The sequence below is a fragment of the Choloepus didactylus genome, chromosome 2, assembly GCF_015220235.1.
Source record: "Choloepus didactylus isolate mChoDid1 chromosome 2, mChoDid1.pri, whole genome shotgun sequence".
In the NCBI taxonomy this organism is placed as follows: domain Eukaryota; kingdom Metazoa; phylum Chordata; class Mammalia; order Pilosa; family Megalonychidae; genus Choloepus; species Choloepus didactylus.
In genome coordinates, this window is record NC_051308.1 from 121,668,220 (window position 1) to 121,740,308 (window position 72,089).

At 44.5% G+C, this 72,089-nt stretch overlaps 1 protein-coding gene across 1 annotated transcript; it reads right to left on the reverse strand.

The window, feature by feature from the left end:
• Positions 1-36,697: 36,697 nt before the first annotated feature.
• Positions 36,698-57,533, reverse strand: TENT5C (terminal nucleotidyltransferase 5C). The gene is made up of 2 exons (XM_037826266.1): positions 57,394-57,533; positions 36,698-41,704 (listed from the first exon to the last, which is right to left on the reverse strand). Exon 2 carries the CDS (start codon positions 41,676-41,678, stop codon positions 40,503-40,505), a length of 1,176 nt encoding a protein of 391 aa, XP_037682194.1. The 5' UTR covers positions 41,679-41,704; positions 57,394-57,533; the 3' UTR covers positions 36,698-40,502.
• Between the last annotated feature and the right edge of the window lie 14,556 nt (positions 57,534-72,089).

Here is a 72,089-nt window from a genome sequence, read left to right on the forward strand (position 1 = left end):
GGCCAGTCGCTTCACCTCTCTGGGCCTCTCTTCCCTCATTTGTTAAATGAGATGGTGGTCTGGATGACTCCTCAGATCTTTCCAGTCCCGAGACTGTCTGACTCACATGAAGTCAAGGCAGAACTGCCCCAAGCCTGCCCAGCCCAGGACTTTCTCCTTGATAGCTCCACCAGCCCAAAGGAAGGAAGGGTTTCTCTCTGTGGAGCTGATCTCAGAGTTTTTAACCACAGGAATCCCCTACCCCTTGAACTTGGAGCTGAAAAATGACCCCACTTTAGAGAGCAAGAGAACTACTCTTCAAGAAGAAAAGTCCTTTCTTTTTACTTTCTCTCATCTCTTTATGTAGGTCCTAACTCCCAAGGAATGCTCAGCTCCTGGTGGCACCAAACTAACCAAAATTAAACCAACTTTCTCTGTGGGGTAAAAAAATTAGTTTTTATTGCTTCTCAAGGACCTCAGCAAAGAAATTGCTCAGTCTTTTGATACTGAGAAAATCCTGTGTCGAATTCTGGGTGGGCTCCCCACTCCCCTATCCTTATCATTGCAACTCTTTCTTGCTACCCAAGTATAATCCTGCACTTTGACCTTGCAGATATGTTCTTGCATTTACAAAGGGGGTGGGGGGTGGGGGCAGTGTGTTTATTTTCCTCTATTCACATACAAAATGCTCCATTTACTTGTGTGTGTCTCACACTGCCCCTGGCCAGGCCCCCTTGTGCAGGGCACGTCCTGTGTAGCTGTACGTGACAACCCTGATCCTCAGAGTGTCCACATTGTGCTTCCTTAAACAAAAGTTTAACTTCTCTTTGCTTACAGCATCTTGGCCCTGGAAACTGAGACAGGAACCTTTAAGAGTTTAATTCCTTAGATGAATTCAAGTGGTTGAGTTGAGAGCTGTGATCATCAGCTGGTGGCCTTTTAGGACTGATAGCCCAGTGCCTAAAACAAGAGAGAACAGAACAATCTTTGCAAAGCATGATACCACATTCACATAGAAAAGTGGCTCTTTCTGGAATGCCTGGATATACCTGGATCTGAAGTTTCATCCTTCTTTTCCTCTACTTCTATCCCAAGGACCAGGCATCAGTTAGCGTTTGCTACAAAAATCCTGGGAAAAAACAACCACAAAACCTCCCTGTCATGAAACAATCAGCTCCATCGCTCATGGATTTGGGGTCGGTCAAGCAGCTTTGCCAGTTTGGGCTGGGCTTGTCACATGTTCAGGGGTCAGCTGGTTGTTGGCGGATCTAGGCCAGCCTTGGCTGAGCGACTGGGGTGAACCTCCAGCAGGCTAGCATGGGTGTGTTTGCCTGTTTTCCTGGCTATGGTAGAAGCAACAGAGTGAGCAGTTGAAATAAACAAAACTCCTTGAGGCCTGGGCTCAGAACTGGCACTCTATCATGCTCCCTCATTCTATAGGTCAAAGCAGGCTCTACAGAGTGGGAAAATAATGTGTCTGTATGTGAGGAACTCCAAAGTTACATGGCAAAGGGCTTGCATTCGGGGAGGGGTGAAGAACCGAGACCATTAATGCAATCACCAGCCCTACCCTCACCTGCCCAGTGCCCTGCCCCTCATCAGTCCATTCGATTATATCTTCAACTGCTCCCTCTCTACTGGGTCAGGTCCCAGCCCAAAATTTATTAAATCTTCCCTACACCCAAAACAAAAATTAGTCTCTCCATTCCCCTTAAGTATTTATCACCCTAAATCTCCCTTCTTCCTTTTTTTTCTGGGGATTTATAAAATATAGAAGAACTTTTACCAAAGGAAAAAAAAAATGATCATCACAGGATTGTTCATAACAGTGAAAACTAAAGGCAATATAAATTTTGACAGATGGGAAAGAGATTGGCAAAGTGCTACACATGGAGGATGTTCATGATACAGCCTTTATAAGTGATGTTTATGAAGACTTTGCAATAACATAAAAAAGTTATATCAGAGAGACTTAATTGAAAAGGTGAGCTATAGACCACAGCTACAAGTGTAATATCGCTATGTTAATAAAAAGGCCAGAACATGTGGAACTGGTGGGATCTGAATAAGGTCTATAGGTTGTGCCAATGTCAGTTTCCTGGTTTTGATATTGTACAACATTAATGTTAAGATGTTACCATTGGGGGATACTGAGTTACCCTACAATCTGGCAATTTCACTTCTTAGTATATACCCAGAAGACCTGAAAGCAGTGATATGAAAAGATATTTGCACACAGATGTTCATAGTGGCATTGTTCACAATTGCCAAGAGATGGAAACAATCCAAATGTCCTTCAGCAGCTGAGTGGATAAACAAAATGTGGTATAAACACACAATGGAATACTACATGGCAGTAAGAAGGAACAAGGTCATGAAACATATGACAACATGGATGAACTTTGAAGACATAATGCTGAGCGAAATAAGCCAGGTACAAAAAGAGATTGTATGTTACCACTAATGTGGACTCTGTGAAAAATGTAAAATAAGTGTCATATAATGTAGACTATAGGGGACCTAGAGATAGACAGAAGCTAGTGAAGGAGGAATGATAATTTAATATGTACAGATATGATAATGAAGGTGAACTTAATGACATGGGAGTGGTCAGGTGTGACTATGGTTTGTTAATGGGATTATAAGTTATTAGTGACACACTGAAGGTGAACATGTTCGTAAACGGTTGTTTAAAGGCATGTAACCCACAGAGTAGCACCATAAATAAGTGCTAGCATGATAAACTTATAAGGTATGAAACTGGTGCAGAGGGTTAACCAAAGAGTGGTATATGGAAAAACTACCCATTACATATTAAAGACTATATTTAGTAGGAATATTTTACCAACACTACACTAATACTAGGGATGAATAATTAGCAGCTGATAAGAGCTCTGAGATGTATTATATTATGATAATTGTTTAAAGTTGAGAGTGATGATGATTGTATAACAAAGTGAAATAATGTAAGAAACTGACCATTTATCTTGGGATAGAATATACATTAAGTGAAGTTAGGAACACACTACTTAATAAATCAAACCCTCTACTTGAGGCTTGTTCTTGTGAATTTAGGGTTGTAAATAGGAGGCTGAGCCCTCCTATAATTATGCCTAAGAGGCACCTCCAGGAAATCTCTTTTGTTGCTCAGATATGGCCTTTCTCTCTCTAAGCCAACTCAGCAAATAAATTCATTAACCTCCCCCCACCCCCACCCCCACCACGAGGGACAAGACTCCCAGGAGAATGAATCTCCCTGGCAATGTGGGAAATGACTCCCAGGAATGAGCCTGGCCCTGGCAGCTCGGGACTGAAAATGCATCACCAAAAGGGGGAAAATAAAAAGGTAACAAGCTGAGGTCACAGTGGCTGAGAGACCCCAAATAGAATTGAGAGGCTATCCTGGAGTTTTCTCTTATGCTAGCTCCAGCTAGACATCCCAAATGGCCACAGTATGCCAAGCCCTAACCAACAGTAGTCCCAAAATACCTGGGTCCCTACTTGAGATTTTATAAAAGATTCACTCACTAAGTTTTATCTTTCAGAAACTTAAATCCACCAGAGTGTTCCTATGCCAGACAAGTCCTAAAAAACAAAACAAAACAAAACAAACTGGAGGCAATATAAATTTTGAAAGATGGGAAAGAACTTGGCAAACTACTACACATGAAGGATGTTCATGATACAGCCTTTATAAATGATGTTTATAAAGACTTTGCAATAACATGACAAAGTCATATTAGAGAAAGTTAATTGAAAAAGTTACATATAGACCATACCTACAAGCGTAATACAGCTATGTTAATAAAAAAGCCAGAACATGTAGAACTGGTGAGATCTGAATAAGGTCCATGGGTTGTGCCAATGTCAGTTTCCTGATTTTTGATATTGTGCAACATTAATGTTATGATTTTATCATTGGGGGATACTGAGTGGGGGGGGGTACATGAAACCTCTATTCTCTTTTTGCAACTTCTTGGTAATTTAGAATTATTTCCGAATAAAAGGTCTTTCAGAAGCCCCAAAACCTACATAGGAAAAAAAAATCCTTGATAAAAATTTAAATGGCTCTATTTAGATAATAAAAGCATAGGTGATTTTCTTCTTTTTGTCTGAATTTTTGGAATTTTTTAAGTCATCATGTACTCTTGTTCTAATGCAGGAAAAATATCCACTGCACTTTTAAGAAAGCAATCCTAGACCCCTTCAGCCAGCTCTGGGATCATCCGGCCCCAGGCACAGAGCGTCTCATGACCTGCCACTGCGGTTCTTTGTAATACTTGCTTTAGCCACCTGCCAGCCAGACAGCACGCTCCCTGTGGGTAGGGGCTCTATCTCAGTCACCTCTGTGCACCCCATCCTCATCTATGCTCAGCCCAGAGGTTCATACAAAATTTACAGATTTATTGAGCCAAGAACGCTGCTGGATACTGGAGATTCGAAACTGAATATGTCAAGAGCCATGGAAGAGCACTTCCCTCCTCAGTCCATAAACAGAGAGCTATGTGTTCAACACAACACAGTAAAGCTACATAGAGGGATGGACAGAGGTGTGGGAATACAGAGAAGCAAGGCCCAGCTGTGCCTGAGGTCACAGGGAAGTCTTCACCAAGGTGACACCTGGTCTGGGCCCACGGAGTAGAAGTTGTCCAGGTGACCAACTCCGAAGACCAGTTTCCGGAAAAAAGGACACTCTTGGACAAATGTAAGGAGAAATGGAAGAGCACAGTGGTGTATGGGCATTTTGAAGCCATCATTTTCATCTCGGAGAGGTTTTAAACAGAAATAATTTTTATCAGAATTATATCGTTAAACGAACTTTTGTTAAGAAAATATTTTCCAGCATGAACTCTGTTGATCCAATTTATTTCCTTCGTTTTTTTTTCATAAAATAGGGTCAGTTTTCTAGTTTTTCTGTTTTTATGTTATGTTTCCAGAATTACTTGCATTGTCATCCATTCTTTTTTCTTTTGTAATATACAACAAAAGTTTCTTTTGTCCATCTGTTCATTTTGTTCCCATCAAATTGTACTGATTAAAGCTTTGCCATCATGAAGATGTAAGCCATTATTTCTACCAACTTTGACTTTCCCAGGTCAAATTTCATATAAATTATCTTGGTCTAGAATATTTTATTATCTTGTTAACTTTTAATAAAAAGAAAATTTTACTATGCGCAATTTTTGCCATGGTCAGTTTTATTTAGTTTTGATTCTTTCTACCAGCAATATTCATTACAAATTAGGTAAACTACTGAGCATTTATTTTTGCTTTTTAGATTATCCATTAGGAAATTGAGCAACTTTGCGAGACATAAAGAAAGACAGACACGTAGATGGAGAAAGAAAACACACAAAAGGAGAGGCAGAGAGACAGGGAGAGGCCGTGGCACTTCTGGCACAGTGACTGCCCAAACACAAATACACGGTGGGGTCCCGCTGTGCTCAAGAGCCAAAACACGAGAGGGATGAAAGTCCTCAGGTTCAAAATGGCGAGACAAAATGGGCAGGGTCAAAGAGGTGCGGTCAAAACGGTCTGATTTAAGTATGGCATGTAAGAGAAATGGTGAGAAGTTCTGTTGAGGAATTTGAAGTGCATAGAAGTGGGTAAGGGATATAACGGGCCTTGTATGCTGAATAAAAAGAGTCTGGACTTCTTACAGAGATGAAGAAGAGCATATAGTACCTACACATGGTTAGAAGAAATCAAATAGTGCAGGACTATTTTTAAAAAGCAATTGAACTCAGCCCTATCTCTCACCACAGCCAGTCCCAATCCCAAGGTAGAGAAATTACTTTTAACCATTTCTGTCTTTAGATCTTCTACAGATCATCTTCGTATCCCACAAATGTGCCTATAAGGTTGTTTCTTGGTTATTTAAATTTAGACATTATCTACTGACTCCTTGCCATGAATATGGGGATTTAGTTCCTAATAGGGAACAAACTAACTAGTACTAGATGTTCCCTTCTGTGGAAAACAACCATAAAACTGGACAAAATATATGAGACACTAGAAAGACCATACTTTATGAATAGGGAACACGCTCTGGGATAAGAGGCATATCCCAGGATTAAGTCCAAAATTGAGATGGACCCACCCTAACAAAGAATAAAACTAAGCCTGACAGGACCAAAAGGATATGCTGGCAGTTTAACAGCCTGCCAGAGCAAAACACAACACCCATTAAAGGAACACAACAAAATTCAGGCTCCCTACAAAGACTGGGATTAGAACACAAATCACATAGCCTCCGTATGACTACCTTGTGCTAAAGCAGGGTCTCTGCGATGATTAACAGTGTGCATTTTTAGAGGGGAAGTACCAGACATAACTTTTGAGACAGCACCAAAGCATCACTTCTTTTTTTACTTCTCCCACATAGAATGAGCAGGTTTCCAATAAACCCTCAGAAAGCAACAAAAACGTCATTGCAAACCAGACACCTGATGCCCACTCATGTAAGTAGCTGATATTTGAGGCATCCACCACCAGATTTCTAGAAATATGTGTGCTTGAATTTCATAATTTTAGTGTATTTTGTTGTTGCCCAGAAGCAAATGAGGCCACAACTGTGGCTTTGATCCAATGTACTGCCCAATTAATATCATCCAGAGGAAAAAGAAAATGCATTCCCATTCTTTGACCTCAGTTTGCACTTGCAAATGAGGTTGCTGACCACACACAGCCACGAGTGAAGGACCGCAGTGGACGGGCCAGTGCACCCTTCCTGCTCCTGGGAACAAATGCAAGGCATCAACAGTGGTCCTGTGGGTCATTTCCCTCCAAAAAGACAACTGCCCCCCCACCATCCCCCTCCCGCCTGGTCCCCCGGCTGCTCTCATCCAGTCTTTGCAGGCTGTATTTTCCAAGTACTTGCCATGTCTCATAATCAAATGGGCTCCTCCTGTAGAAGTAAATTCTTTTCTAGTCCCTAGAGCTGGTCAAGTCTGGGCTGCACATCCACGGGGCTCAAGCCGATTGGTTTTGACAACCCTTCCCAGAGGGCCTGTCACGTGCTGGGACTCAGGGCTGGTGCTCAGTGTGCAGTGCCAGGAGGACCAGCGAGGCCCAGATAGGGGAACTGTATGTGACCTTTAGGGCTTCTTGCTGCTCTTCAATTGCTGCAGTTTTCCTACTGGTTACAGAGGGAAAGAGGCTAATTTTACTTAGCACCTTCCATGAGCAAGGAAGGTAGCATTGGCTTTATGTACTGCTTTTCATTTAATCCTAACCACAACCCTGTGAGGCGGGTATTCTCATACTCGCTGTTTTTACTAATCAGGAAACCCAGGCACCGGTGATTAAGTCTTTGCCTAACGTCACACAGCTTGTCACTCAGGCCCACATCCCTTTGACACCAAAGGCAGTGTCCCTCCACCACGCCACATGCTTCCAGAAGGACTAAGGAAGACACACACCAGAGGAAGATGTTAGACCCCAGAGAATTTGTGATTGAATACAATGAGACTTAGCAGCTAATGCTGGTGTATTTCTGAGCCCTGTGTTGTGGGATATGCAAATCTTTACCAGGCAACCATGGCACATGATCAGAAACCAAACTGGAATGAATGGCTAAAGCGTGTGCATACAGTGATGTGTGGGGTTGATTGTGTGCGTGTGAATATGCACAGTCACACACGAACATGAACATAAGCATGTGTAACGGTTCCTTACACACACACAAGTGTGTGGATTTGCATTAAGAGATCTATGTAAGAATGTTTCAAATGGGAAAAACTTAATTTATGTCATTTTCCAAAGCACAGAAAACAAAACAAAGCAATTACTCATCAGACAGTCTTCAAGATCTTTCTTTATTTTGTGACTTGGAATGACTTGCATATAAACTGTTTGTGTGTTTCCAGAAACATTTATTTCACCATTTGAAAGTGTATAAAGTGGCAAATTCTGAGCTTTTAGAAACCACTCACAAGGAAACACCCATCATGACTTCCCCAAATGAGCAGTAACTATACTCTTGCTTGTCCGGTTCTCTGAAATTCTTATCTAGGGATTGCATGCGTTGGGCCCTGGAAAAACTAGACCTGCCCAGTTGGCTTTATGAGGTGCTGGGTGAGGGGAGGAAAAACAACCTGGTAGGTTTCAAGCCAAAGACTTTCTGACTTCTTTATGTTTCTTCTGGAACTGCCAGAACTTAGCAGGGCCCAGTGGTGACCAGCTTATTTTTAGAAAGTGCTTTAAGTCCTCTGCCAGAGTCCACAGACATGAGAAGAGCTTACTGACCCCATAAAAGATGCAGCACCTCCAGAGAGAACCCAAGGGGGCTGAGAACAGTGGTGAGAAGGGCCACCTGTTAGGACTGGCAGCCTGGGGCAACGATTTCTGCGAAGGGCTGAGCAGGAAGGTCTCTGGCAGAGGATTTCCTCACCCAAGCCCCCAGCAACCTGGGAAACACGCTTCTGACCTGTGGCAGGACTTCTGTGACCCCCCAAACAGGGAGGCATCTCTGCTGACCTCCACCTTAGCAGAGAGAGGGCCTCGATCTGTCCCCAGTGCCACCATGAACTACCCATTCCCAGCACACTCCTTTCCCCAGGGTAGACACTCAAAAGCAGTCTCTGAACGAGTGAAAACACCCCCCACGTCCTTCCTGCCCCGCCAACAAGACAGATTTCCTGGAATAATGCAGAAGGCAATTGTTTTTCGCCTTTTCACCCCCTGAGCCACCAAAGGAAGTGTGGAATCCACTGGACACTCAAGAGGTGAGAGCTTCTAGGTGAATTAAACTTAATTCAACAAATATTTATTGAATACGTACAACATTGCAAAAGGGGGTTTAGGTAACATGCAAACGCAACTGAGTTGTAGAGATTGCAAGTCTGGGGCACACCGTGGTAGTCATCAATAATTGATCCCAGCCTCTTTCCTGCAGGACAGAGAGGCCTGAGAACTCAGTCTCGGCAAAGCCCTCTAGGCAGCCACCACGAAGAATCAGAATTGGCACGAGGGATGAAACCTATTTGCCTTCCTGGTAGTGAGTATGTGCTTTGGTGGAGCTTCTGAGCTAAACTCATAAAAAAAGCATGAATAATAAGCTCCTGGAGCTCTGGAAACCTATAGCTGGGGGTAAAACAAACACCTGCAGGAGTGAGGGGCCCCTTCCTTCCTGCCTCTCTGACTTGGGCCACCTGTGGCACTGGTTTGGAGAACCAGATGCTTTTTTAGCCCAAGAAACCAGGAAACCCCAATAATTCCCCACAGAACCACAGTAAAAACTGAGGCCCTCATCCGGAGTCGCCCCCACCGCTTCTCCCCACCCCCCTCCTGGATGAGTTTCCTTCAAGGCAAGCCTTCCTCTTATTTACAGCAGGACCCTGACTCCCAAGTCTCTGAACCGTGTCTTTGTAGACCTCAGGCTGATGCTCCTTCCCCTGCCTGGGGCTCCCCCACATCTCACCTCCATGCCCACCTCCGCATCCTCACTCTAACATGGCCTGGCTTCAACGACCTAGTTGGGAGGCCCCCTGCCCTTCCTGAAAACTGCTGAATGCAGAATTTGCTTAGACAGTTCACACCCAGCTGCTCCAGGGTTTTGTTTTCAGCCACTCTTCCCCCCAGCTCAGTTCAGCCTTCCCAGAAAATATATTCTGTGCTGGGAACACAAAGCCCTCAGCAGTCTCTTCAATTCCTGGAGTGTATACTTCAGGGCTCAAGGGGAACGTGCACAGCCAGCCACCCTGGGGGCTCTCGCTGAGAGCAATCTTTCAGGGGATCCAAAGGATATTTTAAAAATTCTGTAACTTGAGGTTTCTTTCCCTGGCATAGATTATGCCCTTACTTGAGGCCTTTGCTTGTGCTAGTCCCTCTGCCCTTCCTCGCTCTCACCTAGATAATCCCCAGTCATACCTCAGGTCTCAGCTTATACATCACTTCTTCAGAGAAATCTTCCTTAGCTGCCAATTAAGTCATGTCCCTGTTTTACACTCCCACATATCACTCACCATCTTGTTACCACAGGTTGAACATTCTCTTCCCCCACAGAACTAGAAGCTCCGTGAGGGCAGGGACTTGTCTGCCTGTTTCTCAAAGGCTCAGCAGTCTACCACATGGCAAGCCTTCTAAAAGCACTCTCTGAATGAATAAATGAACAAATGAATGCATGAGTGAGTGAATGAGTGAATGAGGGATTAGTAGGTGAATGAATGAATGAGTGAATTAACAGTCTCTGACTACTGAGCATTGTCCTCTTGGTTTCCAATGGCCAGACACTTCGGGGCTGTTCTCAAACACATGCCTTCTCACATGGACATTCTCTTTCCCAGAAAGAACATATGCAAATAAAAATCTGCACAAACAGGTAGCCCCTGCATTCTTTTAGAACACAGATGGGCAAACTATGGCCCATGCAATAAAGTTTTATTTTGAGCCACAGCCGTTCATGCACATTTTTCTGTGGCTGCTTTCTTGCTGCAATGGCAGAGCTGAGTGGTGGTGATGCACACCATCAGGCCCAGAGAGACTAAAATATTTGTTATCTGGCCCTTTGAAGAAAAGTATACTGAGCTCTCCTTTAGAAACAGAAGAAGACTTGAGGACAACCAGAACAGAGAAATAGGCAGCATGTGGGTGGAAGAGGGGCCAAGTCTTTCCAGGAGGGGAGTGGAGGCCAGTGTTGGGGCTGTGGGGAGGGGAATGTCAGGGGAGGTGGTCTGAGCCCAAGGATGAAGCCCACACGTGTACCCCCAAACATGTGGGGAAGTGCGTGGGCATCGGCATATGGCAGACCCAGACGCGAATCCTGCCTTCGTGGTTTACTGGCTGCATGATCTCACGCAAGTTACTTCACTGCCCTGAGCTTCGACATTTCACCTTTAAAACAGAAAACACCTACATTGCAAGGTTTTTGTGAGAATTAAATGAAATGAGCCCATAAAGTAACTCTCTAAGAGCCAATATGCGACAGTGCTTGAGACCTTGGGCTTTAAGGTTTCCAAGCTGAGTTCCCATGGATCCAGGTTCAAATCCTAATTCTGCCTCTTACTAACTCTGGGGCCTTGAGGAACATTTGGCTCCTGTGAGCCTGTTTCCTCACCTGTAGCATGAGGAGGGTAACAGTTCCCAGCAATGGCACTGCTCTAAAGATTGAATGAGATAAAGCAGGTAAACCACTTAGCATAGAACACAGTACCCAGTATTCCTTGCTGTCAGGACTAAATTGTCAAGCATGGTTCCCAGTCCATAGCAGGTGCTGATAACTGTGACTTTCTTTCCATCCTTCCTCTTCTACATGGTCATAAGAACCAGTGCAGAGTAATGGAACAGGCCCCAAATTGGGAATTCATGTTCTTGCCCTGATAACAACTTGCTGTGTGACCACAAGCAGCTGACAGAACCTCTCTGGATCTCTATCACCTTGTTTATAAGATGAAGGGTCTGTGCTAGGGTTTCCAAGTGCTCCTGATGATGAGACTCTTGGGAACCCTGTAACACTTACAGCTTCCCTAATCCCTCCCTTAGAGATTCAGGTTCTGGAGGCCTAGAATGGGGCTCAGGTTGGAATTTATGTTTTAAACAAGTACCTCAGATGATTCTTGACATCAAGGCAGTTTGGGAAACACTGGGTGAGGTGATCTCTAAGGTCCTGTAGAGCTTTAAAAGTCCAGCAATCTCCAGTCCCCCCACCCAGGGAAAGAGTTCATCACTGTCCTGCTCTGTGTGAATTCCTCAAAGTGTGTGTATGTGTGTGAGGTGGGGGGACAAAGGCCTGTCTTCAGGCTAATCTGTCACTCGGGCATTACATTTCAAAAAGATTTTAGGTTGTCAGTTTGCTGTGAATTCACCATTGCATGATCATTTCCATGCCCAGGCAATCCATCTGCAAGTGTGACCTGTTTCTGTCTTCTGACTCAGGTTTGCTTTTCTCCAGGGACTCCTACACTCTGAGAAGAGCCCTGGATGAGGGACTGACACTGGAGTTGGCCCAGTCAATCTTGCAGGCTGAGCTTCCACGAGTTTCTAGGAACTAACGATTTTCCCAGCCTCTCAGCACAGGCCATGGCTCCTGAAGTCCATGTTTGATGGAGTCGAACACCAGCAACCTGAAACTGGAGCCCAGAGAGGCCAGGCCAAACACCAGAGGGCAGGAGGCTGAGCTCATGGGGTTGGCCAAGAAAAACATGCTTTGGGGGTCAGAAGCCTGTTCAGAAGACCCAGATCTGCCAATCAAACTGCATGACTTTGGGCAAGTCACTTTACATTTCCAAGTTTCAGTTTCATCATCTATAAATGTCTACTGCAGGGGGTTGTTGTGAGGGTTAAATGAAATCATGAACAATTCTGTTTTTTAAGTGGTAAAACTGCCCAGTGTCACGTGCCACCGCTGATGCTCTAATTTACCATTTTCTGATTCTCTTGAAAGCCGCACCTGCACCCCACCAAGTTTCTAGTGACGGAATCTATTTTCTCCAAGACCAGTAGACTGCAGAGATGCAAATGGCTGCAACATCTGGAGAGTCATTTAAGTTATTCTGTCTTCCTGACCCCTGTTTTCTACCTCATCATTGAAGGCATTATTAAATCAGAGCATGAGTGGACAGCCATGGGGTCTGCTGAGACGGGGAAGACCCAGAGGTTAAGGGCCCTCCTGAGCTCAGGGAGATGGGGATGGACTCTCTGGGAGCATTGACTGTGGGTACTTGTGTATCTCTGTGGGCATCTGTGTTTGTCTTTGTAATTGCAAATATGCAGTGTGTGTGTGTTTGGGTGTGCACTGTGTGTTTACAGGACCACGCAGAGTACATACTCTCCAGAAGGAGATGCTGGTGTTAGACTTACAAGCTCATTGAAAGAAGCCCAAGCACTAAAATGCAAGGCTGTGGTATCTATTCTGACTGTCCCTCAGTTCCCACTTATCATAAATGGGGACAGTAAGCCCTGTAGGTGAATGGGTCTGCTGGGGAGCATGGAACCTTTCTATGCTCCCCAGCATCCTATCCCTTCTTCCTTAATTGCCCTAAGTACTTCCACATGCATTATTCAGTGAGTTCTTACAATAAACCTGGACAGGCACTAGAGTTAAAAAGTCAATGATTGCCAGAACTGAAAGAGCTCTTAGAGATACATGGTCCTCCTCCCAAACTAAGGATGAGGAAACACTGAAGCTCAGAGAGGTGAAGTGACCAGTCTAAGGTCACACAGCCAGTTGTTGACATTGACTTATTCATGGACAAATATTTTTTTGAGATCCTATTATGTATCAGAAACTGTTCCAGGCACTAAAGAGTATAACAATGGGGACTTATGGTAGATTGGGATCAATGAAGCCTTCTTTGAGAAAGTGACATTTAAGCCATCACCTACCTGAAGGGTGGATAAGGAGGAGACAGCCAGGTGGTGGGCAGGTCACAAGAGTATTCCAAGCAGAGCAAGCTCCATATGGATGGACCTTGAGGTTTGGAAGAACTGAAAGAAGGAACTGAAAAGAAGCCTAGGATGATGGGAACAAGAGTGTGAGAGGTACAACATGAGGATGGAGAGAAAAGTAGATGCTGATGCAGGGATTTTGAATGTTACCCTGCATGCAGAGGAGACATTTGAGCTGGGGAGTGGCATATTTTTAAAAAGTCATTTTTGGAGAATAGACTGTGGGCAGCAAGAGCAGAAGTTGAGAGGTAAGTCCTGAGCCAGTTCTCACTGTGTTATTACAGGCACCATCTCATTTAGGCCTAATGACAACCTGTGAGGGGACTAGTATTCTACCTATTCCTCTGGTGTTGGGATACCTAGAAGGAAACAAGGCTCAGAGGTTAAGGCTTGCTGAGAGGCCCCACAGCTGATGACCTGGGGAGCCAGCCTTGCCTACTACACCTTACTGCCCTTACTTAAAAACATAGTCTGCAGTTGGTAGCCTTCCCCTCTCAGTTACTCTTCAACCCCACGTGGTGGGGCTTTGTCCACCCCTCTCTCTGCGGCTGCCATTACAAAGTCACAGTGACTTCTAAGTGAATTCTCCAGTCTTCATCAATTTTTGATGTTGCCGACCACTCTCCACTTCTGAAACCCTCCACCCTTGGCTCCTGGGTCAACTTGCTCTCCTGGTTCTCTGCATTTCTCTCTGGCTGTTCCTTCTCAACTATTCCTGGCTTCTCCTCCGTTGCCAGCCAGTTCTCAGTGGGTGGATGCCCCTCAAAGAACCTGTCCTCACTTGTTTGGGGTTTTGAATAGAGGTGACTCCAGTTACCACCTCCTCACTATGATTCCTGAGTCTCCATCCCCAGCCCTCATCCTGGTCTTGAGCGCTGGAACTGTACTGGCAATTTTCAGTAGCATCCTCTCAAAATCGGCATGACCAAAGTTCCTGTATTAGTTTCCCAGCTGCTAAAACAAATACCATACAAAGAGTCAAATAATGGGAATTTTTTGGCTCATAGTTTTGAGGCTAGATGTCCAAAATTGAGGTGTCAGCAGGGCAATGCTTTCTCCCCAAAGACTGTGGTGTTCTGGGGCTGGCTGCTGGTGATCCTTGGGTCCTTGACTTTTCCGACACATGGCAATGCACATGGTGTCATCTTCTCCTTACTCTTCTGAGTTCCATTGACTTCCAGTGTCTTGTTTCCCATCCTTTTCTCTCTTTGTGCCCAATTTCCTTTGCTTATAAGACTTCAGTCATATTGGATTAAGGCCCAATCTTATTCAGTTTGGCCACACCTTAACTAATGACATCTTCAAAGGTCCTTCTTACAAATGGGTTCACACCCACAGGGTGAGGGCTGGGAGCTGAATATGGCTTTTGTGGAAGACGTGATTCCATCCCCAGCAGTCCCCAAACTTTCTACCCATGTTTTCCTCTGTTGGTTAACAATATCACCATCTACTCATTTTCCCAATGTAGAAACTTAATTCCCCCCTCCACACCATTATTCTTATATCCAAATCAATCATAAGTCCTCCAGCATTACCATCTAAATCCTTTTTCAATCTTTCTTTACCATCCCTGTGACCACTACCTTAATTCATATTCTCATCCACCTCCTTGGCTGAAACCAGGGTGAAGGGACTACATGTTGTATCATGGCCCACTATACCAGCAAACTTCAACACAGCTGTCTTAGCTTCCTAGAGCTGCCAAAACAAAGTACCACAAAATGGGCAGCTTGAGACAACAGAAATTTATTTTCTCATGATCCTGGAAGCTAGAAGTCTGGAATCAAGGTGCTGGCAGGGCCATGTTTTCTCTGAAACCTGTAGGAAAGAGTCTGTTCCGTGCCTCCCTCCTGGCTTCTAGCAGCAGTTTGCTGGCAATCCATAGCATTCTCTGCCTTTGCCGTCACATGATGTTCTCCCCTCTGTCTGTCTGTCTGCATCAATTCTCCCCTTTTTATAAGGACACCAGTCATGCTGGATTAGGGCCCATCCGACCCAAGTCTGACCGCATTTTCACGTGCCTAATTCCACCTGTAATAACCCTATTTCCAGGTAAGGTCACATTCTGAGGTATTGGGGATTAGAAAATCAACATAACATTTGGGGGGACACAATTCAATCCATAACACCAGCTCATAAGCATCAGGCCTTTTTCCAGAGGCAGGATCTCACCCCAGGGCAGGGAAGCTGACATAAGCATAACCTGATGAGCCACAGTGTGTCAGTCTGTGGCGGTCTCCCCTGGAAGGGCTTCCTGTCCCTCTCTCACTCGCCAATGTGGTACCTCCCTTTTCAACGGGAACCGTCACTGCCACCCTCCACCACCACACATACACACGACTTGCTGTGGCTTAGTGTGATGGACAGACTCTAAGTGGGCTCCCAATGATCCCTGCCTCCTGGTCTCCACACACTAGTTTAATACGCTCTCTCAAGTGTGGGCAGGACCCACACTTGCTTCTAACCAACAGAATACTGCAAAGGTGATGGGATGCCACTTCCATGATTAGACTACGTACATGTGCAACTTCTGTCTTACTAGCAGACTTTCTATTGCCTTCTTGGCTTGCATGCTTTGATAAAGCAAGCTACTGAGGTAGAAGATTCATGTGTAAGGAACCAAGGGTGATCTCCAACCAACAGCCAGTGAGGAACGGAGGCCCTCATTCCAACAACATGCAAGGAACTGAATTCTACCAACAATCAGTAAGTGAGCTTGGGAGCAGACCCTTCCACAGTCGATGCTTCAGAAGGGACCCCAGCCCTGGCTGACTCTTTTTTTTAATGCAATTTTATTGAGATATATTCACACACCATATAATCTATCCAAGTATACAATCAGTGGCTCACAGTATCATCGTATAGTTGTGCATTCATCACCACAATCAATTTTAGAACATTTTCATTACTTGAAAAAAAAAGGTAAAAATAAAAAAGAACACCCAAAACATCCCATATCCCTTCTCCCCCTATTTTTTTTTTCTTGTGTTTATTTTATTAGTCATCTGCCCAAACACTGGATAATGGAATGTCAGTCACAAAGTTTTCACAATCACACAGTCACACAATAAAAGCTATATAGTTATACAATCATCATCAAGGATCAAGTCTACTGGATTACAGTTCAACAGATTCAAGTATTTCCTTCTAGCTATTCTAATACACTAGCAGCTAAAAAGGAATATCTATATAATACATAAGAATAACTTCCAGTATGACCTCTCGACTCCATTTGAAATCTCTCAGCCACTGAAAATTTATTTTGTTTAATTTCTTTTCCCCCTTTTGATCAAGAAGGCATTCTCAATCCCACGATGCTGGGGCCAAGCTCATCCCTACGAGTCATGTCCCACGTACCAGGGAGATTTACACCCCTGGGAGTCATGTCCCATGTAGTGGGGAGAGCAGGGAGTTTATCTGCAGAGTTGGCTGAGAGAGAGAGAGCCTGAGATCCTGAAGCAGATGACCAACCTAAGCTGTGCCCTTATTCCTGACCCACAGAAACAGTCAAATAACGAACGTGTTGTTTTACTGTGTGGAGTTTGTGGTAATCGGTTACATGGCAAGAGGAAATGAATCCCTTGCAGCCACTCCTCCTGCCTGTAAGCAGGGTGCACAGCAAACAGGAGCACAGCTTGGCATCAAACCCTCTGGACCAGCCCGTCTTACTGGCTGGTAAGTATAGGCTCCCCCCACACCAGATTGTCCCTCATTCTCGGAACCTACATATCTTCTGCTTAGATTAACTGCTCCCTTTGCTCTGTAAACTGCCTCTCATCCACTGTCACCCAGCTGAAATGCCACCTCTTCTATGAAACCCTCTGAGCTCGGCCCCTCCTCTGGGGTGTCATGGCTCACCACAAATCTGTTCACTCTGCACTAACAACAGGGTCCTCGGGCTGCCTGGACTGAGGTCACCCATCACTCAAGGCCCCTTACCCTACCTTATTCATTGTTTCATATCCGTGGCCTATTATGTTGTAGGGACCCAATAAATGTGTGCTGAATGCACGAACAAATGATCCTGGCATGTCTCCTCCACCCAGAGCACCATGGCCAGGAGGGAGCTGCGCGACCCTCTTGAACAGAAGACCAGGCCTACTGTCACCTCGGGGGCCCGCTGTAGGAGAGTTATCATGTGATATTTCTGTAAGGGGGAGGAGAGCTGCTCCTTAAACCCAGAACTACCTTCGAAGGAGAGCAGATCCGATCTGGGTGAATGAAAGGCCCTTTTGTTGTGCTCAGAGCCAGGATGGTTTTGGATAACCTGCAGCAGAGAAAGGGGAGGGAGGTAGTGAGGGGAGAAACTGAGTGGAGAGAGAGCAGGGAGCCAGCGAGGTGGTGTGAGCCAGGGACCACAGGAGTGACACGGAGCATGCTAAATCCCCAGTGGAGGGGAGACCAAGGACCAAGGATGTCTCATGTTCAATTTTAAGTAGTTGGCATTGTGGTTAGGGTTGCCAGATTTAGGAAAAATAAAATATATTGGGGGCACACTTACACTAAAAAAAGTACTCATATGAAATTTAAATTTAACTGGGCATCCCAGATTTTATTTGGCAACCCTAATGGCTGTAATATAAACCCCTCCTCCTACATATTTTCAGTAAAGTCTACAACTAAGGCTGTGCTGTTTAAGATTGTGGACATGAGTTAAGGCTCTGGGGCCATGGAGCACAGAACAGGAACAGCACAAGGACTGCATGGTTCATAAACTGAGCTGATACAGCCGAAGCAGCAGTTTAGATTCAGAAGAAACCACCAGAGGTGATCACAAATGGGGAAATCTTAGCAACGGCTTGAAACTTTCCAAAGGCAGAGCATGAGAGACTGGAGCGATCTCATCTAGAACTCAAAGGAAGTTGCACCTGAGTTATATTTAGAGTACCTGTAAAATGCTGGACAAATGCAAAGGAATTATATTTTCTTCCCATCCATCCCCCACTACCTCTAGGAGAAGTTTTGGATGCAGGATCTGCAAACAAGACGAAAACTGAAGTTCTTAACCGGAGGTGCAGAGAGGTGTAGAGGTACAGTGGAGATGGGGTGGGGTGGGGTGGGGGAGAGGTACATCGATAGATGTCAGAGGGGTTTAAAAAGTCCCAGAATGGCCCACAAAGGCACAACCCTTCCCACAGATCTTCCTGGGGAGAGGGGCTGGTGTCTTCACCAGGTTCATCCAAACTGATGTGAAGAATTTCTTATGTGGGTGGGTGGGTGGGGGTGGGCCTCAGTCCTCCTCTTCCAGGTGTGATACAGGTCTGGGACGGGCAGCTCAGTCTCCAGAGCCCTGGCTGGGTCCAACTGGCCACACATTTGAACGGGGAGTGTTGGCCCACACAGCGGCCCCTCTGTAACCCAGCACTGCCAGCTTTGAGATCTCATAGCTCCCCTGGGGCCACAATCACCTTGGGACTTGGGAACCAACCTGTAGGACCCCTTACTGCCCCACTGCCAGAGGTTCGTGGGCCCAGCCATGGCACTGGGCTTGGCCCCTCCAGGCTCAGGCCCTCTGAAGCTCAGGACACTGGGGAGAGACAAGCTGCAGCCTGAACTCCAGCCTGGAGTGTGAGGCCCTGCCCAGAGGGCCCAGCCTTGAGCTCCAGCTTCATCTCCAGGTGCCCCCTTACTCCACACTACCCCTCGCTGCTCACAATGGACGTCTCATTCTTCCCTAAACACCCCAGCCATGTCCATACCTCGTGCCTGAGCACATGGTAATGGTTTTAAGACATGACCACAAATTATTTGGTACTCCTCCCTTCAAGAGCTGGAGCCTGATTCTCCTCTCCTTGAGGGTGGGCTGGATTTGAGGCCTCCCTTCTAATGAATAGAATAATGTCTGAAGGACAATCTGCAATTTAGGAGACTAAGTTGTAAAAGGCACCATGACTACTTCCTGCTTGTTCTCTCTCTCTCTCTCTCTCTCTCTCTCTCTCTCTCTCTCTCTCTCTGTGTGTGTGTGTGGGAAACCAGCTGACATGTCAAGGAGCCTTTGGAGCCTCTGGCCCACAGAAACTGTGAGAGAAAAAATGTTTTCTGTTTTAAGCTAATACATAACTAATACATAATTTAGAGGCAATTCATTATGCAGCAATAGATAACTAACATACACATGCTCCTGCCTTGATTTAAACATCACCACCCCACTGCCCCTTCTCTACCTGGCAAACTTTTCCTCATCCTTCAAACTACAACACAAATGCCACCCCTCTGTACCACCTTCAGCAGCACTCAAGGCCCAATTAGCTGCTCTTTTTCCTGGCTTCTAAGACAGTTTGTACAAACCTCCATCATAGCACTTAGTGCATTTAACTATAACTTTGTGTAGACTGTCTCTCTCCCTCTCTCTTCCACTGGAGTCAGAGCTCCTTGAGGGATTATATCTTGTATCAGTTATGCCTAGCACAATCCCTGGCACATGGGAACACCCAGTTAATATTGGTTTAAGTGATTAATTTAATCAACTCACACAGAGGGCTGCTTCCTAGTGTAAAGCCCAACTTCCTCTTGCTCCCAGAGACAGGTTCATTTCTCTGGTTTTAGTTCAATGAAAAGATTGTTATTACTCAGAGAAATTGTTTACTTCTTTTTCTTCCATTCCCGTTAGTGGTTGGTGACCCCCATGTTATACTTATATCCTCTCCAACAAGACAAGAATTTGGGGCAGCCTCTAGAACCGTTGCTAAACCACAGTATCTGATGAGGCAACTGAGGTTCAAAAAAGTGGCATAGCTTACCCAAGGACACAGAAATGACATTCAAAATTCACTGCAAAAAGAAATATTCTTTTCAATAACATGGATAAATCTCAAAAACATATTGTTGAATGGAAGAAGCAAATTATAAAAGAATGAAATTATTATTTCATTACAGGTAAAACTAAACTACAGTGCTTAGAGATATATATACAGGTGATAAAACTCTAAGGAAAAGCTAAAAAGAGTATCACAAAGGTCAGGACGGTGGTACCCTGTGAGGAAGAGGAAAAATGATGTGATGGGGCTCTCAAGGGACTTCTAAGGTACTGGAAATGCTTTAGTTTTTAAACTGGGTGGTAGTTACATTAATACAGAAAAATCAAGGTATAAATCTTCTTATCTCATTGATTCAAAAATTACTTTTTAAAACATTCATTCATTTGTATTTACTACCCTAGAATCAGTGGGAATTCAAGCGTTGAGCCTGTAATTTTTCTGAGAATTGAATTTATAAGCCATGGGTGGGAGATGCTTCTGCTCACCAGGCACAATGTGACATGGGCGATTTTGATGCCCCACTTCTTCTGTCAGTGCCTTGGTTTATCATTCTCTTATTTCTTGGAGTTTCCAGAGCATGGTCCTGGGGTTTCTGTAGGAGTCAAGAGTTTTCTGAGGGAGCAATAAACCACTGAACAGGAGGCCAAGATCTCCACCACCCCAAATCAGCTTTAGCACAGTCACTCTGCTTCTACCTGCTTTACATATTCGACATCCACCTGAGATTTCATTTAAAGAATGGGTTTTAATGCCAAAAGGAAACTACAGAATAACCCTGGAATATCAATTATCCCTTAACTAACAAAGTGTTTGAAAACAGTGAAATTATTTTTCTTTTTAAAAAAATCTGTATTCTGGATTTCTCCCTAAGATGACTTCCTTCGAGATGCCTCTGGATCCCGGGCCCTGAAGTCCTGAGTTCTGCTCCCCCACCTCACCCCTTCCCCTTTCCCTACTGCACCCCTGGGCTACGGAAGGGGCCAGCTTCCTTGAAGCGGTGGCGAATTCCAATGATCCTGGCTCCCCAGGTGGTCCTGTTAGGGAAGGTATGGCTTCCGGGAGGCAAAGTCCTCCAGTTGTCCTGAGCAGGGTCCAGTTGGTCCTGGGCAGGGCCCACAGCCGGGCCATGAAGAAAGGAGTTTGCAGACCAGGTGCAACCACTCCAGTCTGGATCCCATGGGGCCAACCCATGCTGAGACTGGGCCTCTAGGAGTCTCCAGCTTGGCACCCCTGGCTTCCCCTCTGCTGCTGGCTTCCAGTGCACCTGACAGAGGAGTCCTTCGGTGTGTGGGCTGCCTGATCTTTGCTCCAGGGAGCTGGGTACAGTGAGAACCAGTCATCTGATTCAGCCTGGAGCCAAACATCAGCAAGCAAACGTCCGGGGAGCCAGAATGGAAGGGGCTGTGATCAGAAGGTCTGCTAGCAGGGTCGCTGGTGGGGTCAGAGTGCATTGGAAGTTTGCCGGAACCAGCACCAGTCCAGCTGTTTGCTTCTCAGAAAACAAGCTTCTGCCAGAGAAACCTGCCCATTGTGACTCTGAGACTAAATTCAAAGAGATGGATTATGTGACTGACTGATCTCTCAAAGGCAATAGTTCCTCTTGGTTTCACTCCAGCACTTCATTATTGAAACAACTGAGGCCACTTACTGAGTTATTACTATATTCCAGGCATGCTGCTAAGCACTATATATACATACTTCTGTATGTGTTTGTGTGTGTGTGTGTGTGTGTGTGTGTGTGTGTGTGTGTATCTGGCTCAATCCTATTGAAATTTTGTCACCAAAGGTGGTGGATTCTCTGCCCAATGTGCTCAAATGACCAATTCCTGAGACACTGGGGTTTCAAAGAGAGAAAGTTTATTGCTAGGCACAAAGCAGGAAAGCAGATGGCCTATCAGCCCCCAAATCTGACTCTTTGAGCTGCAGTAATTTGGATCATTTTATAGTATCAAAAGATGGGCAGGTTTTAAGATAATGAGCACAATGGCTCCAGATGACGTCATTAGAGGTGACCTAATTATTGATGAGCATGTGCAGATTGATTACATGCTTAGTTACAGAACATATGTAGGAAAATGGTGACCTTAATATGACGATGGGCATGATTTTTAGTATTATAATGAGGTATTAGTGACTTGTAGGTTAAAGTCTAAGCCACTGCACATGTCAGGCGGGCCCATTTTGGTTAAATCCTGTTTTGATTAGCAAGATAACTGTGGAATTGGAGTGGGTAAGTTCTGGGCTGACCCAAGGCCCTTCAATAATAAACATTAGGGGCTGTCTTTAGTGATCACAAGACCAAAATTTGAAAAACTGGATAAAATGGATACAAGTGAGGGTCAGTCACAAGGTTTTTACAATCACAAGGGCACAAGATAAACGCTACATGATCATTATCGGAGATCGAGGCAGCTGGATTACAGCTCAGGTTTCAGGTATTTCCCTCCATCTCCTCTAATATACCAGAAAGAAAAAAATAAGTATCTAAATAATGATTCAGTAATCATAATCATCCCTTAACTTCTCTGTTACAACTTTATCATCCCCATTTTATTGATTAGGAAACTTATACATGGAGAGGTTAGATACCATCAGGATCACTCAGTCAATAAAAGAGAACCTATGACTGATGGCCCCATCCAATCCACTGAACATTCAGCTGCAATCATACTCAGGACAAGCCCACCGTGGCCATCATCTGTGCACCTCACAGCCCACCACCACGGTGCCACACTTCACCCCCACCTCCACCACACCACGTTGTTTTCCAGTTCCCCACTCTCATCTGTCTCATCAGCCTCCCCCAACCTTCGTTCTCCAGGGGGCACCTCCAGGGCTTGTTTTTTTCTGTAGGATTAATACCAGACAAAAGCAGTGGGTTCTGTGCCTGATGTGCATAAAAGCCAATCCATGACACCAGGGTTTCAAAGGAAGAGTTTAATGCTATGCGCAAAGGAGGAGATCAGATGGCCTATGGGTCCCGAAATCTGTCTCCCCAAATCTGAGGAGTTAGTTTAGGGTTTTTACACATTCAAACAAGGGGAAGTGGAATTGTTACCATTACAGTGGAAACTATAAACAGGGCTAAAACTAGGCTAGAATAACCATTACCATCACAACTGTAAACAGGACTGAGACCAGGCCACAGCAACCATTACAATAGTAAGTATAAACAAGGGGGAGACCAGTTGAGTTTCAGTAATTTCAGGTATTAACTTCTGCCTATTCTACAATATAGAAAGAAAAACATCCATATAATGATTCAGTAATCACAATCATCTGTTAATTCTTAATTTCTCAGTTACAGGATTCTATGTAGCACAAATGTTGCCAGCCAAGGTCTTCAGTGAGCTCACAAGGAACCTAAATTTGGGGGACTTGGTTCAGTTCTCAGACTTCTAGGACCTTCTATATGTGCATCTATATTCATGGCTGTAGTCCAATATTTAATGATCCTCATGATAACTCTGAGTTATAAGAAGAGATAAAATTATGTTCAGTGACCTGAACACATTGGGCAATCTTAATCTTCCTTAAGATTTCCTCTTCTGCAAAAATGGTGATAATACTTGTACATACCATACAGGTATGAGAATTATATGAATTAATACATGTAAAGCACTTAGAACAGTGCCAAGCTCAATAAATGTTATTATTATTGCTGATGTTGTTATTTTATTACTCTAAGGTAGGAGAGTATGCAATGTATTTCAGAAAGAATTCTATCAAGAAGGTAAAATGGTATTCGGAGGGCTAATCTTTGGGTATGTGAGAAGCATGCTGGCCTGGCAGCCACCTCCCCTGAGCCTGCAGGGTAACTCAGAAGTGCAGCACCATAAGGTGACTGGAGATAAGAGATAAAGGATCAGGGAGTCATCCAGTTGGCTTGGTCTTTCTAAAATTGCCAAAATAGATCCTAATTAGCAATAGCCCTCCTTCCCGGGCCTTAAAGAGATTGATTAACAAAGAAAGAGCTGAGGCAAAACATTTTTAATAGGAAAGTGGCCTTGATATTACCATCTTTTCCTCTATTAGCTTCATTCCTCCTCACCCAGCCCTCCTTGCTCCACCTTCCAAAGACAGACACTGGCCCTTGGGGAAATCAGAACATCAGCTGCTGATTTGCTGACTTCCATCATCATCATCATCACAGGTCCCAGCCGTGGGTGGGTGCAGATGCCATGGACTTCCTGGGTGGCTCCATCAAAGCTGACCCCACAACCACAACTGCTGTGGAGCTACCTATTCTGAACATTCTAGAAATAAAATTTTGTTTTTATTAATGAATTGGTCCAATTCAAAAGAAATCTTTGGCCTTTCACTTCCAGCCAAGAGGAAGTAAAGGGGACTGTTTACACCCTCTTGCCTGAAACAACTAAAATCCAGATGAGATTTTAGTTGTCTCAGGACAGTGAAAGACTGATTCCTGAGAATGGGAAACAAATGAAATGAGCCCTATGATTGCCCCAGCTTACTGTCTGGAGAGAGTTTTCAGGCTGTGGGACATGTAGGGGAAGCCAAGAGCTGCTGAGTTGAGGAGGAGGTGGGAAAGGAGGCCCGAGAGAGCAGAGCAGAGCACCACAGAGGATGGGCTACCCAGAGAGGGGGCCCCAGAGATCTGCAGAGGGTCCCCCTTGAGCACTCAGCTGAGTACTGCTCAGCCCATGCAAACAGGGAAGCTTCTCAAGACTGGGCGAAGAATCACCCTAAGGAATTAAAGGGAACAATCACCAGTGCTTCACGGGACCACGAATCGTCCTTATTCTCGGCCGCCAGATACTCAAAAATATTTGAAGAAATAGTGGCCCAAAAATTTCCAAATGTGATAAAAACTACAAACATCCATGTCCCAGAAGCTCAAAGAAACTCAAGCCCAAGAAACACGAAGAAAAAGACACCAAGGCACACGTGATCAAATTCTTCAAAACCAAATGGTAAAAAGAACATCTTAAAAAGCAGCCAGAATAAAAAGATTTATACACAGAGGAACAAAGATGAGGGTGACACTGGATTTCTCATTGGAAACAATGCCTGAACACAGTGGAGAAACATCATTAAAATACTGAAATTAAAGCAAAAAACAAACAACAAAAAAACCCTGTCTAGCTGTAATACTATACCCAGTGAAAATATCCCTCAAAAATGAAGGTGACATAAAGACTATCTTATGCAAACAGATGCTGAAAGAATTTATAACCGGCAGATTTTCACCACAAGAAATGTTAAAAAGAAGTTCTTCAGGCAGAAGAAAAGTGATACCAGATGGAAATCTGGATCTACACAAAGGAAAGAGGAGCATTAGAAATGGTAAATAAATGGGTAAAGGAAGAGTTTTTTTTCTTATTATTTAAATCACTTCAAAAGAAATCTTTGGGGCTCTACCAAAAGGAGATTAAGAGAACAACTGAGGCAGTGGGGCCTCTACCCTGCGTGTGGAGATTAAGTAAGAGACCACACATTGAGCTGTGAGCCAGGCTGTACCTCTAGGCATTTACATGGCTGAAAGATTCTTCTTAAGGAAACTGAGCAGCCCAAAGGAAAATACCTAGAGACACCCATATCTAATAACTGCAGTACTAGAAGCTAAAAACAATGAAGTGTGCCAACATCCCAACAAAATATGGCTGGGTACCCACTTAATTGCTACAGAAATGTCTGGAAGACTATAAGCCTTGTGGACTGATGAGAGATTCTAATTAATATTTAAGTGATCATTCCAAAATATGTGTGGACAGCCAAAGATCACCTACCTCCTTAAAAAAAAACCTCTGAAATGAAATATAGGTTACAGAACACATAAACAGGAAAAAAGAACTTGAAGAAACAAGAGTGCAAGGGGCATAATAAAATATCAAGAAAACTTAGCATTCTTAAAGAGATGGGAAAAAGTATTGCATCTGTGAAATGGAAAAGGGAAGCAAAAATCGGATATTCAAAAAGGAGAACATTTGAGAGTTAAAAACTTAGCAGCAAAAATTGAAAATTCAACAGAAAGTTTAGCAGGTTTGTTTGGGAAATCACTCAGAAAATTAAGGAGAGAGAGGGAGGGGTGACAGGAGAAAAGACAAAGGTAAGAGGTTAACTGAAAACAAGAAACTATTCATTAGAAGATTAGCCCAAAAGGTCCAACATTTGTACCATCAAAATCCAGAAAGCGAACAGAGAAAAGGAGGGGAATATTTTTTAAAGAAATAATAAAGGAAAAACTTCTCATAAGTGAAGGACTTCACTTTCAAATTAAAATTTTTCATGGAGTGCTCAGCACAGTGAATGTACACACGCACACACACACACCATACACACATTCACACACACACATAGACATACACACAAAGGCCCTTTACAATGGAATTTGATAACAGCAAAAGTCAAGATCCTCAAAGGGCTGTGGGCAGAGTGGACAGGTCACATACAAAGGATCAGGGGAAATAGTGGTGTCAGACATCTAATAACTGCAGTACTAGAAGCTAAAAACAATGACATGCCTCAACATTCTAGACGACGTTGGCTTCCATCCTAGAGCTTTATGTACAGCTTAATTCAAAGATGAGTCTGGAATAAAGATATTTCAGACATGCATGCATCTCCTCAGTCTACCCCGATTTGCAGAGTGGGATGGTAGATGTGTCACTGGGTGTGACTTCTCGGGGATGGCAGATAAGGGAAGCACTGGCACACAGCTGCTGCCTGGGAGATGTGACTTATGTTTGGGGGGCCATGGACAGTGATCAACCAAGTATTGCCCCCCTAGGAGAAGTTTGGAAACACAGGAAACATTTTTGGTTGTCACAGTGACTGGAGGATGTGACAGTCACCTAGGGCCAGGGATGCTAAATGTCCTGCCGTGCATGAGAAAGCCCCTCAACAAGGAATGGTCCTTCCCAGAATCCCAAAAGCATGTTCTTGAGGAATTCTGAGTTAGACACTTTCTTTGGCTTTCACCATGAGACTGATTATACTTGAGGTGGGACAGAGGAGGTATGGAGTGTTTTGGGCCGGTTGGGGGTGGGGGCGGGTTGGGTGAGGTGGAAAAGATAGCTGAAGTGGGGAGAATGAAGAAGAGTGAAAATATTCCAGACATAAAATGTAACAACTGATAAAAATAAAACCATATGCCACAAGCCCATGTGTCTCCAGAACAATTCCACCATACAATTATTTTTGCTGATGTCTGAGTTTGTGAAGTGCCCAAGTTCAGGTCTTTACCCTCTCAAAACGTGTTGTGTGGACTTCTGCACAGCTTCTCTTCTGTTCTCCCTGCTTCCAGACTCACTTCTGCTCCTCTATCCACTGCATGGTTACCACAGTGATATTTCTGAAACTCAAATATAATTGTGTCACTTCCCAGCTCAAAAGCCTTCGATAGCTCCCCATTACCTCCCCATGCCCCAGAGAGCATGCAGCCAAATAGGACTCATGCCACAAGGTCCAGAGAAGCTCCCTGATGGACTTTTCCCAATTACTCTCTTCCCAAAGATTCCCTAATGTTGTACTCCTCTCTTACAGTCTTTATGCACAGTCTGACACTGTGTGTTTTTATATTGCTTTTCCAGTGGTCCATGAGCTCCTCAAGACAGGCACTGTTTCTCATTCATCTCTGAATCTCTGGTGACCAACAGAGAGCCTTGCAGGTGGTAAGGACTCTGCATGACCTTACTGAACAGAGTTGACTCACTTCTCCCTCACAAGAAGGCTGAGTTCAGAGAAAGGACTGTAGTGCACTCCTGTTACCAACTTGATTTAGGGCCCCACGTCACATCAGTCCTCCGCTGGGCAACCAAGCCCTTCATAGGTTCTGGGTCACAAAGATCACTGTGGCATTAGGCTCAGCCGGGATCCTGGACTAAGGTCCCTGTTGATGGACCAGTCAGACGTTTGCACTTTGCAGCCTGGGTGCGTGGCCAGCTACTGTACTTCAAGCAGTCACAGGGACCCCTGAGAGAAGCAGTCAAGGCCTCTGCAACTGCGAGTGAGCCTGCAGGGTGCCAGAACCCCTAGGGGAGCACACTGGGTAAAGGGGCAATCCACCTTGAGGTAGGTCAAATTCAAGAGGCTTCAGCCTTGCCTGGGGGTCCTGAGGGACTGTGGGCAGGAGGAAGGCATTTTGACTCACACTGGTGACTTGAAAGTCCCCAGCAAATTGTCCTCAGTTCTTTGAGAGAAGCTGAGAAGAGCAGAATGAGTCTGCCTGGTGCAGGCTGAGCTATCTGGACGTGCTATGAAAAACTGAGGGATTGAGACCTCCCTTTCCGGGAATACAGAAGGAGAAACTGTGAGCATGATGGGGAAGAAGGACCAAGAGGACCCGAGGCCCAACTTCAGGGTCATGGTGACAGCAACGCAGGCTAGCAGGGGCAGCAGGCGACTCAGCCAGACCCCGAGGAGGCGGAGAAGAGGGGGACAGCAAGGAGGCCACTAATTCCAGGTAACAGGACCGGCCGTCTGCAGTTCCACCTTGTGGAGGGACACTGTACTGCACGGGGAGGGCGCGCTGGGACAGAAAAGAGCCTGTCATCTAGAACAGGGGTTGGCAAATTATAGCACCGAGCCAAATCTGTCCTGCTGCCTATTTTGTGTACGGCCCACAAGCTAAGAATGGATCTTATATTTTAACTGGTTGGAAGAACCAAAGAATAATATTTCATGACACATGAAAATGATATGAAATTTCAATTTCAGTGTCCATAAATAAAGTGTTATTGGAACATGGCCTTGCCCACTCATTTACAGCTATTTCCGTTCCATACAAGCGGAGAACATATGGCTCCCAAAGCCTAAAATATTTACTAGTGGCCCTTTATTGAAAAAAGATTGCCGACCCCTGAGCTAGAAAAACCCCGATAATAACCCCAATAATTCATTCATCTAGATGGTTTCCATGGGGGTTGGGTCAGAAGCTCGCCCAAGTTTATCCCACTTGGCTGCGTTGTGTCTCTCTCTACCTGCCTTTTCCCACAGGCCCTGGACTATTGACCCTGTCTGAAATCACTGAATCACTGAATGCTTTTAGGGTGAGGAAGGCACTGGTCTCACACAGAAAACACAATCATGTTAAGAAGTGTATCTGTGTGTGCGTGTGTGTGAAACCCCAGCCAGGAAAAGCCTGAGCTCCTTCCAGTCCCATTTTCGCCATTTCCCTGGAGAAATCTGCCTGGGAAATCTGCCTGGTGCTGGGCTGGGACTAGCAGGCCCTGGTGGAATACCGTGGGGCTGGCTCTGGGGTCAGGCTGTGGAGGAACATCTGAACCAGCAGCTTTGGAGAGGAAACGCCCCCTTCCATGCAAAGTCGCCTTTGTTTGTCATCACCATTATTAGAAATGTGCACAACCCAGCAAAACCAGCCGGTCACACATTTACAAAGGAGCCTGCCACACTGGAGCAGGAGGGTTCTGGGCTTTTGCAACATGTAGATTCCTAACTCCCGGTACAGGGAAGTTGTTCAGTGGAAGAACAAAATGACTTCATTGTATGTGCGTTCACTATAGTCATCCAGAACAGTATCTTTCATTCTCCCTTACCCCCAGCACAGGGGTGGGGGGAAGTAGGTCTGAAGTTCTGGGGAACTGCAAGAGTTGGCAACACCTTTGCAGTGAGGCTAACTGGTTCTCTAGTGGGAATTGTGATGACATTGCAACCCTCAGGCCAATGGGTGATGGGGCTGCTGGCCAGGACAGAGCCCTGGCTGGCGCCCCGGGCTCCCAGCCCAGCAACTGGGCATGGTCCACACCATCTTGGCTCCAGATGTGGAACAGTTCAGGCCAGCTGATCGACCACCACCAGCTGTGTGGGCTGTGTGCCGACAAGTTGCTCAACCTCTCTGAGCCTTGGTTCTTGGTCTATCAAGTGGGGGATGGAGTGGGAGGAGAGACCTCCATCACGTACCTTGCAGGGCTGCCGTGAGCATTAGCCATAGTAGAGGTGAAGCCCTTAACTGGTGCTGGTAGGTTTAAATAAATCGTAGTTAGCATCATTTTTTATTTTCTGAAGTTCGGTAGAAGTGAAGAGTCTATGGCATCTATATTTTTAGCGATTTAAATATCACTTAGGAGGTTCTCTTAACTACCCATGTAGATTTTAAACTTCTGAAGGCGAAAGATATCAATGAGCAGTTGGTACTGGGCTTGGGGTATTATATAAAATACCTCATTTCACTAATTCTCAGCAACCCCTCAAAGTCAGCATCCTTGTGTGCATTACACCAAAGAGGAAAGCCGAGCTTGGAGTGGTGTAAGAGATCACACAGCAGGAGGAGGATGCTGGGTTTGAACCTCTGGCTCCAAAGCCCCCACTCTTGTCGCTGCCTCCCTGCTCTGCTTGCTGCCTTCCCTCTGCCGCGAGTCCTCTCCTTGGACCACTTGCACAGCGCAGGGTACAGAGCTGGGGCTGAGACAAGAAGCCGTAAGCAGAACCCAGGAGGCCTCAGAGCCAAGAACTTGGCACCCAGCCTCTGATTTAACACTTCTTGAAACGGGCTGCGTCAGACTCAGCAGCAGCCAAGATTCAAAAGGCTAAGTCAAAGAATAATTTTCCTTTTAGTAACATCTAAAGTAGGATGGAAAATAAGCCGGCTGCGAAGTTGGCTCCACTGCCAGAGCTTGAGAGAGAGAGAGAAGGAGAGGGAGAGAGAGGGTAGAGGGAGAAAGGGAGGGAGGGAGGGAGGGGGGAAGGGAGGGGGAGGAGAGGGGAAGGGGGAAAGAGAGAGAGAGAAGGGGGGGTGTGGAGAGGGGAGAGGGAGGGGGAGAGAGGGAGAGAGGGAGAGAGAGAGAAGTGGCTTTTCATGTGAAAGCCAAGGAAACTGATCTCTCACATGGGAGGGCTGGGGAGGCAAGGCCCAAGGGCACTCAGGTACATGGAGTCAACCCAAGAGAAGGGAAAAATCAACGAGGGATGTTTCGAACTGAGCCCTGAAATAGCCGAGAAGGAAGGGAGCACAGAGGAGCAAGAGGCACCCACAGGCCTTTCAGAGCTGTCTAAACACTGCTTTTCCCAGCCCCTGCTTTTCTTAAGCCAATGTAAAGATTCTTTTCATAAAGGTCTCGACCTAGCTGTAGTGTTTATTTAAGGATAAAATGACCCAACTTCCACTATATTTAGTGCACGAAAATCAGCAGGTGTTTGACTCCAGGAACTGCTTCAGGTTTTGCTATTAGTTTCAAAGTCCCCTCCCTTCTCAGTTTCAATGTTCCAGAACTGCCAGTGAGCAGGTTTTTTGACTTCTGCAAAAGCCTTCACGCATTGCCCCCAACCCCTCTCCAGCCTGCAGGTAAATATCCGATGTTCCAGTATAGGGCTTCTTTTTTAAGAAAAAAAAAGGGGGTGTTGCTTCAATTTCCATTATTTACCACTTGATGCTAACCACAGCGCACTATGGGCACCCAATTTTAATGTAAACAGTTGGCTTAATTTGTTTTTAACTAATCAATTTAATCAGTTGCTTTGGCCTCCATTTTATACTCTATTTGCCAACCACAGTCTTGGGATGTGTGCTCACCCTTTTTAAAGGTTCCTGCCGGAAGATGGGATATTTGCTCTCCTGTGTGTCTTCCATGTGCCACCCTGTAAAATACAGGATGAAGGAAAAAGAGCATATGGTAGAGTGGCTAAAAGCTTGAGCCCCGGAGTAAGACACCCCACTGCCGGCTCCTGGCTCTGACGCTCACTAGCTGTGTGACGTTTTGGTTTCCTCATCTGTAAACTTAATAGTTCTGTCTCAGAGTTGCTGGGAGATTAAATGCTAATGCTTAGCCCAGGACGTGGCCCTGGGCGAGTATTCACAAACATGTATAAAGAGCAAGCAGTGGGTGCCCCACCTGATCCACAAAGGGAGGGTTGTCTGGGAAAAGCTGCTGACCTGTCTGAGGGATGCCTTTCCTGTGTAGGTGGGTGTAGATGGAAAGGGATCTATTACCAGGCAACTCAACCCCTTTCAGGCCCTTGGCTGACATAATGGTGATTTCTGGTTTACAGAGCGCCTTCAGGGTTGTGGGAGTGGAAAGCGCAGGGCCTTGCAGGCAGGAGGCCTTCGTGCACAACCTACAAGTTGATGACCTTGGGTAACTCGGAAGTGCTTGGAGCCTCCGACTCCTGGTCTGTACAAGTGGAACACCCCCACCTACCTCCCAGGTTTGGGAGGTCCACAAGCACATAGATGTTCAGCGTGGACTTGGTAAACCCTAAAGCCTTCACCAAATGCGAGGAATTGTCACTCTGTTTTTCTCTTGGCTTTAGTGTCCACAAACCCCTTGAGTATGGCTCCCGCACTTGCCATACTGTAGGAATGGAGTCAAATTGCTGATGAGAACAGTCTGGCCAAAACTGCTGCTGCTCTGCCTGCCTGCCTGCCTGTCTGTCTCTCATACACACACACACAGAGCACAGCCTTGGGCCCCTCCTTCCTGGATTAGCATCTGAAAGATGACAGGTGACCCTTGCTTCTCTTGCCTTCCCCTTTGGCCCATTAATTTTTTTTTTAATTCAGTTTTATTGAGATATATTCACATACCATACAGTCATCCATGGTGTACAATCAACTATTCACAGTACCATCTTATAGTTGGGCATTCATCACCCCAATCTATTTTTTGAACATTTTCCATACACCAGGAAGAATCAGAATCAGAATAAAAAATAAAAGTAACAAAGAATACCCAAGTCATCCCCCCATCACACCCTATTTTTCATTTAGTTTTTGTCCCCATTTTTCTACTCATCCATCCATACACTGGATAAAGGGGGTGTGATCCATAGGGTTTTCACGATCACACTTTCACCCCTTGTAAGCTACATTGTTATACAATCATCTTCAAGAGTCAAGGCTACTGGGTTGGAGTTTGGTAGATTCAGGTATTTACTTCTAGCTATTCCAATATATTAAAACCTAAAAAGGATGATCTATGTAGTGCATAAGAATGTCCACCAGAGTGACCTCTCGACTCCGTTTGAAATCTCTGAGCCACTGATGCTTCATTTTATTTCATTCTGCATCCCCCCTTTGGTCAAGATGTTCTCAATCCCACGATGCCGGGTCCAGATTCATCCCTGGGAGTCATATCCTGTGTTGCCAGGGAGATTTACACTTAGGGGGGATGGGCCCATTAATTTTAAGAAACTTCCTATGGTAAGGCGGCTTGGCTCTGATGAGAGAGCCCTGGAGTTCAGAGACCTGTGAGACAGTCACAGCCAGAACCGGTAGGCTGATCCCTCTGGTGTAAGAACAAGCCTCATGATGTGGCCCAGCTCATCGCTGAACACTGGGATTTTGGGCAGCACACACAGAAACTGCTTGAGAGAGGTCTGCCAGTCAAGAGGCCGAGGGCTGTGTGACTCATCTGCTGCACATTATTCAGGATAGCATCCATCCGCAGAGAGGGAACATGCCCTGTGGTACAGGAGAAAGCACGGAACCAAGGGACAAGAAACTAGCTCTGATCTGAGCCCAGATCCCAGCCCTGCTGCTGCCACCTGGGGCAGGGAAGTCACTCGACCTCTCCAGTTCCCTCTCAGTTTAAACGTGAAGGAGGGCCAGACACACCACAGGGTGCCAGCGCAGCCTGGGCTCCACCTGTGACTCGCCTTTCCACTGCACCTGCCATAGGTGCGGAGGATGAAGTAGCACACGGAGTAGTAGATGGCAGTAGAATGGAGCCATCACTCTGAAGCTTTGGCCTCTGTTTCTCCCAGAGGTTTATGTAGTAAACCCCATCAGGTCCTGTGACCACTCTCAGCATCTTTCAGCAGGTATCAATGCCAAATTACAATCAAGTATGTGCCTATCCTACAACTTGGACAGTGAAGCAGAAAGAAGTTTACCTTCCCCACTAGTTGAAAAGTGTACTTCTGGAAACCTAAAGATACCCGGTGGCAACAGGAACATCCTTTCAGTGCTGGGGAATTAACACGAGGAGGTCACACAATTGGACATTCTACTGGAATACCATGAGGGTATAGTGGTTGGAACTGTGTAGGTGCAGAGTTAGGAAGAATACAACAGTGTGAAGATTGCAGCCTTGATTAAGTATCAACCTTGTTCAGAGGTTGAGAGCCCGTGATCAATAGCAGTAGTGTCCAGGACATGACCGCTCATTCCAGGGAACTGAGCACCCCCACCTCCCACACAAAGTTGTTCTGCATGTAAATATTGGTCTGGACAATGCCTGGAACTAAAACGTTTTCCGGCACCAGAGTGAGGCATTACAACACATCCACATAAATATCCAGGATTCAGCCTCCTGGTTGCTAGTGGACCAAGTCCAAGTCCTCCAGGGACAAAAACACCAAGTTCATCAGTTGAAACACCAAATCCATGCCAGTACGTGGGAGGCAGGCAAAGGAAGGGAAAACATGCAAGTGCTCACAATCTAGCAGAAAAAGGCAGGTGAAAAACTGGTATAACCCTGTAAGTTTCCTAAAAGACACAGCAGGAAGTGGGGAGGTGGCAGGAACCTCGGAAGTCACAGAAGGTGAGAGAAGGGATGACATTTTAGCTGTTCTTAGAAGCTCACTTGGATATATGGAAGGAACCATGTGCTCTGGAAAGGGACATACGCCAGCTTGGCAGAAGTCGATAAAAGGCTGGAAAGGTAGACACGGGCTAGCTGTGAAGGACCCAAACATCACACTGTTGAGTCTGACATCTGGCCCTGCACAATGGAGTCTGAAGCAAGTTTTAATGTATGGGTGGCACAGGCATATCTGTTTTAGAAAGAGCCCCTGGATGAATCAAGAAAGATGGAGGAGAGACAAGTGTTGGGGATCATGAAATAGCTAGGGCAAGAGCTGTAGACTATATATGATGAAGGCAGAGTCAAGGTACAGTTCACAAGGTACGTGTGGTGCAAATGAGGAAGATGCTCATGGGGCTGGCTCACAGGCTGGCAAGATAAGGCTGTAAAATTGCCCTTCGATTGGTCCCAATTCTTGTGATCATGGAGGGAGAAGAGAAGTCACTCCTACTGTCATGAGCAGTTCTAGATCCAAAGTCCAGCTAATGTGAGTAGGGGGCTAAAACGGAGGGTAGTCAACTGTAAGGCTAAAGAGGCCATTGGCATGGATGTTGACAGGGCAGGGAAGAAGGCAGGGTTGAAGATGCAACGTGGATGGTGTGAACTGGTGGTCAGGGCTTCAAAGGGGAAAAGTTTAAAAGATCAATCTGGAAGGACTCACACCTACTGGATTCCAGAGATTGAACTCCAGAGACTGCTCAGACCAAAAGCTTAAAGGAGCAGCCACAGCCAAGCTGAAATCAAGTAAGTGAAGGATTTTACACAAAGACAGTTACAGAGGGAAGGGGAGGTATCGCAGGAGTTAAGAAAACTCAGTACAGCAGTGTGGCTTCGGAAGAGGCAAGGCTGAGCCAGCATGAAGGCAGAAAGATGATGGCTTAGGATGGCTTGTGGGTTGAGTGGCGACAGTGTACCTGTGGGATTTCTCTTAACAGAAAAAAAAAAAAAAAGCAGTTGATGGGAGAATACAGAAGTCAGTAAGCCGGAGATAGCGAGGGGGTATTGTGAACTGGATCAAAAGAACCAGGTAGTTGGTCATCACACAAGGTCCAGGTTCTCTTTATACCCTTCAAACATCTATCAACTACTTAAAATATTTCCTGTTCGTGTCTACAGTTCTTTAAAAATGTGAAGAAACTATGGCAGTCATCATATATAGCAAGGCTGAGGTTAATCTGGTTCCCTTATTGAAATGGGTTTGGGGCCCAGGCCTACTTCCAGAAAGTCTGGCCTTTAGCACTGAATCACACAAGGGACCAGTAAAGTCAGAGCTCAAGCAGAGCCTACAGCTCCTCCTGCAAGTATCAGCCAATAGGTTTGGTCAATTAACAGCTCAGTTTAGTCGGGCACCTTGGAAATACTGAGAGGATTAGGGCCCCTGATGTAACCACACATTCCTCCTCCCTCCCCAGCCCAGAGAAAGCCCAGAGTAATATCCAATGTTGATATTGTTCACAACTGCCCACCACTGTTCAACATGTTTCCAAAAACCTAAAACAAGTTCACCACGGGAGAGAAACAAGAACTGAGCACTGGACGATTTTTTTTTTTTTAATGTGTCTTTATTTCTCAAACTCAAAGCTTTATTTCATCAAGTTCTAACACATTTGCATTGACAAGTGATTTCATCTGCATCAAGTAGGAAGGTTAGCGCCATCACCAAAGAGGAAACCCACACATCCTAGGCACTGCTAAGACATTAGTATTTCAAAGGCTATGCAAATACAGAATAACAAAAACCTTCCAATTTAGTCTGAGTATTTTACTTTTGGTCTATAATAATTTGGAAACCAAGTTGCTTTAGGAAAATTAAGCCAAGAGTTTTTATCCATCAAAAAAAAAAAAAAAAAAAAAAAAGGATGGATTGAGTTGAAAACAAAAAACCAACCAAAAGCCCACAGATCCATATTAGTTAACAACTTCCTCTTTAGTGGATGGTCTTTTCACCTTCCTACCCACACACACACGAGAATTTGCACCAACTCTCACTAGCCCAGGCAAAACTCCAAGCATTTTCTTTAGCTTACACTTAAACTTATTTTTTTTAAAAGTGATAGGTAAACAAGATTTAGGCACTTGAACTCACAAGAAGACTTTTCTTTCCTGATCCTCACCTTGGAAGTCTCCACAAATAATCCTGAAAAATTGTCAGATTTTTTTTTTCCCTCAAAAACACCTTCCTCCCCTATACACCTCCCTTGGTCCTCTGAGTAACTGGTTGAATTGGAATAGGTTCCAAAGTCAGCTATGACATTCTGGTGTCTGCCAGATTAAGGACATGAATCTAACCTTGGAAACTTGACATTCTTTCAATTTACTGAGTCCACCCAAAAGGACCTAGTCAGAAAACCCAGGAAGAAACAGCCCAAGTGAGCATCAGGGCTTCTTCTCAAGACTGGATAGTTATAATTCACTCTCTGGAAGAGGATGTTTGAGCTAAGAATCTATCTACATCCAAAACAAGGCTCCAGTACCTGGAAGCTAACTAGAAACAACTTTATTCCTAAAGGTAGGAAGTTGCTTTTGAGTGGCTCCATTTCCCAAAGTTAACAAAACAGTACTAGTTAAAATCTTAACCCACCATAAAGGTAAGGGGTTAGTGCTAGAGGGGAGGCTGAAGGGCAAGCAGATTAATAATGCATCACCACAAAACACAGGTTCACACACAGTTGGCTGGGACTCAAATCCCCAGAAAAAAGAAACAAACTGGGGGGAAAATACCCCCTCCCCAACACACACACCCCACATACACACACTTGAATACCAAGCCATGTCTGGACTCCGCATCGTCTTTCCTACCCAGCTACCAGTTCCTCCCAGGTATGGGCCATGTCACATCCCACAAGCAGTTAGCAGGAATGTGACGGTGTTAGCGATACAGCGTTTAGCTACAAGAGCCGAAGTTACTGAGTGAGGAATAGTGTGTTACTGCCAAGGTGGGATTTAAGGGTAAGGCTGATGCTCAAGGCCAGGAATTTAGTGTGCATTTTCTGCCAACACCAGGGGGGAAAGGTACTGTTTTAATCCCGCTGCTCCTCAACCGGATTCCAAGAAGCAGGCTGGGATAACAAGCCACATACTTGTAAAAAGCATCAGAAAACTATTCCGAGTTCTGAAGCAAATGAGAGACTGCTTAAATTTTGATTAAAACTTGCACTTGAACTTTAGTGCCCTCTGCTACTGCCAAGTTTCATGTTACTCAACACACAAAAAGGAGGAACCACTGGACTCAGTACAAGTTCAGAGTACCCTGGTGCTCATGGGAGCAGCATGAAAGGCAGGTTTCAGCTAGAATTTCCAGACACCTGAAATTCAAGGTTACCCATCTATTCTGAGGCTGGCAAAAGGCTCGCAGAGCAGGTGGAGACACCACGAGACCAGGGGTTATGTTTTAAAGTGCAGCTCTGGTCAGTGCAATGGTAGGCTTTTTACCTGGATGGTTCTAGAACACCTGTCTGCTCTCAACTACAGAAAGAGCTGACCCGACTAAAAGTTCAGGTGAAAGGCTCTTCCAAGAGGGCAAGTCTCACTACGGTAAGATGGCCATCTTGCAATTGAGGGGCTGGGAACTTCTAGCAAATTCTGTGCCTCCCATCATCCTTGTTAAAGGAGCACTATTACCAGATAGGACAAAAAACACACAGATAAGCAGAAAAAACTTCAAGGACAAACTGGAAATTTAATGACTTGATGCAGTTCTGATTCTATCTTCATCCAGGGCCTCATTACCCCAATCCCCAAGCCTTCTAAGTCGGAGCAATCCCGATTTCTGTTAGAAGCTAGCAAGTGCTTATGTTGACGGCTTCATCACATTTCAAAGTTTTGGTTAAACAAATCTGCCAAGATCTGTCATGTTTGTGCAAACGTGTTGCCATCTGACCACAATGGCAGCTTTTTAAGGTCATGGATGACCAGGTAGTTTTTAAAGTTGAGATTCACTCTTCATTGGGATTCACTCTTCATTGTCCCCCTTTGAACTCTGAAGCACCCTGGGGTTCCTTCCATATAGAACCAGCCTTAACGCAAAGCCGGTGAATTCAAATGTAACTTAGGCTCACGGGGAAACAGGAGCTGGTTATACTAAGAAGTGGCTTCTAGTCATCTAAATAGCACAACATGGATACCAGCTAAGTCTTGGATTTTGGTTATTTCTGATCTGCTTTGGTTTAAGAGGACCGAGACATCACACTCCAGAGAAAACCTGAAAATAAATCTGTAGAAAAAAGAAAAACCACTAATTTCTGCATTAAGATAACTCCATCGCTTAAAGCAATCAGGCCAGGCTTGGGACAAAAATCAGGAACAAGGATTTGATTAAATTACTTTAGAAACCAAGCTGGCAATAATAAGTGCCTTTGCCCTTGATACTTTAAAAGTGATGCTTTCTAAGAGATCCCACAAAAAGTTTCAGCACGCAAAATTCCTTATCTAAGTCTACTGGAAAAAGCAAGAGTAGCCTAAAACTCTCCCACTTACTAAGCTGGCTTTAGACTAGAGATTAACACTGTTTTCCTTCTAAAGTGCAGAATATAAACAAGTATGGTCAAATCTACCAGAACAAGGAAGAACATTCTTCATTCTTCCCTGGATACACCAGAATTAATCATTTCAAAGTGCCTCGGTTGCTGCAATGCACCACAAGGCCAGACAATGCTACACTTCTACTTCACACACAGCTCAGAGACAGCAGGTTAAACACTAGAGCAATTTTAAGCCAAAGAACTCTGCCCACAGAAGCAGATCATTCCACAGGTCACTCAGTTCTAGTGAAATTCCTGAAATCCTAGGAAAGGAAATCACACTTTTTTTGTTTTTGTTTTTGTTTTTGGTGGTTTTTTTTTTTTTTTTTTTTTTTTTTTTGGATGGGGGAGCCTAAGTACTCCAGAAAAATATTTGGAATGTGACTAATGGGTTTCCAATTAAAACACAGGAAGACCCTCATGTCAATTACTATATAGACTCTAGAACTCAGCACATCCTTAGTCTTAGGAGGAGCAAAACAAAAGTCAGCCATGAAAAGAGCTGATGAAGGAAAAAAAAAAAGTCAGTAAGAATTCCTTACTCCAAAGAAAAAAAAAATTGAACATTCACGTTTCCTATTTACAATCACCCCCCACCACCAGAATTCTACTTTAACATTATGTTCCACATTTTATTTTGGTTTCAAGTTACATTTCAGGAAACTAAGGTCATTTTGTTTTTTTCTCAGCAATACCTCACAATTCCTCATGATAGCATAGCATCTATACCATAAACAACTATTAACCCAATCTCAATTCTCCAGCTATTGGCTTTGGTTTATTGTTGAAGAAAACCCCCAGCTCTGCTGATGGGATAAACATAAGCAATTGAGTCCCTTGAGCAAAAATGAAGTCACAAGAGCACCCTCATGTTTACCATTTTCTCTGCCTGACTAAAATTAATACAAGAAAATAGACTATCAGCACAATTTTCATGTAACTGCCAAAATCCCAAGTGTGGGCCAACAGTCAACTCTAGGCTCAAGTGAGAAGACATTTAGCTTAATACTTCTCATATACTGCCCAAACTTTCCCCCAGTATCAATTATTGCACAGAGCTCAAATCCCCACATGCTAAGGTTTGGGACATGACCCGGTAGTGTCTATTTTGGAAAGATGTGGATAAGTCATACTTCCTATAGCATGTTCCAAAGTGGCACTGGAATATGGGTCCCTTTAGAGTTGGCTCATGATATACTGGAGACCCATTCCAATGGGTACACAAAGAAAAAAAAAAAGCAGAATCAGAGCTGAGTTCCCCTTTAAAAGCCAAACACCTGCATCTACAAGGAGGCTCCCCTATCTGAGAGCCCTTGCCCTGTTAGGGTTCCCACTGTGGAAACCCTCGGGTCTCGAGGTTAGTTACAGGGCAGCCAGGTAGGGTAAGGCTGGCTGTAGGTGACTGGAGGATGGGCAACGTAGTAGTTGTTGAAGTTGCCATCACTGACATAAGGAGCTGGCTGGTAGTAACAGGTGACGTTGGTGGCACTGGGGATGATGTTCTGTTCTGCTAGCACGCGCAAGGCCAGCAGGGAGATGAGGTTCAGGGTCTGCCTCCGCTCGTGCCCCATGAGGCACACGGTGCTCTCATTCACCACCCTGCGAAGGATCATGAGGTAGTCGTACTTGCTTCTCTCTTCTTCGGCAAAGTGGTTCTGAAGGTAGGTCTCCAACTTCCTTTGCTGTTCAAGGATGTCCGGGAAGTCGATGAAAAACCTGGAGCACATGTAACGCTCTAGGGTTTTGATTTCTTCCTGGTCGGTGGGCCTGAAGTCCCGCACAAGGAGGTTGCTGTACTTGAGAAGACCCCCGCCCCGAATTTCTTCAGGATTCTTGGTGGCGATCAGTCTGTTCTGCAGGTGGTCAAAGGCTTCCTCAAAGTCCCCGTACACGCTCTCCCCAATCACTGTGGGGTGAAAGTGCTCAGAGATGGGATTACTGGAGCAGTCATAGAAAAAAAGCAAAGAATCCAGGATGATTTGGAACGAGTCCACGCTAAACTCAAACTGACGCCGGATTGAGTCGACAAATTTCAACTCCACGTTCCTCCCATTCTTGTTGGAGAGGGAAATGAGGCTCCAGCGGTCAGTGTCTGTGCAGACCTTCACCAGCTTCTGGACATATGCCTCCTTAAGAGTGACTGGACTGATTTTCAGCTTGTTCACCCCCTCAGGCAGGAAGTTCAGAAGGGAACACAGAACCACATCTCTGACCAGTTGAAACTCTGCCTCGGTTGGAAGAGCCACGTGAAAGATGAGGTCCAGGTCTTTGCAGCCCAAGCCGTTGTCTTTGACCAAGACGTGGCCTGCTGCAGAGCCGTTCAGCCGGGCGTCCTGCACTTTGATGCCTGCCTCCTCCAGCCGGCTGCGGACGGTCTGAACAATGTCCTTCAAAGTTATCTCCAAGGTTGGAAAGTTGCCTCGTCCGTGGATTGGCACAATCTCGGTCAGGACCTCATGCAGCCGGCTAACCTGATCCCAGTTCAGCACGCTGAAGGACACACAGTCCCTGGTACTGCTGCTCTCGTCTGCCATCTTGGGGGATGTTCTCGCCAGGGAAACTGAAAATGAAGGGGGGGAGAAGTAGAGTTAGGATTCACTTCTACATGACAAGGCAGTTCATGTGACTGCAAGAAGATGTTGGCTTATCTCTGAACATTGCTGTGAGGATTAAACAAGTCAGACACCTAAAGAATAGTGCCTGCACAGAGTAAGGACAAAATACCTAGAAACTTTTACTCCATGTGAATCTTCATGACTTCATGGCTTTGTTTTGTGCAGGTTTTTTTGTGTTTTGTTTTGTTTTGTTTTGCTTGTTTGATTTGCGTGGCAGTGGTGAGGTAGAGCATGCTGGTTTGTGGGAAGAAAATCAGACAAGCTTATTAAACCAAGTAATTTAAACACAATAGCTGATAAAGGGCTATATCTTGCTGATTTCCCATTTTCTACAGACATTACTTCTGCTTTTGGTTTCCTAACCACATCTTGAACTGGCTGATACCTAAGCTACAACATCCACATATAGTACACAACCCACACAAAAAAGACTGCCTTCATTCCGCGAACAGATGATTTCTCAGGTCTCGGCTACAATCACACCAAGAAATGGGAGTCAGACCTCCCACTCCTACTAGAAAAAAGCACACTTATGTCCTTTCAGAAAGAATCTCATGTCCCTTTTCACTTACATGAACAGTCTGCCCTATAACGGACATTGCCATTATCCTGGGCAGAACCCTTCTTGGATTCTTCTTTTGTTTGTATGACAAAAGTCCTAGGTGACAAAAGGTTCAATTGGCTATGTCATGGAACCATTCTTGGTAGCAAGCATGTTCTACATAGGAAGTGGGAAACTTCCTCAGGGCAGTGTGATCTTTCATCTGTCCTTGGAAAACTAGGACCCTGAAAAGCTGCCTAAGGAGAATAAAGTTAGGACTGAGTACTAGGAGAAAAATACCACTTCTCACACTTTACCTGCTAGAATCACAAAGTTTCCAAAGTCATTTTCAACTGAGTTATATTTTTCAAAGAATGAAACACAACGATCCTTAGAAATCCTAATATATAAAAACAAATACCAGTATATTAAAAAGTCAAGGTGCTTGTTGGATCCACATCAGTTGAATATTAGCTAGATGGACGTAAAAAAGCTGAAACAAAAAGGTCAAGGTGCTGATGTTAAGACTTCACTGTGAGCAGGTGGGTTTCCCACACCTGATGTGCTAGACACATGAAAAATCTGTCCCAATGACTTCTACAGTTTCATTGTTTAGAAGCTATTTCTTTTGGATGCACATCCGGCATGCATTCTCCTGGGTTTCCAAACTTGGATTTCTGGTTTTGTGTTGGAGCTAGGCATTCCTGCTTTATCCACAGCTCTCAGATCAATGGGATAGTTGTTACTCCATGTCAGGGCACTGCTGGGCACAGAGACGAGCTTTTCAGGAGCTCACCATCAAGAAGGGGGGTAGAAAACACAGGATACAAGGACACAAGACAGTGTATGGTGCATCCAGACTGAGTGGTAGAAAGAACATGTAATATAAAGGCAGAAGAAAGTGGTGCTGCCTGATTGGGGTGAATAGGAAGGACATGGAAGAGTTCACTTATGAGAAGAGGACATAAGCCAACAGAAAGACAACATGAGCTCTCTGCTGGGGCTGAGGGAAAGAAGCCTCAGGTGGCTAAGACGGGACCAGTTGTCCAGTCATCCATTCAGGCTGCCATGCAACTCTCCTCAAGCCAAATCATGGGGCCCTGCAGTATGTAGGTTTCAGGATTGTGAATCTGCTTGGCTAGCCACAGGAGGGTTGATCATGTATCAAAGCCGGCTCCAGGAAGACCAAATATATGGACGAGTGTTCCTCTGCCTGCTACAAAGAATACTTATCAAGGGGAAGAAGAAAGTTTTCTTTCAAATTTCTTTGTACAGTGCTAAAATGTGCTAAAAAGCCCTAGGCTATCAGATCATTACACCAAAGCACACCTAAGTTAAAAATAACAGGAAAATGTGTGATGAAATACTTAATGCTTATTGTAGCTGGCATTTGGTTTCAAGTCAGATTTGGGACAGTAGAGTTCTCTTTTCACTGGGCTTAATACTTTGTAGCTACTTTGTAGCCCCTTTTATGGTCAGCAGACAGTACCACTATACCTATTTAAAGGGCTCTGTACAATTAAATGCAAATATTACCAAAATAATTGTATGGTTCTAGTTTTGTTTTGAGAATCTGCTAGGCTACTTTTGATTTAGTGACAGATTTTTGCCAGATATGTGGAGCTACTTAAAGAAAAACAATTTGCTTTACTCTGTACATCACCTTTAGCTGCACATCCATGACTATGTTTATGATACAGGTATGAGAAATTATACAGCCATGGAGAAGCCAGGATTCAATCAGTGTTTGGGATAGAAGTAACAATTTTGAGAAAACTTTCAGAAAGAACCTCAACAATGTTGCAGAAGAGAAAAAAACTGTAGGGATTCCTTTCAACTCTTTTTGCTTTTGGGTTTTAGGAACTGATTAAAGAAAAAAAAAAGGAGTCATCCGGGTTCGAGTCAAAACTATCACCACTGCTAGAACAGTGATTCTTAACATTAGAGTAGTGGTATCTAACCCATTGAGAATCTGATGATAGCTATGACCCCTTCCCTTTCCATAAGAATTTACATATATTTTCAAATCTGGGAACCTGTGGTAGGTTCAAAGTCAGAATCTGTTTTAGACTAGGAATTCTTATCGTTCCTATAGGGAGAGGGCAGGCATTGACAGGAAAGTAATGAAATATAGGAATGAGGTATTCTAGTCCATAAGAGAAATTATGAAACCACAATAATTGAAACAGGGTAAAGTTGGCACAAAAAGATAATTGATGGAACAGAATGAAAAATCTAGAAATAAAACCAAATATGTAAGGGAATTTAGTATATAATAAAGGAGGCATTTCAAAATACTGAAGGGAAAAAAACAGACAACTGATAGTCATTTAGGGAAAAAAATCAAAATGGCTTCCTATCTCAGGCCAAACTAAGATCTAGAAAGAGGGATCAAAGACTTAAGTATAAAAAGATGAAACCAAGAAAGCACAAGAAAATAAAATGGAATTTATATATATACACAGAGTATGGCAATCCTTTCTAAATTACATAAAACCTAGAAGTCACAAAAAATTGACACATTTGACTATATGAAAATAAAAATATCTATACAAAGATAAGTCAGAAGACAAAACTAGGAGAATATTTGTAACATTAGGCAAAGGATACATTTTCTTACTGAATAAAGAGCTCCTACAAATCAGAGAATGGGCAAAGGACAAAAACAACGGCTCAAACGCAAAACATAATCAACCTCACTTGAGAGACGGGTAAATTAAAACCTCAGTGTATCATTGTCACCTAACAGACAGGCGAAGACCAAGAAGTCGGATGGGCATCACTGCTGGCAGAAATGTAGGAGCCAGACATTCCTGGTACACTGCCAGTAGGCTCTCTAAGGAAAACAACTCTTGGTCTTAAGTAGACATACCCTTTGACGTACTGATTCTACTAGGAAGTTCACTTTGTATTTTATCCTGTGTAAGTACTTGCAAGTATGCACAAGGATATTCACTGGAGAATTATTTATTAAACTAGAAGTATTCCTCAATAGAAGATGGTTAAATGAATTGATATATCCCTATAAGAGAATACTATACAGTTGTTCGAAAGAATGGTGGCAACTCTATATGACTGTGGGATGTTCTTCAAGACTCATTAATAGAAAAGCAAGTATAAAACTGTGTGTGTAAAAGCACAAGTCTGTGTTTATACAAGCATATAAAATCTCTGGGATGAGACACAGGAAATAGTTCTGCTCACACAGAATTCCACCTCTAGGTTAGGGGACACAGGTGGAAGAAAGCTATTTTGTACAGTTTGAATTTGGAATCTATACATGTATTAACTGAATAAAATGAAAATCTTTTGATCCATGTTCTAAAATCTTTCCCTTATGAGCTTTCTACTCAACTGCTACCTCATTTAATTCCTTCAGTGTCTTTTGCTTCCTCCCCATATCCATGTGCCAAGAGTCACATACACTTGGAAGCTTCCCCTCCAAGTCTTAAAGTGTTGACATCTATATGGTTGGATAGGAGAGGGGGGAGTTTTCCCTCTAGAATGGTTTTTAGTCAAGTCTGTAAGTTTAAAAGAAGATGGCCATTGTTTATCTAAATAAATAAATAAATAAAAATAAAATGAAAACCCTCTCAAAACAATGGATAAGCCTTCTCATCTAGACTCATTCTATGTTACCCAAAAACTATTTCTTGCAGTTTTATGGAATTGCTATTTCTCATTTCAGACATATTATAGTTACCCTCATAATATCATTATATTGACTGTTGCATACAGTTGCAAGAACCTTAATAAACACTATAAACTGAACACTTCTCCTGGAATCCAAGGTGCCTGTGGTTGGCACCTTCCATACCAACTTTTCTTACATATGTATGAATAACAGAGCTAACTTTTGGGGAAAAAAAGTAGTCTACATAAAAGCACAGTGTGGAACATGACATATGCCCAGTGCAGGATGTAGTTTCAAATTCTCCCAATTCACCATGGCTTAGATATAGAGGAGCTCAAGCTACTGAAGGCTCAGGTGTAGACTGGGTTCATGTAAAATGCTTAGCTCATTAGAAGAGCTCCAAATAAGTCATTAGTCTCTATTGGAAAGGAATTCTTCATTTTCCCTTAGCCATCCAAACAATTTCAAATAAAAACAGGACATTTCAAGTTACTAAAACAAATATTGGTATTACTAGAATAAATCTAAGTCAAAGGCCCATAGCACTTAGATAACACACCAGAGCTTAGTATAATAGTTTTAGTTTTCATTTACTTTAAATCAACACTGATATAATCCTCATATAAAAGAATCACGTGAAACACATATTCCCAGCTCATGAAAGGCCCTGGTCAAAGGCAAATTCTAGTTAGCAGAATTAATGAAATAGTGACTAGAAAAAAAAAAAAAAAATCAAAGCTTAGCAAATTCAAACTAAAGTATTTGCTTTCCCTTTTACTGTTGGAGAAGCACATTCATCGTATTTTGCACAGTGGAAATTGGGAAAAATAGGAACCATGATCTCTCACTAATTTGAAAACTCAGGCACCCTGAAACTACTATGTTTGAGATCTGATTGGGGAGGGGAGAAAAAGCTGTTGCTACTCCTGCTTCATAGCTTTTCTAGATCCCTGGATTGCCAATTAATTCCAGAAGTAAGAGTGACAGGAGCTATAAACACGTGAGGGGACTCAAGGTGGGCAAGCAGAAGACGCAGATGATCAAGTTAGAGAAAAGAGTACTGAGAGCATTTATAACAGCTGCTTACAGGTCAAATCAACACTGATGCCTATTCTGTCCCTGGTATTAGACACAGAGACTGTCCACAGAGCTCTTGATAATATGTGGAGATTTACCATGAAGGTAAAGACGGTATATATTTAAGTCTAGGTCTATGACATTTAACATGAAAGCGACTAAGAACGTCTCATGTGCTGAGGCTTCAGCTGAGGGTCTCTCAGCAGCTGCAGCCTCCATCCCATCCACAAGTACCTGGGGCAGCACCACGGTACTCTCTTCCTCTGCTTCTACAAAAGTCAAATACATTTAGCATTCCTTTGAGACAAAATTCCCTTTCACTGCTACCAGATGTTCTGCCTCAAAAGCATAAAACTTTCCAGCTCAGAGTAAGAGAGCGTGTCCACGGGCACTGGACGAGCCTGGTGACAGACCGAGGGGGTGTGTATGCGGAACACAGCACCCGCCATTCCTGGCTCCCGGCTGAGAAGGGCGCCACACACCTGTGGCTGGCAACTTCCACACACACACTTCCCTCCCCCAAGTGCTACAGAGGTGATTTTAAGCAAAAAGAGATCATTTCATTGCACATAAAAGCCTAGAGAATTTAAAAAGAAGTTGAAGTGGATAGCAGTATGCTTTATGATATCCTATCCTGCCTCTTCTCTTAACAAACTGAATGAGTAAGAACCACAACTCCTGGATGTTTTTTATTTTTTTTTCTTTGTCATTTGTAAAATGAAGGTGTAGAGGTGTCTAAAAGCAAGAGAAAAAGTACTTAGTGAGTACTTTGAGCCACTTCACACTGATTCTCATTTAATTCTCACAAGCACTCAGAACAAGCTACTGTTTTTGTTTTTTGTTTTTTTTTTTTAACAGATTAAGAAATATGGTTCAGAAAAGATGAAGTGAATTGACTCCAGGTCCTCAGCTCTGGAGCTAGTGTTTTAAACTCTTGGAACTCAAGACTCCCTCAATCAAGCTGGAGGCAGGGTGGGGGGAGTACAGGGAGGGGTTCATTAGTAAGCACATGCTACAAACCCACATGAGCACTGAGATGATCAGTCTCTGCTGCTGCTAAAATGATCCTCTCTAAAACAAAGAGTGTATTGGTCCTATTAAAACAAGGAGAAGGCAACTTTCTGTTAAGTATATAATTATGGCATCTTATCTTTCCATTGCCCCCATCCCACCATAGACACCAAAGATAGCAAAGCTTGAGTCAACCACACTTTGTCTGCTTTAGTACAGACTGCAATTAAGCAAAGGACATGAGTCTAGTAAGTTTTCATCTTTAAGGACACCAAGATAGCTTAGAGGTGTCCCTCAGAGAGACACCAAGGAAGATTTATGGGCCATGGAGTGGGAAATTCCACTTCCCAATGGGGATAACACAACAGCTGCTTCATAAAGTAGATAAACACCTCACTAGTGCTACTCAACATGCTTTCCTGTGGAGTTAATTTTAATACTTCTTCAGAGGCTCTGGTATCCGACCCTTCCAGGGGCTGAGCAGCCTTCGCCTTGGTCTGGGGACAGGAAAATGTGAATGACTGTTTAGCCTGGTGCCCTAATGTGAGCAACCAAAGTCTATCTGCCAACATCCCAAGTCAGGCAGCTACTTCACAGCTATGAGACTGTACTGTTAGGACTGTATCTGAATCAACCCATTTGACTGTTACAACAACCCTATTGGGAGATACTATTATCCCCCTTTACAGATGAGGAAACTGGGGAACAAAGAGGATATGTAAACTGCCCAAGGACATACTGCTAGTAAATGGCAGAAATGGGATTTAAGAGGCTTTTTAAGAGACAGAAAACTCTGGTGGTGGGAGGAGGGGAAGGACCTTTGAAGAAGAGCTTGGAGCTCAGGCCACTGTAGAGAAGTAGACGGCAGTAAGTGGAATGAAAGGGAAGGAGGGTATGACCATTTTAAAATAAGCACATGGGAAAGAAGTTTAGTTAGATGGATGTACCTGAGTGTGGTAAAGCTAGATGTGCTAAAAGTGCTGAAAGCAAAGCAGGAGCATTTAGAACTAAGACATCTTAAAAAATCCCTCACCAGAATTGAGTGCAATTAAGTAGAGAGAATGTGATAGTTATGCTAGTTTCTTTAAAAGGAATACTGGCTGGGAGATGAAGGCCTAGAATCCTCACTTCTTCACAGGGAGCTCCAAGATGCCTGGCTAGGTTGTAAGCCAGTGGTGATTTTAGAGAAAGCAAGTTCCGAAGGAAGAACCCAGGAGTGGAAGAAGTAAGGACAGTCGGCTTGCTGGACAAGCTTTAAGATTAAAAAAATGGCCCAAGAGGTATATTTTAGGAATGGACTGACAAGGATCAACCTGGGGCAGCTATGGCATGCTGCACTCTCATAAAATAAAGGAATAACCAGCAGGAATGGCTCTGGTGGCTGGCAATTCAGGAGCACTGACCTGCTGATAAAGCAACAGAACAGGACACTCCCTACAGGCAAGGACACAGCTTTCTCAGATCCGAGAAACAGATAACCCACCTGCAACTGCGGAGAGAAGCTAGGCAAATGTGCAAGAAGTAGTCACCACCCGAAGGGCTAGCACAGGAAGGGAGCAGGAACGGAATGGAAAACAGACACAGCCTGGGACAGCCTGACGAATGCTCCGATGCTGAGCCTGAGACTGGATGCCTGTTGCCTTCCCCACCTGCATATAGTTTGAACCTTGAGATTCCTTCACTAACAGAAAAAGAGCCGGGCACTTGAAACCAACCATGGACTTGACATAAAGAGCAGCAGATAGGTGGGCAGAAGAGGTAAAAACCAGGGTCAAACTGGTTTCAGCCTTCTGAAGAGAAATCCTCCCATACTCCTTGAATTCCTTGGATGTTGAAGGCCAGAAGTTATCTAGGACCAGGAGGCTGCCTGAGGAAGCCTTTTGTCTGCTGGCTGCTGAGCCCCTCACCAGGGTCCAGGCCCCAACACAGGCTCAGGGGTGCATTCAGGACACTCCTCCGAGGCCCCCACACACATCAGAGAGTCACAGATAACCGAGGCACACCAGTATGTACAATGACTGTGGAATAAGAGTTAGAGCCGCAGATGACCCAAAGAAACAGAACCAGGTGAAATAGTATCTTATTCTTTTAAAAGGAGGACAACAAAATATACTCTATGTGAAATTTTCCAAAAGTTATTTTTACAGTCAACCACTCAAATACCCACAATGCAGTCTGCCTCAGTTCAAAGAAATAAACTGCCCCATGCCACAGAGCTGAGTCCAGAGAGCACGCTTCTCAGCCAATGACACAACAAACCCTACAGATGGTCTTTTCTCACTCCTGGCTCTATCACACTCAGCTGGAGGTCTCAGTCCACTTTCTCAGGGTTATCGGCATCCTCCCAGCCAGTTAACACCAATGCTTACTGGAGTCAAAAATTTCAGTTAGATTCCCACGGCAACTGGGATGCTGCCTGAGCCTAAAGGAAAACCATCTGGAGGGAAACCAAAGCAGGCCATGGACACCGTGCTGCCCCACTTTGCACACAGCTCTTAGAGCTGAGGAGCCTTCACAAATTCTCACTTCCCACCGACGCCAACATAGTCTTAATTGTTATCAGTGGTGGGGCTCTGTCCACAGACACCCTCCCCAAGAAGCCTCCAACCAGAAGGTTCTTTCCCATCTTTCAAAACAGAATGCTTAAGCAAGTGTGGTGGGAGAGATAACACTGGGAGAATTAATGCTGTGGCTGCAAAACAGCACGAAGCAGAATCAAAACACTGGCCCGGGTATTTCAACAGGGACACCACTGAAGTCCAAGTGCTTAAAGGACACCCTGAAATCATTCCAAATTTAAGTACTGACAAGGTCAGAACAGATTCATCTCTAGATGGAAGGTAAGCATAGAGATCTCAATTTTTCCAAGGTATCAGCATTATTAAGGTTTACATGCACAGCATGAACAGGAGAGAATTCCTGTTGTCCCTCAAACATACTTCCTTCTAAATCAGAGAAGTTACTGGTTGGAACTCATTTCAAGACACCCCCACACAGAAATGATCCTTCTGGTTTTAGAGATTCACTAAACTGAGAACAATAGGGTGATTCCTAGAAGGAGGCTGTTTACAGTAAGGATGATCAAGCTTACAGGCAACCCAGAGGGTTGAAGAGCTCGAGAGCTTCCAGGTTTTATCAAGGGTTTCTTCCACAGGCCACTGTACCATCTAACTTTCCAGCTTCAAGCTTTGAACTGTCATCAGTTTTCCAAAATAAAGACCTCAGTCAGTCAAAAGTCCTGCCAATCACCAGTAGTATTCCCGAGCCTTTTCTGGAAAGGGACAAACAAACCTTAGTTGCTCAAATACAGTACGTATCTTACTTTACATACAAATACTCACCTCCATTCAAATATGTCTAAGCTTGGGCTGGCCTCCAACTCAGGGTAGATTCTAATTATGCAAAGGAAATGCACAGTTCCACCCAGGTTTTAGTTTTGCAGAGATCCTTCCCCATATCTGACCTCCAGGAACGAGTATGATGGCAGCTTAAGTGAATCGTCACCAGGCTCAATGGTCCCCCTGACATTACAGATGTTACAGAAGTAACGGAAATGTGAGTGGGTGAGGTAGGTGGGTGGGGATTAAATGGAAGGAGGAAGACCTGGGGTGGTATCTGTTTCTGTATGAACTATGCCTGAGGTGGTTAGACCATCTTGTGTTTGGTTTTCCTACATCAGTGTGATGACAATGATCAAGTTAGCATTTATTAATTAATGTGTAGCAGTCATTAGGTATTGCATACATACCTTTTATTGAAAGTTATTTCCTCTTGCCTTTTCCTTCAAATTTTCATCATTGACAAGAGAAAACAAAAGTTTGAGTCATGGTCCCCTGTCAACCTCAGAAGATTTTATTTGAAATTCTATTACCTTATGATTATTCTCTAAGAAACTATAAACAAAAGAAAAAGAATGAGCACCAGAGGAGGAATCAAACATCCCATGTTTTAATGCCAGGTCTGACTCATGAAGTGAATGATTATCAGTAAATCAACCACAATGACTGAATTTCCTTTCAATCAATTAAATATCTGAGTGCCTACTATATTCTAAGCACTGTTCTAGGAGCTTGTGATACTTCAGTAAGCAAGAGACAAAGATCCTTGCCCTTGCAGAGCTTTTATCCTAGCTCACACTCCTCTTCCATAACTTAGGAGTGTTGACTCTTGTCTCTCGGTCATGTAAAATCAGAATCTGAACAGGAATATTTTTGCATATGATCTAGACCTGTGCTGCCCAATATGGTGGCCATGAGCCACGGGCTACTGAGACCTGAAATGTGGCTAGTCCAAAATGATTTGTACTCTACGTATAAAAACACGCTGGATTTCAAAGTCTTGATACAAAGAAAAGAATGTAAAATATGCCACTAATATTTTTATATTGATGACATGTTGAAATAATATTTGACATCATGGGTTATATAAAACTTTTAAAATTACATGTGACTACTAGAAACTTAAGATTACACATGTAGCTCACATTATATTCTATTGGACAGCATTGGTCTATAGTCTGCAATCCTTATCACAATGAAGAAACTGAAGGCTGAAGAGGTAAAGGCTCCACCAAGACCAGAACCCATGTCTCCCAATAATTATAGGCACCATAAGAGGCAGAGAGGAGGTAAGTGTAAAGACTGCAAAGGGTCTGAGCACTGGAGAAACCAGCAGTGCTCCTTCCTACGTCAGCAACCTGCGTAAGCACCTGGGCACCTGGCAGGTGCCCAATTAGTATCTGTTTCATCTCCACCTCTGGATCAGGGATCTTCCTACTACAGCCTCTGTACAGTCATCCACATGAAGGGCAGGACTGCTAGAGGCAACACAACATCAGCTCGCCTCGGTGGTCCTAATCCCTTCTCTAGCTATGACAAGCAGAGGGCAGGGATAAGTAAGGTGAGTGCAGGAGAGGGCCAGCCAGGCCAGGGGGAGGCAACACGAAGTGATGGGGGCAGTTCAAGATTCACGGATAATTTTTTTCTCAAGATGTTTTTACAGGAGGTTAACTATGGGGACACATATGGGACTTTTGTGCTCATCCACTCAAAGATAAATTTTTAAAAACTAGAAAATAGGGCTCAAGGCAGAACTGTAAAGAAGTATTGAAGAGGAGAGGTGTGGGATAAGGAAATCCTCAGATGGGATAAGAATAGTCAGAAGCCTCTGGGAAGGGTCCAAAGCTGAATTAAAATAAAGTCTGGTGAGGCAGCAGTAGCATTCATTTGTTCAAATATTTGAGAATGTATTCCGTGACGCAAGGAGGGACAGTAAGGAAGTCTTCTCCAAGGAAGGGTGAGAATAAACAGAAGACCAGAAAGTTTCAGGTCTTGAAAAGGAGCTCAGCTTCGGAGGAATGGGGGGTTCCCCTGAGTTCTTCAGATGGCCTTGGCCAGAGGCAGGGAGACCTGCTGGGCTACTGCTCCAATTAAGCTGCTGTCCACAGGGCCCTAAACCAGGTTAGTGATGACAGTGGGAAACAGAAAAACTAAAAATTAAAAAAACAAAACAAAACAAAACAAAAAAAACAGAATCAGCAGAACCAGCAACTGCCTGAACATGAAGAGAGGGACAGAGAAGGGCTGAGTGAGCCATGCAAGGCCAGTGTTGGAGTGGATGGGGAGGATAGGGAGCTCAGTCTGAGAAGTTTCAGCTGTTGGTCAATTAGCAATCACTGCCCCAAACCTCCATTTAAAAAAGGCCCAGAAACCGCCCTGCATTTTAGGCTGGGAGCTTTTGATGCAAAAAGCCCCAGTGCCTTGGTCCACCAGGAGGATGCCCACTGTTCTTACTCTTGGAGAGCCCTGGCAGTCAAATGCCAACAGAGCATGGTTTCCAGATAATAGAAGCACCTTCTGTGTGTCAGATCCTGCTCCAGGTGCTGGGGATTTGCAGTGAACATAGATCCCTGCCTTCCTGGGGCTTATGGTGCTAGAGGCTGAGATAAATGAGAGAAAAATGAGTGCCTGCAGTACATTATAAAGCAGACCCAGCTCCTCCTCCACTCAGAGCACTTCAACAGGCCTTTTCACATACCATTCCCTTGGCCTCTTCAGCACCTGGCACAAACTACTGCCTAGGAAGCACTTAACTACTTACTGATTCAATCACTGCGCCCCAAGAAATAGACTCACTATGCAGTTTAGTAACCAAGACTCGAAAATGCTGAGACAAACATCTTATATGGAGAGCTGCTTATTTCTTTGTATTAGTTTTTTCCTACTGAACCAAAAAGTTCTGCACACAGTTCAGGAACAGGCTCCAGGAGCCAGCTGGACAAAATCTATTAATTCTAAACAATTCATAAGGCTTTCTTAGAGTTGGGTTATTTCATGATGCTTCCTCTAAACCATTTAAATTCCAAATATAAGCTCCTCACAATGCATGTAGTGAAAGGATTAAAAAGCTCAAGAAGGAACAAGTCCCAGAAACATCACTACACCTCCACCGAAGTAGCCTGAAACATTTGAACATTTTATACACAGAGGCCATCTGCTTCATCACAACACAGCTTATGCCAATTTAATGTACTTCAGTGAGAACACCAAAATGGCAGAAAGCATTTTTTGTACTACTTTGTTTACTTCAATGACAATACAAAAAGGCCACACAACTTCTCTAACTAAAGTTTAATTCTAAATAACACTTCACACTCTGTATTGCTCTACCTCAACGCCCAAAACACACACACAGACACACATGCACACAGCACAGTAACAGATACAGCCGAGTCAGATGTGGGAACAAGAAACCCAAACACCACACAATGTTAACTTCTCATGAAACATGTCTTGGGTTTCCTCTAATTCTCTCTGTAATGCAAAAAGTTTTAACATGCGCATTCACTATTTTAGAGTTCTTCAACTGCCATTCTTCAGTGGCTGACTCCATGCACATAGCAAAGATGAAAGGTGAAGACAAGTTAAACTTACAAGAGCAGTTAAAAAAAATCGTCATTTTCTAATTTTGTGTCAAATGTGTCCAGTTATTGGTACTGTGAGAACAAGGCACTGCAGTCCATTTTTAAGTTATCTTTATTGCTGGCCTGTTCCTTGGACTTTCAGACATACAAGGAATTCTCAGTTCTCTGATGGTTAGCGCAAGATGTGCCTATCTGCCTGGCCTTGAACACTGGGGGACGCAGGCTGAGTGTGTGTATGTTATTGGGAGATAGGGGTGGGCGGGGGAGAGCTTCTGGAACTCAGGATGAGATTTCTGTGAGCTACTTGTACTCACAAAAGGGCTGAAGAAACTAAGTAGGGAGAGCCACTGTGCTCAGCTAAGTCATGCTCATTTTGACAAGTGGGCCAAGGGCCAAAGTCTTTCCTTCAAAGTTACACAAACTTAATCTCTGGATACAAGGTAGGTATTGTGGAAGAAACTCAACACAAAGAGTGTTACTGCTATCTCTAGGTACACACACTAAAATTACTTTTGAAATTAGGGACCTTTTTTTGGTAACAATTTATGGGCCTCATGGCTGGTATTTTTTTATTTTTTAACTTTGATGTTTTGGGGCTCCCCCAGCCACCTGAAATTTTATTCAATACAAAAATCTTTCTTTTTAAAAACTTCTTATTAAGAATATTTGTAAAAACTTATTAAGAATATTCGTATTCTGAAACTACGGTTACACCTTAAGACACAAGGTTTCAGTTCTCTTTAGTAAAATAAATTTGACTGCAGAGATATTTAGCTTTCCATCATCACAAACAAAAATATCAAAGGACAGAACCACTGCCTTTCCATTTCAAAAAAGTCAGCATTCTCTAGCATTCCCCCCTCCCCCCAATACACACACAACCGCAGAGCCCAGTGTCGCTGGTGTCACTGCCTCAGTACCTCTCAGCATTTAAAACCCAGCACGATTCTTGGTAAGCACTCACATCACCCTCACAGCTGCCTGGCTTGCTTCCTTGCCGAGTTACTCATGTTGAAAGGTTAGTGTAGCCAATAATGGACAATCTCATTCCCGCGGGGGGGGGGGGGGGGAACAGCAGGGCCAAGCCAGGAGACAACTTTAGGAGGCTTTAATAATCTTAATTTTATACCCTGGGGGTGATTCAGGCTCCTAACCCACCAACCAAATATCCTGAATACCAAGCTGTCACAATACAAATGATTACACAGCCTTCATTAAAAGCTTACTATAACGGCACTTCAAGCACGTTATGTGCATGTTATGCCTCTACAAAAACAAAAAAAAAAAATTAAAACGGAACACACAAGGAATTGGTCAGAGCCCTGCAGAAGCTTTCCTCCGGAATAAAAGGTGTGTGTTGGGGGAGGGGGAGGATAGGTTTGACATCATCCCTCCCGCGGCGTCCACCTCTGACACTCGGTTCTGCTGAAGATGACTCGACTGGTTGTCAAGGGAAACTTGCCAGGCATTTCTCCTGAAGTCCTCCCTTACTTTGAAGTAGCGCCGTTTCGTTTTCTCGCCTGCCTGCGAGGTACCAACCTCGTCACTGTCCTCCGACTCCCCTCCTACCTCGCTCCCTCCTACCTTCACAATCCGCGCCAAAGGGGTCCCCGGCCTGCGACACCTCCCCGGGCAGCCGCGCCTCTGTCCTACCAGCGGGCACTGCTATCCCAGGCTTGCAGGCTTTACATTCAGAAAGTTTCATCCCTAAAAGGGGAGAAACCAGGTCTCACAGACACCGTATTCCCGAGAAGTTTCCAAGGGACGCGCTGCGCAAAAGTTACTCGCTTTGATCACTTTGCTGTTCACGGTCGAGTCCAAAAAAGTTAGGGACCTCCGTCTCTATCCCAAAACCCAGGCCTTGGCACCGACCTCTAAAAAGCGCACCTCCTCTCCCTGGCCTGACAAAAGTAGCGCTTCTCTGCGAACCCACTGACCGCGGCGTCTCCAACTGCGCCTTCGGAAACCGCCGGATTCGAATTCGCGCTCGGACCGCGGGAGGCGGCGTGCGCGCCCGGGCGCTCAGGGGCAGGCCCGAGAGACCGCGGGCACCGACAGAGAGGCGCGCGGCGCCGTCGGATGCGGCGAAGGAGCCGAAGGTCCCCATCGCGCACTCTTCGGCCAGCGCGCAGCCCTCGGGGCGCGCGGAGCAGGAACTCGCTGAAGTTTGCCAAACCCCAGCCGAAGTCTCTGGAAAGTTGTGGCTCGCAGCGTCTCGCCTGGACGTCGGGAGGCGGGGTGTGTACTGGAGGGTCCCCGTGAGCGGAGGAGGGGAAGGGAGCATAGGTCCGGGCGCCTGCCGGCACCCCTCCTCCCGTCCCCGCGCTCCCACCAGGCTTGGCAAAGACCTGAGAGCCTCTGGGCTGGGGCAGACCCCCGAGGGCAGAGCGCGCGGCTGCCTGAGGCCGCCGCGTCCTCGCACCTTTGGAGGAGGGGGCCGTGGACTCACCTGGGCGGCGGAAGAGGAGACGACAGAGGCAGGTCCTTGGCGTGGGCAGCCCCCAGCAGGAGCAGCGGGGACAATCCAGCCCCCAGGCAGCGGCACCAAGTGAGCCGCCGCGCCGCCGCCCCCTCCGTTCTTATACCGCCCGGCCACGCCCCCTCCCACCGCCCCCGACTCCGCCCCGGCCTCTACGCCTGCCCTCCTGGGAGAGCCAGGGGCGGGGCGGGGCGGGGCGGAGCCAACCCCGACGGGATCCTTCCGCCGGGACGCTGACGGACGAGGGCAGGGCGAGAGGTGCCCTCTGATTGGCTCCTCGGGTGAATGGTTGCCGAGAGACGAGTAAATCTTAAGCGGCGGAAAGGGGCGGTGGTGCAGGAGGGATAGCACTGCGCAGGCGCAATAGAGAAGGGCTGCGCAGACCGCCCCTTAACTTCTTAGTGGGAAGTGGTGTCATTTTAAGTTACCGCTGCCCTCTTTCTGCCGTTCCTGAAGCAAAAACTTTTTCTCCTGAGCGTTTCCACCTTTATTCTGCTCCCTATCAGGCTATTTTTTTTCTGCTTCTCTGGGAATTTTCGCGCTGTTTCTCCCGCCAGGAGTGGGGAGTGAAACCTCACGCCTACCTCCGGCATGTGTATTTGAAGTCGGAAAAGACCTCTAGTTTCTGGGCCCTGGGATCCCTTATCACTTCCCAAGCCAACTGGCTGGAGGTGAAAGGGTGCTTATTGAAGACAGGGCTGGTGCACTTGTTTTTCTGGCCTCAGCTACCACCTGTGTGCCTTTAGTGAGACTAAGGGCCTCGGGGGAATTCATAGTCAATCCTGGCAACTGCAACAGCTTCAGCCCTATTCAGAATGTGTCAGAGGGCTCGGTCCTGTGTGTTATATAACAAGCAGACTGGGTTTGGACATTATCCATTCATTCCATAGCAAGTGGTTAAAAAGAGACCAGGCTCTAAATTAAGACTAATGTGGATTGAGATCTCCATTAACCACTTAACCGGAAGGCCTTGGGCAAGTAACAATCCTCCATAAACCTCCATATCCGCACCTGTAAGACGGGACTAAAAATGGAACGGCTTTGTAGGGTTATACAAGGATTAAGAAAATGCACCAAAAGCTATTAATTAGTGCAGTGCCTGATATAAAGTGTGAGGTAAATGGTTATACACACACACATATATATCAAATAGCCCTTGTTATTTATCAGTAAACACTTATTGAGCTCCCATGAATATCCTCTACTGAGTGCTGGGAGAAATGTCTACTCTCCAGAAGCAGTATTTTCCTGCCCCTTCCTTTTTCCATCCCTGCCTAAAATAAGTGTCTGCCAAGCTATCAACAGTTCTCAGTGTGTGCCTGCCTGCCCTGGGAGGTCTCCAGAAACATTAATGGGATAGGACATCAGTATGAGTACTTGTAGGGAAAGCCACACTATGGTCTGATAATGTTTTGTTTTTTTTTTTTTTGCTTTTGGTTTTTGAGGCATAACATTCAGTAAAGTGCACATCTTAAGTGCACAGATGATGTACATGTGTGCAGCCATGTAACCACCCCCAGATCAAGAAAGAATATATCCAGCTCCCTCTGGCTCCTTCCCATTCAATATTCCATAGGACAACCACTATACTGAACACTGTTACCTTACATTAGTTTACCAGTGTTTGATCTTGATAGAGCTGGAAATACCTACATACATTTACACGTAGTATGTGCTTTTTTGTGTCTAGCTTTTTTCACTCAACAGTATGGCTAGGAAATTCATCCATGTTGTCATGTGTAGCAGTGGTTCATTCTTTTTCATTGCTGTGTATTGTTTTGTTAAATAACTATTGGACAATTTATGCACTTATTCTACCTTGGTGGATGTTTGGGTTGCTTCAAATTTTTGCCTATTTTGAATGAAGGTGCTACAAACATCCCACATGTCTTTTGGTAGAAATAGCATTCATTTATGTTCAGTATATACCCAGGATTGGAATCACTGGATCATAGACTATATGAATATTTAGCTTTACATGTGCTGCCAGAAAGCTCTCAAAGTGGTGTGCCAATTTATATTCCAACCAATAATAAGAGATTTCCAGTTGCTCTACATGTATGCCAGTATTGGTGTTGTCAGACTTTTTCATTTTAAAATGTAGGCATGCATCAAATCGCTTTGTGCTTTAAATTTGCATTTCTCTGATGACTAATGATGTTGAGCACCTTTTCATATGCTTATTGGCCATTTTGATATCCCTTTTTGTGAAGTGTGGGGATGTTGTTTGTCTTTTCTTAATGATCCGCAGGAGTTCTTCATATGTTCTGGATGAGCCCTTTGTCAAACATGTATATATATATTACAAATATCTTCTCCCAATCTGTGGCTTACTTTTCATTCTCTTAATGCCATCTTTTGATAAATAGAAATTCTTAATTTTAAGGAAATCCAATTTATAATCATATCTTTCATGATTAGTTCTTTGTGTGTCCTGTTAAGAAATCTTTTCCTATCTTAAGGCCATAAAGATATTCTCCTATGTTTTCTACTAAACGCTTGATTGTTTTAGATTTCACATTTAGGTCCATGATTCATCTCAAATTAATTTTGTGTACAGTTTGGTGTCAAGGTTTATTTTTTCCCATACGGATACCCAATTAACTTGGCACCATTGGCAAGTACTTTTTTTAAATGAATGAATAAATGACTATTTGTTAAAAGTTTAGTTATGAGAACAAAATGACTGATTACTTAACATCCAGAAAAAATCCAGGACATACGATCATAATAAAATTAATGCATATTATCACATGACATTGGCACGCATACCTTTTCTACTTTTTCATTGCCTCAGGAATACCATCAGCACAGGTAGCCTCAGAGTGGAACACAGGACAGAAATTCTTGCCAAGATTACCTTCCATCTAATGTGGTTTTGTTCCACCTTTGTTTAGGTGAAATTTTGTTCAGCTTCCTGACAATTCTGTGGTGGGGAGGAGGAGGGGAAGAGCAAAGAGCCAGAAAACAAATACATTATGCATATATGTGTATACATCTTTTCCTTGCCCCTTTTTATTCCTGCAGCGTTAACTTGATTTTTCTAGAAATCTGTTGTTGTTTCAAGTACACAGTGTTCTTCTGACCTCATAAAACCATGGTATCCTGGAGCTGGAAGGAGTCTTAGGAAGTTATCAGGTCATGCCCATTGGACGTGGAACCAGGTATTAAAACGGTCATTTCCAAGATTATTGATGCTTCCTTCTTGCCAAATTCCAGCCTCTGCTGGAACACATCCAGTCAAAATTGTTTAAAGACCTCCTTTGCATTCTGAGTGGTTATACCTAAGAAAGCTGTAGGATAGCAGACGGAGGAAATATTTTTACAAATGCGTGCGTGCCTCACTTGTAACAATGCTCCTGAAAAAGCTGTATGTCTCAGTAGACTCTTATTTTAAATATTCCAGAGAAGCAAAACAATTCTACCATTAATCCTTTAGTAAAGCAAGAAAACTTTTTTGCAAGTGCGTAACAAACTGCTGATTTATCAGTTTTTTGTCTTGACTGTTTTTATTATTTGATATGAAGGTGGATCACCACTGTAAGTGTTTATTAAAATGCTATCTTCTAAATAAAGTGTTTATTAAAATGCCATCCTCTAAATGTCTTATCTTTCTTAAAACGAGTTTTAAGTAAAGTTTTTATAAAGCTATAGCATGCATATAAAGTGAATTTTCATGAACTGAACAAATCTGTCACCAGCATTCGGTCCAGAAATAGATTATCACCAGTGCCCCCACCACCAAGAAGTTCCCCTCATGCCCCCCTCCAGTCACTACCCTGCCAAGAGTAACTGGTCTCCTGATTTATAACATCACAGGTTAGTTTTGTCTGTTTTTGTAATTGATTTAAATGAGTCCTACAGTATGAACTCTTTTGTGTTGGGTTTCTTTTGCTCAACATTATGCTTGTGAGACTACACTTTCATTCAACAAAATGGATGCACTCTGTTGCATGAAGATGTAGTTCATTCTCATTGCTGAGTATTTCACTGTATAAATATGCATCAATTTATGTATCCATTCTATTATGGGTGGACATGTGGATTGTTTCCATTTGGGAGCTATGACAATGTGGCTATGAACATTCTTGGACATGTCTTTTGGGTATATTCCTAAGAATGGAATCTGTGCTTCCTATTATATGTGTATGTACAACTCTAGTAGATATTACCAGTTTTCTAAAGTGATTATTCCAATTTACACTCCCACAAGCAGTATTTGAGAGTTCCAGTTGTTTCATTAACATTTGCTATTATTCGTCTTTATTTTGTCCAAAAGTTTTATTTTGGCCATTGTGATGGGTCTTAAAATCTTTTAAAATAATGTTTTCTTCAGGGGTCTTCAAATGTTTTTATAGTTGTTATTTTGTTTTGGCTTTTAATATTGCAAAACCTACATTTTTGTTCACATCTTATAATTAGAAGAAAGAAAGGAAACAGAAATATGAGGCTATGTAATTTCTCTATTGCTGTGGAACAAATCACCCTAAAACTTAGCAGCTTAAAACATTTCTGATGGTCAAGAATCTGGAAATGGCTTAGCTGGGTGTTTCTGGCTCAGGGCCTTATGTGGTTATAGCCAAGATGTCTGTCAAGGTTGCAGTCATCTGAAGGCTTGAGTGGCACTAGAGGATCTGCCCCCAAGATGGATCCCTCACATGGCTGTTGGCAGGAAGCTTTGGTTCCTCCCCATGTGGGCCTCTCCATAAGGTTGCTTGATTGACCTCACCACATGGCAGCTAGCTTCTGTCAGAGTCAGTGATCTGAGACAGAGCAAGAAGGAAGCCACAGTGCATTTTACAGCCTAGGCTCAGAAGTGACATATCATCACTTCCACCTATTCTATTCATTAGAAGTGAGTCGCTAATCACTGCTCACACTCAAGGGAAGAGGTATGAAGAGCTACCTCATGAAGAAAGGGACACTGAAGAATTTGTGGCCCTATTTTAAAACCACCACAGTGGCATTGCCTACATCCTAGTGAATCTCAGGACGGTGGGGTTGGAACAGAGGATGGCAAGACATGACTTAGCTTTTCCAGTTCCCACCTCAACCTTTTGCCAGTAAATCCCTATTTCCTTTTAGTCTTCTCCAGTTTCTTCAGTGTTGCAGAAAGAGACCGGTTAGAGTAAGAAGGTAGGTTTGTCAGGTGGCTTATAACCCTGTCCCTGGACAAGGAATAGCTTGGACAAACAACCTCTCAGAGCCTCAGTTTCCTAATCTAAAACTGGGAACAAGAATAGTAATTAGCCTCCCAACTTCATGGAGTTGTGTGCTGATCAAAGGTAATGAATGCATGTGAAAGCAGTTTTGCTCCAATAATAAGATTTATCTCTTTGCCAACTTTGTACCCCTTTCTCACTTCATTGTCAGGACAGCTTGGCAAGCAAGTCATATGAGGGCAAAGGAAGGTAAATTTTTAACACCTTGTTGTGGCAGCCTTCACTTCTTGGGCTCCAGATTTCTTATCTGAGGATTAAAGTTTTTCAGATCTCCCTTCAGGGAAAAGGGATTTCCTGGACGTGTAAATTGTTAATTGATCACCTGGCAGGCCACTGGGTCTACTCTGAACCTGCCTTCCATTTAGGCCCCTGATATGTCTCTCACCTGTCTGCCCCAGTGCCTGAAACCCCCACCACTGGAGTCTATTCCCACAGGGGAAGATTCTCCTGACGTTTCCACATAGCTTGCCTAAGGAAGCAGGTGCACTGGCCCAACTCCAGGAATGGCTGACTCCCTTGACAGGTGTGGCGTTCAGTGTCCCTCCATAACATTGGTCTTCCTGTCTCTGTATCCATCTGGATTTCTAATGGCATGCAATAAAAGATGACTCTGGCTGATTTAAGCCACATTTATTTAAAAATTTTGTGATGCCCAGAGACTTAGCAGAATAGCTGGAGAACTTGGCTAATAGGCTCTGCTGTTAGGAACAAGGCCTAAAAAGTCACACTGCAGAACTGCTCTGGGGAAGACGCTGCTGAAGTCACCATACACATAGCCAGTGGATGTTTCTGCTCGGCACCAGGAAGCTGGATCTATCCACCACAGCCACCACATTGATAAACAGAGTCTGCCTGTTCCTACTTCTTCCATCACTAGCTTCTGATCTGAAATCTGGGTGGATGCATCCGACTAACAAAGCCTGGATCGCAGGCCTAAGCTCTGGTTGCCAAGAAGGTTGGGAAGCAGATTATCTGATATTTTCAGTTGTAACACTAGGAAGTAGGCCCTGCCTCTTAAGGTAGGAGATTCTCCAAACGGAGGAAGGAAGTTCAGATGCCAAGTGGGCAGAACATGTAAATCTCCCTTCCAGTCTTCTACATCAATCTCTTGTGAGCATTGTTTGAACAAATCCACACACTTTAACCCAGCTAGCTCTGGGACACAGATGTGCACACACATTTCTGAAGCCTACAAGTCTGGGGACCAGGAAAATGGCCTCTTGAGAAGGTTCTTGGAGACCCTCCAACTGGCCCCACCTTACCAATATTCTCTGCACTTGGTCAGGTGACACTTTTCCCCTTCAAAATTCTTAGAATAGGCACTCAGTGGATATTTTATGGAAGAAAGAAGAAAAGAAAGAAGCCTGAACAGACACCCCCACCCCCAGTCCCGTATTCCATTCCTAGCTCTGACCCTTACTCTTGGTGTGCTATCAGTCACATCACTGTGGTGGGTCTCAGTTTCCCCATCTGTTAAAAACAAAAAGGGCCTGGCCTGGCTCCCCTCCAGTCCCTCCAGCTCCAGCAGTGAGAGTCGAGGAGGCGAAGGGTGTGCAGCTGTGCCGCCCACGGTGCGTCACGGGATTGGCTGCACGTAATGACAGTGTCCCAGAGCTGGCGCTTGTGTAACAGGCGGATTTACCGAGAGGGGACGACTGTTTGCTCAGCAGCCGAGAAGTCTATAATTAGACTGTCACAACATCAGCAAAAGTACAGGATCAATGTAATCAGAGAAGAAATGGAAAAGAACACGGCATCAGTAAAAGCCTCCAGTGGGTCCCCGCGGTTTCCGGAGCACTAATCACCCGGGGGTGTTCAATGCCCCGCTTGTGGGTTTCCTCCTGGTTGGTTTCAGCCTCCCTGCCTGCCCCCCCCTCAGCCTCCCAGTTCCCATGCTCCTCTCCCCCTTCTCCCCTTCCTCAACCCTAAGCCTGATCACTGAGTGGTGGGGATGAGAGTTCACGGGAGCAGGCTCTCACCCAAAGCTTTGTGGCTGAGCTCCCTCTATTCCTCACAGTGTCTGCATGCATGGGGGCGGGGAGGCTGCTTCTTGAAAATGCAGATTCCTGGGCTCGACTCTAGCCCTATTGAATCAGTCTCTGGAAGTAAAGCCTTGGACTCTGCATTTTACCACAGCCCCGGATGATACCAGGCACACCGAAGCTTGAGCCACCCTCTGGGCTCTGGTATACTTGCCCTCTTGCTTCTGCTCTGTACCTGGCATGGTTATAGCACAGGCCAAAGGCAAGACTTGGGGCAGTCGAAGGTTAAAGGGCCTTTCCAAAGCCAAAGAAAAATAATGGGCTTCTTATTTTCTCTTTAATCATGTTAAGAATTCCTAGCTGCAAAGGTGTTTCTCTCATTAATCCTGTGACATCTGAGCTGGGAGGTAATGGCCAGGGTCTTTCCTTCCTTTCCACTGAGGAGGATCAGGGTACAGATCTGCCCTTGATGGATCTGAATCTGAAGGCTTCTGGTTTCCCCTGATCCAGATCTTCCTAGATGGAAACCACTGGATTTCTTAAATCTGTGAAAGTCACTATTTCTAAAACAGTTTTCTAAAATAAATAATACATGTTGCATTGTTAAAAATCAGAAAATGCAAAGAAGCGAAAGGAAGAAATAAATCAATATTAATCCTACAGCAACAATTCTATTAAATATTTCCATGTTTATCCTTCCAGTCTTGTGTGTGTGTCTGTGTGTGTGTACTCTCTTACACACACATATATCTATTCTTGTATAAGTCAAACAGATGGCACATTTGAATAGGTTATTGAAAAGTGCTTAATGAAGCAAGTATTTACTGAGTGGTGGGCAAGGTTAAAGGATGGGGTGGCCCCTTAGGATTAGCAACCACTGGAAAACCATTACCACCCCTAGGCTGGAAGGCATGAGAAGAGGGAAGTTGCCAGATCCTGGAGAGAGTGGCTATAGCTAGGAGAAGTCTGCCCCACCAGAGCCATGGCCTCTGATTGTGGAACACAGCCACCCTGATCTCCCAATAGGGAGAGAGCCAGAGGGAAAAAAACTTGACTTCTCTCTTCTTGCTGTCTGATCTCCTGCCTGAGCCTCCCGTGGCCAAACTCAACAGAAGTCAAGTTGATGCAGTCTAAAGCCAGCCTCCACAGACACACAGCAGGGAGGGGAAGGGTGGAGGCAGGGTCTGGATGGGCAAATGGAGACTGTCCAGCACATGTCCAGTGTGCATTTATGAATGCAAGGATTAGTTTTAAATTGCCCAAATCTAGGAAATGCAGAATGTTCTGTCTTAAGTGAATTCTCTGCTTGACCGCACAAATGAGAGTAGTAAACTGAAACTTCTTGATGTTACCCTCAACACAGTGAATCAGGAGTCTTAGTTGCTAAGTATGACTTCATTATTTGCTAATTTGAGGCAGAGTCAGTTACTCAGTAAACTAGCCTGGGTTCACCTTTGATGAAAGACAAGGTGCTGGGCAGCAAGGAGGAATCAAAGAAGCCTGGCATAGCTCCTGCCCTCCAGGAGTCTACAACCTCATAGAAGACTTAGGTGTACAGCCCTAGTACCCACAAAACCAGGCAGGGGGAGCCAGCCCCATGAGTAAGCACACAGTTCTACACTAATAATAGTGATTTATTAATAATAGCTAATATTTTGGGCCAATAATAGTTGATATTTATTAATAATAGATGATATTTACCATATGTCAGTGCTAAGTGCATTATAGGTGTTTATATTATTTAATTTCCCAACAGCTCTAAGAGGTAGGTCATATTGTTATCCCCATCTCGCAGCTGAAAACACTGAGGCATGAGAAGTTAAAGTAACTTACTAGGGACACACAGCTAGGAGGTGGTAGAGTCAGAATTTGAACTCAGAGAGTCTGATTCAACAGCCCAGGTTCTCAAAATCTGTGTTCTACGGGAGATTCTGGATCCACTACTTCTATAACAATGATGATTTGCTATTTGCCTTTTTAATTCTAATTCTCTCACCATTACTTAATGGAGTTATACACTCCCACTCCGGGGTCCGCAGAGCCTGTGGTGACATCACTCTGACAGCTAATGGAACAAGTGTTGTGTGTTTTAGATTTATGTGTTTCAAAACATTCTCAGTTTGAATTTCTAATGCAGTAAAAATCAATGGGTGTAACTCACCCATCATCTTTGGATCCTGTTTGGTTTGCCAGGCTGCTATGATGGACATCACCCAATGGGCTGACTCAAACCACAAGCATTTATTGTCTCATGGTTTTAAGGATCAGAAGTCCCAAATCAAGGTGTCAGAAAGGCCACACTTTCTGCTGGGGTCCGTAGCGTTCTGATGATGTCTTCTGTCACATGGCGATGTCCTAGGTTTCCTCCAGGGTAGTTTTCTCTGACTTCTGGCTTCTCTCTGTAAGGCCTCCAGTAACACAGATTAAGGCCACCTTGACTCATTTGGGCCACACCAACACAGGGTCTTAGAAGATCCCATTCACAGATGAGTCCACACCTTACTGATAATACATCTTTAAAGGGTCCTATTTACAAATGCGTTTATAGCCCCAGGAATATGGATTAAGATTAAGAACATATCTTTTGAGGGGTACATAATTTAACTCCCCACAGGTCCTCTATAATTTTTAAGAGTGTAAAGGGGTCCTGAAACTAAAAAGTTTGAGAACTATTACTATTGTTCTTTTCCTGTGGGGGTTCAGAGGAGGGGACAATATATTTGTTTGGGGGATCAAATTTATTACCACTAGTATCCTTGCCTAAATCACAGGGGAGTGTAAGGTGGAATCTACACTAGAAAATAACAGAACCTGAAGGAACCTGGAGAGATCACCCTGCCCATTTTCCCGGCCTTGGGGACGGTGGTTCCAGGTGAGCTATGGGCTTTTTTGGCTGCCTCAGGGATCTGACAGTGGCAGGTGTCCCTGCGAGTCTTGCCTAAGAACTTTCAGTCACTGCCGTCCAACAAAGGATTGTGTCCAGGGCCCCTGGGTCAACCTCAGGTCAGGTCGGGGCTTTGAAAACCTCCAGGTGAATGGAGAGCATCTAGTTTGCCAGTTCAAAGGCCGTGTGAATAATAGTTGTCATCTCTATTGTGAGGGAGAGTGGAAGGAAGTTTAAGGCTCTGTGTTTTTCAGCAGAAGAATATAATTTCAATTATTCGTCAAGATTTATAAAACATGTTTGCAATGTGTTCTAGTTTTCTCACTCTATTAAATGAGTAGTGAGTAATATTAATTGCTTTTAAATTAATGCATGTTGGGAATTTTAGCAAACGAATTATAGCCAATCACAGGGAAAGGCTGGAATCTAACTAGGTATAGTGTAAAATAATTGATGTTCCTTAATTAAAAGTGAAAAGAATATAGGAAAATGTACATAGCGAGCATTCTGGGCTGCACACCCAGCATACATTCCTCCTTCCTGATTGGGGAGCTGCTATGCTATTTGGGTGGAATTGACTCTATCCAAACCCAGGGGTGGGAGGTCATTGGATTAAGCCAATTGGTGTAACTCCATCCCCTTATCCTGGATCATTCAGGGATGGGCGGTTATCTCAGGCTCTATTCAGTGGTTGGAGGAGTGGAAGCAGCAAGAGCTTATCTTCTTCTGGGCAGGATGATGGGTAGATGCAAGTCCTGGGATGGCTGCTGTCATTTTGCTGCTGTGAGAGAAACCACAGCATGGTGAAGTCTACCCACTGGCAAGGGCAGAGCCAAAGACTCAAGGACAACAAAGCCAGAGGCCACACTGCCATGGAACACTTTTCTTCCAAGACTCCACAAATTCCTGTAAGTGTTTTAGCCCATTTAACTGTATTTTCTCATACTTAGCAATCAAAATCATCTGATATAATCAAATAACCATTTTTCAATACAAATGCATCCAGATAGAGAAAAGTAGGACTTTCATATTGACCAAACAAAATATGTCGAATCTGACAGTGTAAGGGCGAACCTGATTTTACATTTCCTCACCCAAGCCATCCTCGTAAACAATGTATTCAGTGTCCCAAAGTTCACCTACCTCACCTCCTACATAGGCATTTCCTATAATGGTTTTGTTTTCCTTTCCAAATAAATCTCTCCCTGCCTGTTTTACCACACAGTGGCCCAGGAACAGAGACTTTCTCCTCACCAGTACAAGTTTCTCAAGCATCGAGGAAAATGGAGGCCTTGAAGGGAAGCACCACATCAGCACGATTAGTTAAGCTGAGGCGTGTTCCGATTCCTGTGGCAGACCCAGGGCAGCAGCTCGAGGGAGAGGGCCCGTCTACCCCTGTGCCTTGATTCTGCATGGTTGTTGGGAGGACAGGCTCTGAGATCAGTGTTCAAGTCCCCGCTGTGCTTGTCCCTCCAGGTGAGTCATTTGAACTTCCAAAGCCTTAACTTCCTTATCTTAAAAGGGTGATAATGAGAGTATCTCTCTCATTGGGATGTTGTGAGGACTGAATGAGATGTTTCATGTAAGGTGGGTGGCACAGAGGAGGTGTTGAAAAAAAAAAGTCAGCTAGTATTATCTACATGACTTCCCTTCCTGGGACTCACTTCCCTCTCCTGTGAATGGAGGGGATGTTCCCGAGGATCTCTGGTTCTTTTCAGCTGAACACACTGCCTTTCCAGCAGCCCTCCTGCTCCTGGCAGAGTAGAGTTGAGCAGGAGGCACTTCTTAGGCCCTGTCTTTGAGGTACAAGGGGTCCCACAGGTGCTCATTTGACCACAGGTTAAGGCCGTCCCCACCCTTGAGAAAGTCGCGGGGGCTGTCAGAAGGCCTCCAGGGCCCTCGGGGAAGAGATCAATGGTGGGATTTTTTCATTCATTTTTTGTGTGTGTTTTTCATGGAGAAATTGCAGCGGAGATATGGAGGACATGTTCTCCACTGATCATCACAAGCACCACACATCAGGAAAAGGGCTGATTATTCAGTTGTTAAAAGGAATGCAATTCTGGTACATGTGACAATGTAGATGAAACTTGAAGACATCATGCTGAGTGAAATAAGCCAGACACAAAAGGACAAATTTTACATGACCACACTGATACGAAATAATTAGAATAAGCAATCTCATAGAACCAGAATCTGGAATATAGGGTACCACAGGACAGGGTGGGGATAGGGAATGAGGAGTTGATGTTTAAATTGTACAGAGATTGATGGAAAAGTTTTGGTAACGGGTGGTGGTGATAGTAGCATAACATTGTGTATGTAATTAACAACACTGAATGATATACATGAATGTGGTTAAAAGGGGGAAGTTTCAGGTTGTATACATGTTACTAGAATAAAAATTTTTTAAAAACATAAGACTGCAACACAAACAGGAAACCCTATGGTTAACCATGGACTATAGTTAATGGTACGGTTATAAAAACATACTATGAATAGTAACAATTGTGCCACACTAATGCAGGCTCTGTACGTTATACATGATTGTTCTGTAAACCTACCACTTCTCTAATTAAAAAAAAAAAAAAAAAAAAACAGGGCTGAGAGCGCAAAGAGCACGGGTTTGAGACTCTAAACTACCTGTGTCATTTTATACAGCCTCAGGTTCCTCATCCATAAAACAGGGACCCTTCCCTACCTCTCAGAGTGAGCATGGGGATTACCTAAAATAACCCCTGTGACGTACGCAGGTGCCTGTCACATCACAGTGCCCGGTGAATATCCATCTATTTCCTTCCTCTTTTGGGGACTGAGGTCACCAGCTACCACTGCAATCAGGAACAGAGTTGGAAACAGCTCCATCTCATGTTGCAACAAAACAGGCTCTCATGGTCCACTTTAAAACTTCAGATAATGAACTGGTTTTTCTTTTCTTTTTTTTTTTTTTTTTTTAATAATTTCTGGGGTACTGAGATGTCAGGAGTCTCCCAGGGGCCCCAGATCAGAGAGAGCCGACCTCACAGAACCTGGGACCTAGTCTGGGAGCTAAAATGTGTCATTGCAGCTCTCAGGACACTGTTTCCTCACAGCCCTTTTAGCAGCATATTAGTGACTTCTGATAACTGAGACTTGACTGCTCACTTTTCTAGATTCTTCTCCTACCACACATTCCCAACTCCTTTGCTGTCTAAAATTCAGATTCCCAGAGAGGGACTCCAATGGGGCACAGTGGTACCAGCAATGTCATTTGGGTATGCGCTTTCTCTTTGGCGGCTCAGCTGAGGATCTAGGAGTGGCTCACAGGGTACAGAATATGGCACAGGGCCTCAAGGAGCAGCCCAGGGCAGCTTCCCTCAGCAGAAGTGAGTGACCAAGAGCCTGACAGCCTGACAGCTGGGCTGGGCCATCAGCTTCAAGTTCGGAGGATGGAACTGCCATATCTTTACCTGTAAATGATAGTGAGACACAACTATGGCCAAGCCTGGGCTTCTTCCCAAGGATTTTTTCTTCCCTTCTTTCTCATTGACATTTTGGGTCGATCCATCCCAGGCCCAAGAACCTCTTCCATTGATCTGGTGCCGTTCCCAAAATAAAAGGGAATGTCATGCTGTTAGAGCCTGTGAGCTGTCACAGCCTGTCTCCCAAAGGGCTTGTTTTTGAATGAAAGAGTTTGAAATAACCACAGACTTGGTGCTTGCAGCCTGTACAGAGAAGCCTTTGTAACCACCTCAGCCCTAATCTGTACAAATTAGCACGCTAAAGCAGAGGGTAAGATGCCCAGTGTAGCCTGGTCTCTGAGGACACAGGTTTCCTGCTAGTGTTGAGAAACCTGTTTATGAGCCATGTGATTCACAAACAAGTGAATCTCGGTGAGGTGACACTTATTCCCCATTTTGGCTGACGGGGGGAGGTGGATAGGGGGCTGGGACAGCATGGATAACGGAAAATCACAACAATAACTTAAACTGCGTAAGTCTGGAAATGCTCTGATCATCATACTGCATTGGAACAGTGGACCCACACTGAGAACAAGTCTGTCCTAGTAAGAGAGGAGGGTCTCACTCATGGGGACAGGTCAGTCCCAGGGCCGGTCACCTGGGAAGAGGTGTGTCTCTCAGGTTGGAAAGAGAGCTGATCTCCATGCAAAGAGCCTTCCCTTGGGTCTTGATCTGAAGTGCCCAGAGGGAGGCACCCATTATGTTTTCCCTTCTTCTAGACAGTGTTCTTCGAATTTCCAGACCCTCAGAACCACCTGATGAACTTGTTAAAAGGCCACATTCCCATGTCTTAACCCTCAGAGACGTCTATTCTGTAGCTCTTGGGGGTGGTGCAGGGATCTTTAATGTCAATAATCCTAACTACCAGCACTCCTGGTAATTGTGAACCAGGTAACCAAGAACCACACTTTAAGAAACCTCGACCTAGAGGAAGACTTTGGATTCACGTAGACCTGGCTTTGCAGCCTGGCTCTGCCATTTACTGGTTGTGTGGACTTTGGCAAGCTCTTTCATCTCCCCATGCCTGTTTCCTTTTCTGAAAAATGGGGACAATAATATCAACCTCAGAGGGGCATTA

Excerpts from the sequence above, each read along its gene's own strand:
- TENT5C (XM_037826266.1), bottom strand. The coding sequence starts at position 41,678 with ATGGCAGACGAGAGCAGCAGTACCAGGGACTGTGTGTCCTTCAGCGTG.